The sequence below is a fragment of the Protomyctophum parallelum genome, assembly GCF_964188405.1.
Source record: "Protomyctophum parallelum genome assembly, chromosome: 2".
NCBI lineage: Eukaryota > Metazoa > Chordata > Actinopteri > Myctophiformes > Myctophidae > Protomyctophum > Protomyctophum parallelum.
Genome location: NC_139699.1, coordinates 18,384,354 through 18,445,301, shown reverse-complemented (window position 1 = coordinate 18,445,301; position 60,948 = coordinate 18,384,354). Strand labels below are relative to the sequence as shown.

At 42.3% G+C, this 60,948-nt stretch overlaps 3 protein-coding genes across 5 annotated transcripts; 2 read left to right on the top strand and 1 right to left on the bottom strand.

Annotated features, from left to right (window-relative positions):
- The first annotated feature begins 241 nt into the window (after positions 1–241).
- Positions 242–5,898, top strand: sirt3 (sirtuin 3). Its single transcript, XM_083760034.1, has 8 exons — positions 242–380; positions 574–634; positions 924–1,091; positions 2,264–2,496; positions 3,443–3,543; positions 4,087–4,248; positions 4,954–5,157; positions 5,618–5,898. Exons 1-8 carry the CDS (start codon positions 329–331, stop codon positions 5,639–5,641), a joined length of 1,005 nt encoding a protein of 334 aa, XP_083616160.1. The 5' UTR covers positions 242–328; the 3' UTR covers positions 5,642–5,898.
- Positions 5,899–11,350: 5,452 nt separating this feature from the next.
- Positions 11,351–28,612, top strand: cdhr5a (cadherin-related family member 5a). 3 transcript variants are annotated; one of them, XM_083760023.1, is made up of 14 exons: positions 11,351–11,517; positions 12,055–12,227; positions 14,317–14,379; positions 15,076–15,165; positions 15,271–15,357; positions 16,844–16,948; positions 17,567–17,752; positions 21,037–21,127; positions 22,157–22,227; positions 23,117–23,323; positions 24,190–24,303; positions 25,070–25,136; positions 25,270–25,430; positions 26,988–28,612. In XM_083760023.1, the coding sequence occupies exons 1-14, from the start codon at positions 11,424–11,426 to the stop codon at positions 27,579–27,581; spliced, it is 2,103 nt and encodes a 700-aa protein (XP_083616149.1). In that variant the 5' UTR covers positions 11,351–11,423; the 3' UTR covers positions 27,582–28,612. The 3 variants fall into 3 exon arrangements, with proteins under 3 accessions (XP_083616149.1, XP_083616147.1, XP_083616148.1); XM_083760021.1 differs by having other exon boundaries at positions 11,352–11,517; positions 22,157–22,254; XM_083760022.1 differs by having other exon boundaries at positions 11,354–11,517; positions 22,157–22,254; positions 27,003–28,612.
- Positions 28,613–28,880: 268 nt separating this feature from the next.
- On the bottom strand, positions 28,881–40,466 carry ctsd (cathepsin D). Its single transcript, XM_083760026.1, has 9 exons — positions 40,260–40,466; positions 38,619–38,775; positions 36,031–36,154; positions 35,085–35,203; positions 34,654–34,853; positions 33,413–33,535; positions 32,724–32,868; positions 31,627–31,725; positions 28,881–29,478 (listed from the first exon to the last, which is right to left on the bottom strand). Exons 1-9 carry the CDS (start codon positions 40,322–40,324, stop codon positions 29,317–29,319), a joined length of 1,194 nt encoding a protein of 397 aa, XP_083616152.1. The 5' UTR covers positions 40,325–40,466; the 3' UTR covers positions 28,881–29,316.
- Between the last annotated feature and the right edge of the window lie 20,482 nt (positions 40,467–60,948).

The following is a 60,948-nucleotide window of genomic DNA, read 5'->3' as shown; positions in this document are numbered from 1 at the left end:
AGGTCTCGCGACGTTACGCTAATACCGTATAAAGCTCCGCGGTGTCGCGACAGCCAACAAATGGCCGATCTACAAGCTCACAGCACGTCGCTTCTGCAACGAGTTGTGAGCTTGTAAATCGGCTATTTTGCGGTCACGCGACACCGCCGTACGAAGAAGTATAAATCCTGCTCGCTTGGCAACCAGCGTCGCAAACAACGTGACGTCATCTCGTGCAGAGCCGTCATGACGTCAGTGGACGTGCATTTTGTCAACATGGATGGACTCACCTCCATGCATTGAGTAATGACAACATAATAACATTCATAATTTATTATTATAGGTCCTCATGGCGTTACTTTGTTTAAACTCTGCAGGACTCAGAGCCGTTTCAGTGAAAGGTCAGGACAGTAACAGTTGTCCTTACACTATAGTTTAGTATGAAAAGCTATAGCAACAATGCATTTTTGTATTGAGTTGTGCTTAAAATGTACTGTAATTCTGCAAACTGTTAATAAATACTTCAATCAATCAATCAAAAATGCACTTTGTAAATGTTATGATAATATATGTGACATGCTCTTCATGTTATAGGTTTTGCTCAGAAGACCTTGAGCTTGAGTGCAGCAACTTTGCTCAAACAAGCTCTATTCAGGTAGGCCCTACCTATTAATGCATATATCCATTTGAATGCATCAAATCTTAATTGAATTGATCATTCTGGTGCTTTCAGTGTTTTATACTTCTATTGTGTATAGATTTATTTTGAATTGCTTAAATAATAATGGATGCAGAATTATTGTTGTCATACATGTTTCACACGTACTGTATGTTTAAAACACAAACCACAAAGACAAACTTTATTGTGGGTGTCGGCGATAGATGGCAAATAGGTTACCGTGTCCTGTGGTTTAACACTAATATAATATGTTGTTTCACCACAGATGGAATGGAAGACGGGGTCTTTTCTCTGGAGGTGGTGGTGGTCCCAGCACCAAACAGCAGACCACCCTAGAGGAGCTGGCTGAGCGCATCCGACAGCAGCAGTATAAGAGGGTGGTGGTGATGGCTGGGGCTGGGATCAGCACACCTAGTGGCATTCCAGACTTCAGGTAATATTAATAACCACCAGCCTCTCATATAGAAATACCTGCAATTTGCAACACTAGATTTCTTTATAATAGGATGAATCTAGAGTTGCAATACCTTCCATTCCATCCCATTGATCCAAATTGCATTTCCGATCTCCATCCATCCATCTTCAACCGCTTATCCGTAGTCGGGTCGCGGGGGCAACGGCTCCACCAGAGTGCTCCAGACTTCCCTCTCCAGAGCAACATTATATTAGTGACTTCCTCCTGGGGGATTCCGAGACGTTCCTGGTCTGCCCCGGGGTCTCCTCCCTTTGTTTCATAAAAATCCACCGTAGTTTGGAAGCACTCGTTTTTATTAACGGGTCGTGCTGCTGCCTCCTCCATTATGTGAAAATTCAAAACAGGTGGTACGCAGGGCCGTTCAGTGACTTCGACAAGCGCTTCCAAACTCTGTCTACATAGCATGTTATGTAGACAGCACTATAATTGTATTGTATATAGTCATAGCACGCCATAGTACATATGTATAGCATAGTAGTGAATATGTATAGTGTATGTATAGTTTCATCATATAGATATTCCACTGTTACCTTCTTAGCTTACGCATGTTTCATGATAAATGCTTTTATGTGATGTATTCCCATGCTTTTGTTCTTGCTTAAATGTAAGTCGCTCTGGATTAAGAGCGTCTGCTAAATGCCTAAATTGTAAATTGTAAATTGTAACTCCAACACTTAGAAAAAGAATCAGCTGCACAGAATTAGCATAACATGTCTACGGTGGATTTTTATGAAACAAACACTTTGCAGATTGATAGAGGATAATTCAAGCTTTCCCTACAGATGCAATGTTGGTGAGTTTAATGTTGTTTAAACTGCAATGTTGTTTATACAAGCAGATCGGAAATGCAATTTGGATCAATAGGCTGTCTAGATTCATCCCATTCAAAAAAAATTCAAAATCAAATCTCTTTCAAGATGAGCTTGTAGATTGCCTATTTTCGCTACTTTTGCAAGACACTGTCATACAAATACAATGAATAATAAAATAGGGCTTGTTTATGGGGAAAAATACATAACAAGGTGAAATGTGGAAATACCGGTAATATGGTGTCGCCAATTCGCCATTTCAGGTCACAGGTGTTTTGAAGTGTGTATTCTCCCCCCCCCCCCCCCCCCTCCCAACCACAGATCCCCAGGCAGTGGTCTCTATGACAACCTCCAGCAGTACAACCTGCCTTATGCTGAAGCCATATTTGAGCTCAACTTTTTCCATCAAAACCCCAATCCCTTCTTTGCTCTGGCCAAAGAGCTGTACCCAGGCAACTACCAACCCAACCTCACACACTACTTCGTCCGTCTACTTCAGGACAAGGGCCAGCTCCTCAGGATGTACACACAGAATATTGATGGGTTGGAGAGATGTAAGGTTTATCTATCTGTCTGTCTGTCTCCGTCCGTCCGTCCGTCCGTCCGTCCGTCCGTCCGTCCGTCCGTCCGTCCGTCCGTCCGTCTGATTGTACACAGTGGAGAAGGAGACGGGAAGTGACATGCAGTAAAGCTGTCAGCCTGCATTAGAGCCTATATGGGCTATATCTTGCACCAACCCTTACGCCCAGTGCTTTGCACGCATGCATGTGATTCGCGTGCGCGTGACACAATCAAGAACGAAATATTTTGTGTTTTGCTGCACCCATACAGTTATAAGGCTGCTCCTTATGACTCATATTATATAACTTATATAACGTTATAACTGCTATTTTTAATTCTCCTCCCACTGTTGGGACGACCAAAAACACTAGCGGGGGGTTCCTGTGTTGCGTTACACTGAAATCGGTGGCCTATGCATACGTTTTCGACGGAAGCAACAACTGTAACTATTTGAAATAGTCTCGCACAGGGCCCTGCAAGCTGCGGACCCTGGCACTTAAGCTCCAGTAAATTCCATTGTTAATCCGGGCCTGATAAGGCCTTATCCGTAAACTAATTCGCCATTTCTTACTATTTTGAAAAACCTTCTGAAATAGTCCAAAAAGGCTAGTTGCACATTAAGTATATTGTTATCAAAATAGAAACAAATGGCAGATAAGTTTAGGGATAATTGGTAAGGGGTGGCGCAAGATAGTAATGTAACCGCTGGACCGCTAACATGTTTGTCAGCGGGCGCCCTCGACAACCGATTTTGTAGATATGTAATATATATTTTCAGTATTCCTTTTACACATTTTGACATATGTATCCTATAATGACAAAATAGGGAAGCCAGGTTAAAAGTATTTTTTTCCATTCCCTGAAAAGTAACAGTTTAGCATTAAACTGTGCAAGGATTAGACAATATACACATTCTGACACATGTGCTTGTATTTCCAGTGGCAGGAATTCCTCCTGAGAAGTTAGTAGAGGCTCATGGTACGTTCGCCTCGGCGACGTGCACGGTCTGTCTAAGGAACTATAACGGCGAGGACCTACGTGTGAGTTGAATAGCACCTCTGTACTTAACTATAAAATCCTGGTATGTAGGGCCACTGCAACTATCTATTATTTGTAACAGTTCCTTTTTTTTTAAATTGAGTTTAATATACACCAGAGCCATAGAGTAAGACAGAGTTACGACATTGAGCAGAAAACAGCCCGGTCACGTGGTTCATGTACTCGCGCGAGCCCATAGAGTCCAATGCATTCCGTAAATCTTCACTATTGGCCAATAGAAGTCTATGTAGAAGAGCCGCCATTGGACTGGCCCCATGAAGTGAACAGAGTTGTCGCAACTCTGTCTTACTCTATGGTTCTGATATACTCATATGTGCGTGTGTAATACGTGTAATACGATTTTATACACAAACGGTATTGTGCAAAAATTGTGAAAATAGCTTTAAAATTGTTTAAAACCTTTTAACATTTTGACCAAAAATTCCAAAATATGAATTATGTTCTAAATTATCAGTTATCGATTCATGTTTATAATCAATTTTCAATCAGTTTGAGTAACTATTGCACCCCCATTTTGTTTCTAGCCTGATGTGATGAAGGGTACCATCCCTAAATGCCCCACCTGTAAGGGGGTTGTGAAGCCGGATATAGTGTTCTTTGGCGAGGAGCTTCCACATCATTTCTTCAAGTACATCAAAGATTTCCCCCTGGCCGACCTGCTGATCATCATGGGAACGTCGCTGGAGGTGAGAGTGGCTTCATTTAAAACTCATTTAGGACCAGATTAGGACCCTAAAATCTACGTGTAACTGGCCGCGCTGACCACCATCTGAAAAATATGTTGTTCCAGCCCCCCGCTTTTTTTGGTATTCCAGGGACCCCTAAAAGAGAAGATTTGTGTATTCAAACTCAAACATTTTCGATATTAAAAAATAAAATACAAAATGCAAAATGCAGATATACAAGCACAGCATGAAGTTATGCACTGAGTTTGGAGATCTGCTATTTTTGAATATCTAACATAATATACTGTAAATGGATAAAGTGGTTAAAATTATTGTGATGCTATGCTTTTACTGGCTGGACCCTCTGGACATCTAAAATTAGGTGGCAACTGATAAGTTAAGTAATAAATGGTAAATGGTGCATTTATATAGCGCCTTTATCCAAGGCGCTTTACACAGATTGTGTATTACATTCACCCATTCACACACACATTCATACACCGATGCCGGAGGAAACCGTGCAAGGCACCAAACTGCTCATCGGGAGCAGGTTGTTCAGAGCTCATAGGGGTTCAGAGTCTTGCTCAAGGACACTTTGACACTAACTCTCGGGGAGCCCACCGGGTTCGAACTGGCAAACGTGCGGTTCCCATCAGTCACTCTACCCCTGATCCACCGCGCCCTAAATACTGTCAGTTGAACTGGTGTTCATCGTTTGTACTGTAGGTGGAGCCCTTTGCCAGCCTAGCGGGAGCGGTGCGTGGCTCTGTCCCTCGTCTCCTCATCAACAGAGATGCGGTGGGACCCTTTACTTGGGGAAGACGCTTCAATGATGTGGTGCAGCTGGGGGACGTGGTCAGTGGGGTGCAGGCCCTGGCCCAAGCCCTTGGCTGGACACAAGAACTGGACGCCCTAATGGCATCTGACAAGGTACTGTATGACAAGACAATTCAATTCAATTCAATTCAAAGGGCTTTATTGGCATGAGAAAACATACGTTTACATTGCCAAAGCAGAAAGAACAATACAACAATACAGCAAGACAAACTCCCATACACATAATATTATTGCAATTCACTTTTCATGGGACATGTAGAAGATAGAAATGTAATACTAGTTTTGCAGTTACGTTGGACGCAAGTCACAGTGCTACATCTACTTTTGTCTCAATAGTCATAAAAACGTTATACGAAGGAGTATTGTCCCATTCTTGTTGAAACATTTCATTGGCATAACTATAAGACAATTTTCTTTTTGAGCTATTATTATTATTATTTGTCCGTTGTGTTAATACAGCATGCTGGACATTTCCTTGTAAACAAACAAGAACAAGGTATTCAAGCTGAGTTCCTTTTAATGTATACAGATTTAATGCATATCTTCTATACAGGCTACCAAGAAGACTAAAGAGTGAGACCAATTCTTTACATCAGGACTGGAGGCTTGGCCTTGACTGGAATCAGAGTGCAAAACGAATAAGAACCTCCCCAACTAACTTTAGGACTTTTATGTTTATGTTTATGTTTATGTTTATGTTTATTTATTTGATATGGACATAACAATCACATTGCTCATTGCACAATTGTACAACTTGTAGATGCATCATTTACAGTGTGTTAGCACGAGTGCTAGTTTTCACCACTTGTCCATAACTACTACATACATACTATAACCTCTCTGACAACCGCTGCTCCATTCCTGATGGAAATGTCGGGGACACTAATCCTTCACGCAGTTAAATCTTTCAGATCTTTCGGTATGTATCAGTCACAAAAAAAATCAACACAACAGAGTTGTATTGCAGAGTACGCATCAATCTTTGAGTGTTGTTTATGAGCTGAAAACCTGTGGGTCAAAGAAATGATGAAAGTCACTTTGTCACTTTGTGACTTTATGGCAAGTTTAGATTAAGTTAAAATACACTATGGACATATGGACATATGGAAGAATGAATAACTGTTTATATGTGGATTTAATTAAAATATGTCTGCATTTGAAATGTCTCACATGACTGTAAGAAGAAGTTTAGGGACCTAAATATATTTTTTTAATCTCTGAGTCCTGAGTCAACCAACATCCTGAGTCAATGCAATGCAATCTGTAGGTTTATTACTAGTAGTCGTACTAGTATTTATTTACTGGATTGTTCATTTACCTGGGACAACAACAATATTTCAGTTTCCACATCAATGTAAATGTGCAAGATTTACTGTACCTAATGATCTTGTCCTCATCTGTAGTCTCTGGGCAGGTTGTTACAATTGGTGGCCTAGTACTGTCAATACTATATACACCGTAAGTACATTACATTGGGGTGGCGGTGGCTCAGGTGGCCCCATTTGGTTGGTTTGAGTTACAGACCCATAAGGGGCCATTTGGTTCCAAACTGTTATTTAGCTAGGTACCAACTGGAACTCCCTCAAGGACCCCTGGGGGTCCCCGAACCCCACTTTGGGAACCACTGATCTAGTGCACAAATTTAATTTGAGGACGATTCTACAAATGCCTTCTAAATCCTGACAGTTTTCGGAAAAACGCATGTTTCCATGTCAGTCGTTCTCAAATATTTTCATGTCAAGGACCCCCAAACTTATATGTAATTGGCCGCCGACCCCCATCTGAAAATATGTTGTTCCAGGGACCCCCCAGAATCAAAGATTTTAGTTATTTTCCCGATGACATCATCAAAACGTGTCACCTATCTGCGTCTGGCCAATGGAAACTCAGTCAAGTCTTAAAACTTGTTACAAAAACGTGAATTGAACAATGAAAACGTAACTTGTTATTGGGAGGGAAGCTGTTCTACAACCAATTAACTCGTGAATGGGGGGGGGGGGGGGCAGTGTTAATAGACTTGGCTGTGGACAGGGACTGTATAATGAAGCCCTAAACATTAAAAGTCCATAGAGCTGGCCTATGACATATTTTCGGAAAGCCATGCATTGGAGTGGCTATAGCTAAAAAAGTGGACCATATCACTAAAGTTTTACATCTTTACACTGGTTCCCTGTCTGTCAAAGAATTTATTTCAAAATAATACTGTAGGTTTATCTAGCATTTAATGGTTTAGGGCCAAAATACATATCTGATCTTCTCCTGGGTAATCTGGGGCAGGCCTGTTTTTTAACCCAACATTTTTTATGAACCACATCTTGTGGTGCACAAAACACTCACTTCACACAAAACTGTGTGAAGTGAGCGGTGCAACGTGTGTTGGTCCCCTATCCTGGCTAATAAGCCAGACCGCAACTAACTGCCCGCGACAGTGTTGTGTGATATTAGTCTGGCTTCTTAGCCAGGCTATATAAATGCACCATTTACCATTTACCCCTGCTGGGCCCCGAAGTAGCAAATGTACATTTTCTATTTTTGCATTGCACACATATTATGGTACCTACGGTTCAGCCATTCTTTTAGTGTGTTTACGAGTGTGAAGGGCATTTATGGCAATTGTAGAATTGTAATTGTACTCTGTTACAAGTAAAAGTCCCGTATTAAAAATGTAGCCTACTCAAGTAAAAGTACAAAAATATCGGCATCAAAATGTACTTGATTAGCTGGTAACAGACGGACAGACGCACACACACACACACACACACGGACGGACGGACGGACGGACAGACACACACACACGGACGGAGTGCAAAACATACTCTCTCCCCATGCCTTCGGCCTGGTGGGGACAAAAATAAATCTTGTACTGGTGGTGTCAACATATAAATATAAGCTACTTAAAGTACCAAAAGTAAAAAATACTGCATAATCATTGCACAGAATGTCCCATTTCACAAGCTTTCAGAGTGATTAGAAAACAGCAGATATACAAGCTCAGCGTTGCTATTTTCATTTTTCAAATAGCCAAAGTAAGTGTAGAATTCTGATAGGGCTGAAGTGGTTAATGACATGTGTGTTTTACTGTTTTGTAATAACATTGACAGTTTTGTAATGATGTGCAGGTCAAAGAGTAGGTCTGTGTTGACACATGATCAGTGCTGGGAGTGTGTTTGATCATGTTGATGATTATAATGATCTACATGTGTAATCTCAGGAGCTGACATGGTGCTCCATGTATAGCTCAAAGGTTCACTCAATATTTAATTGAGCCCTCCGTTCAGTTGTGCTGGTATCGCACTAATTTTGACATGACACGGCACATTGGATTAGTTCCCATTTTTCGTAAGTCCGAGGTGAATTCGTACTTTAATGCGTGAAAGGGTTAACCATTTATTTTGTCTTGGGCCATGTACTGCCCTGGTTCTGTATCTCACTCTTCCATGGTACTAGTTGCTGAGGGGGGAGGGAAGGTGGCAGGGTGTAACAAGCCATACAGATAAATGGGAGGTAGTGGGTTTTTTTCCTTTCATGACAGGAGACTTGCGACACATGTTCCTTTTTGACCCACTCAGTACGTTCAGTTGTCATGTATTTGACTAATTCAGTGATTGTGTGTGCAATCAATTCAGTGATTGTATCTTCAATCAATTCAGTGATCATGTGTTCAATCAATTCGTATTTAGATAATCCTTTCTGTTGCGCACTGAAAGGGTTGTGTGGTGCTTATGATTATTATGCGTGAACCATATTAGTCTGTGTAGTATTAAACTAGTTCTAACGAGAGACAGGTTATTTGGTATAACCTCACATACCGATCTGAACAAGTTTGATTTTGCTCCAGTTATGGCCATGCTTTCTGTTCAGGATTGACTATTATGTAAAACAATCACTACAAAGTGCAGGGGCCGTCTTGTGTTAATAGGCGTGTTCCCTCGTGGTTGAGGCTACCTCAAGTTAAAGCAATGTAAACCAAGGTAATTCTGGTTTATCCCGTAATTTATGTGTTTGGGAGGTTTGTGCCCAGAACGTAAATGTTGGTCAAACTTTGGTTGATTTTGGGGGTGGGGGGGGTTACATAATCGGGTGATTATGGTAATACGGTTATTTGTCAGTCGCATGCTGTTGTACTGTATAGAGTGCTGATTGAAGTTCTCAGTCACAGGTCTGGTTGCTGCTGCGATGTTTGGAGGCGGAGAGCCATTCACCTTCCACCTACCCACCTCGTCATCGTGAGCCTATCATCAAGCGGAGGGCCGGCCTGTGGAAGCCTACTTAAGAGCAGCTGTGAGCCTGTGACTTGAGCTCGTTGGCACTTGGCACTGTGTCTCAGTCTGGAGACACAGGTGGTGATGGTTGGCACGCTGACTGACTCTGCTCAGGCTTTGCCACACTCGTAGACAACTTGTGAAGTTAAAGAAGAAGTAAGGGTCCTTTGTCTAACAGTTAAAAGTTGCTCTATGCTCTTTTTTTGCGCGTGCTTGTGTCTTGGCCAAGTCCAACGCATGGTGCAACTTAATTAAACAATAAACTTGGCATGAAATCGTGCTGCACGCTGGTTCTGGCCAACCTCTGAATGTGATTGTGTCGATCTCACTGCTACGGCTACAAATCCTTCAGTGATTGAGCTTCAAAGCGCGCAATACTAAACTCTTGTATGGTTGTCTGTGTCAAAGTGGCTCAACAATTCACACCTCTATGACCCCTTTTCCACCGGTTGGTTCCCGATGGGAACCGGTTCAGTTCATGACCCAGAGCTCCAAGCTCTGGGCCTGTGAAGGCACTGCAAGGCAGGCAGGCCTGTGAAGGAAGGCAGGCAGGCTTGTGAAGGAAGGCAGGCAGGTCTGTGAAGGAAGGCAGGCAGGCTTGTGAAGGAAGGCAGGCAGGCCTGTGAAGGAAGGCAGGCAGGCCTGTGAAGGAAGGCAGGCAGGTCTGTGAAGGAAGGCAGGCAGGTCTGTGAAGGAAGGCAGGCAGGTCTGTGAAGGAAGGCAGGCAGGTCTGTGAAGGAAGGCAGGCAGGTCTGTGAAGGAAGGCAGGCAGGTCTGTGAAGGAAGGCAGGCAGGCCTGTGAAGGAAGGCAGGCAGGCCTGTGAAGGAAGGCAGGCAGGTCTGTGAAGGAAGGCAGGCAGGCCTGTGAAGGAAGGCAGGCAGGTCTGTGAAGGAAGGCAGGCAGGCCTGTGAAGGAAGGCAGGCAGGCCTGTGAAAGAAGGCAGGCAGGTCTGTGAAGGAAGGCAGGCAGGCCTGTGAAGGAAGGCAGGCAGGCCTGTGAAGGAAGGCAGGCCTGTGAAGGAAGGCAGGCAGGCCTGTGAAGGAAGGCAGGCCTGTGAAGGAAGGCAGGCAGGCCTGTGAAGGACGGCAGGCAGGTCTGTGAAGGAAGGCAGGCCTGTGAAGGAAGGCAGGCAGGCCTGTGAAGGAAGGCAGGCCTGTGAAGGAAGGCAGGCAGGCCTGTGAAGGAAGGCAGGCAGGCCTGTGAAGGCAGGCAGGCCTGTGAAGGCAGGCAGGCCTGTGAAGGCAGGCAGGCCTGTGAAGGAAGGCAGGCAGGCCTGTGAAGGCAGGCAGGCCTGCGTGCAATCTCTGCATGGCAACACAATTTATGTATGTCATGTGACATGATGACACTGTGTGCCTGTTGTTCCCACACAGACAAGAGGGGGGGGGGGGCTTGGTGTCTGTATGTGTGCCACACACAAACACATGTGTCAAAGTATAACGTGTGTGTGTGTGTGTGTGTGTGTGTGTGTGTGTGTGTGTGTGTGTGTGTGTGTGTGTGTGTGTGTGTGTGCGCGTGCAGTATTCAACGGTCTTACACATGGGAATCTTTGTCTGTATGAGTATTTGTCATCATTGTGGACTGTAAATGTCTTACAGTATTGAGACACACGGCAGCCTTTGACCTCTGTGGAGAAAAAACCCTTTATTGAAATAAAAACATCAAACATTTAGTAATCAATGTAATTGAATATTTGTGTTCAACATGAACACTATTTTTGATATTTGGGTTAAATTTGACAACTCCAGAGGCATTCCGATGTCAGATTCCTTCCCAGGGCTTTGTGAAAGAAGCCCGGCGGCTACCATTAGAGACTGACCCCCCCTCCCACCCCCCCCATCTCGCTAAAACAGATGCAAGTATTTTTTTTTCGTAGGAGGTTTGCAAAGTCCGCTGTTGGCAAAGCGCTTTGGGGGCAATATATGCCCGTAAGATGAAGTCACAAACATTGCAACTGTAGTCGACTCCCACTCGCCCCGGCAGGACAGACAAGGCTTTATGTGCACCAAGTGCCAGCTGGTACCACGGGTTCCTCAGCCTCCTCCTTAGTCGCCGTGCACTTCATTTGTTGCTGACTCTGAAACCAGAACCGGGACATGGAACTGAAATCGAAGAGCAAACCTGCGATTATCTTCCTCGGCTGCGTGCTTGCTGTCACCTTTTGTTGTAGTCTTTGTTCGGCTGAAAAACGTAAGTGTTGGAGCTTGTTGCTGGATTTGGGTTCAGGGTGTCGTCATCATCAGTAGGCGGTGCAATGAACTCATAATTTACACTTCGTCAGACGACAGTGTCACTCACCGACCACAACAGATTTTCAGATTTTAACTGCATAACGCAGAGCATGCTTTTTATTGAGAGTTTTACACTGCAATGTTTACTGTATATGCTTTCTCTTTGTGTGTGTGTGTGTGTGTGTGTGTGTGTGTGTGTGTGTGTGTGTGTGTGTGTGTGTGTGTGTGTGTGTGTGTGTGTGTGGCGGGGGGAGGCAGGGTGGGGGGATTTGGGGGAGTGAGAGAGAGAGAGAGAGAGGGATATTTTTTATCATGTACAAATGTGGCATTCCCAAACTTCCCAAAAATTTTCATCTCAGTATAATTCCCCTCAAGGCCCTAATTTCCATCCCGCTAGGCTTAGAGGCCTTTGTTTTGTTTGTTTGTTGTTGTTGTTGCTGCGTGGCGTGGCGTGGCGTGGCGTACCGCAACTAATTCTCTCACCGCTCTTATCCAGTTTGCACAGTCTCTCATGACGCCGTGTCGATACAAGAGAACAGCACTGTCGACCTCCTTGTCGCCAACATCGACTCCAGTCCTGACGTAACGCTCACCATCGTACAGAACCATGAGGATTTCTTCTACTTACAGGGAAACGAACTGATGGTTAGGAAAGGATTGGATTATGAGGTAATCCTCCTCTACTTTACATTGACCGTAACCCCTTTTAGACCGGAGGACGATTCTACAAATCCTGACAGTTTTCTGAAAGACCTATATAGGTCTTAAGTACCAGGTCTTATTACCTAACTTGAGTAAACTAAAGACCTGGAGGCGTGATCAATGCCATTTGGCTATTCTGAGTGGCCGAAGAGCATTGATCACGCCTCCAGGTCTTTAGTTTACTATAGGTAATAAGACCTGGTACTTAAGACACGCAAAATACAGCCCATATATAGTTTCTAGTAGGTTCTCAAACTTTGTCATGTCAAGGAACCCCAATTTCACAATCTGAAAATATGTTAAAAACTCTGAAAGAAAATATATTCAAAGATTTGTGCCACATTTACACGATATTTTTCAATAGCTAAAGTATAACATAATGCTTTAAAGCACCAAAAAGGGTTACCGCCCTGAATGGGTTCGTACCACTATGTAACTTTCCTCTGAACCCGGTTTCCGTGCTGAAATCTTGCTCGCTCAGGGGATAAATGTAATCTTGACCAGCAGGTCAAAAGTCTTGTCACATCCTGTGTCTAGGTTTCAAAGGTCATGACCTTTGACACCACCTAAATGTCTCAATGGAAGAGCAGAGAGACACTATACAACCACCCCAAATTGTATATAAGTTATATTGTATTAAAATACTCTACATACAGATTGGACACATTTACATTTTATTAATTAAAAAAGAATACATAGTGAGGCTTTATTGTGAACCAATATTAATATATCCATGTTTACAATAACAATTATTCGTACATGTATGTGAACATGATTAGTTTAAAAGTTAATTCATTTGTTTTAGTATATCCTATCTTAACATTGTTAAAGGGCCACTTCACCCCTTTTGCAACCAGATCCTATTTTAATGATGTTTGGGAGACAAGAAACACTTTCCTGTGGGTTCTATGTGGTTATTATGTGTTTTTACAACTTTTTACAATAGTATTTCAAAGTGTCCATGGGCTCCATGATGTCATGGACACTGCATGGGCTCACTTCCTTCCTGGACTACAATTCCCATAATGCTTTGGTCCACTCCTTCTCCTTGTGGATAGGGGGTGACTGTCTTACTGAGACAACATGTAGTCCAGGAAATAAGTGAGCCCAGTGTCCATGACATCATGGAGCCCATGGACTCTTTGAAATACTGAAATATCTAAAAACACATATTACCCACATAAAAAACCCAGGAAAGTGTTTCTTGTCTCCCAAACATCATTAAAATAAGATCTGGTTGCAAAAGGAGTGAATTAAGTGGCCCTTATTTGACATTATGGATGCTTAAAGCAGCACTTTACCCATGTTCATATATACTTGGTCCTCACTAGATGTTCATTATAAGATGGCCATTTCTGTCTACTAGCTCTACTACATACCTGGAGTCATTTCAAACAAGATTTCAAAGTATAATCAAGAAGACGATTCTACCAATGCCTTCTAAATCCTGACAGTTTTCTGGGAAAAAAACTGTTTCTATGTCAGTGATTCTCAAAGTTTATCATGCCCAGGACCCGCAAAATTATATGTATTTGGCCGCTGACCCCCATCTGAAAATATGTTGTTCCAGGGAACCCGGCCAAAGAAGCAAAGATTTGAGTTAAAAACGTCATTTTCACGATTTTTCAAAAATAGCAGACCTACAAGGTCATAACGCGGCACTTGGTGCCGCACTATGAGCTCGTAGATCTGCTATTTTTCAATAGCTAAAGTATAGCATAATGCTTAAAACACCAAAAGGGGTTCCCGCCCAGAATGTGTTAGAATCTATGCAAGAACAATGGTGTCTATTTTAGTGCTCTTTTCCAGGAAGAGAAAAGCATTAGCTTCTAAATTCTAATAGATTGGAATCCCCACAGATGATGTCATTAGTAGGCAGGTTTCTGAACTGTCCACAGCCCTCCTCTGAGACGCAGAGTGGTATAGCAGAAGGAAATGGTACCATTTTTTGTAAATAACATTAGTGAGGATCAATTATAGTTATGATGTCATAAAGTTGAAAATAGCTGAATAGCATTGCTGATACAGTAAATTGTGTGTGTGTATGTGTTTTCAGTTATTACCCAGTGCAGATGCTGTTGTGGTACAAGTTGAATGCAGCAGAACAGACTCCATATCTGTAAGTATAGAGTGATCACATAAATCATAATATGCTAATGTATGGGGTTCTCAAACCTATTAAGTTCAAGGATCAACAGTTTAGTACAGTATGCGTAACGGCCTTTTTGGACACCCATAATGTTGAGACGAAAGGGTTACACACCTTTAGGGTCTATTATCAATCCTTTAGCTTTTGGGAAATGTAGACTGTTAATATCTATGATAACATCACAATTTAAAGCTGTTATAAACAATAATATGTCAAAATTTGAATGGACTTTTTTTTTACAGCCAGCCAGAACACTCTCTGTGACACATCTAGGCGCCACAATCTGCATTCAAAGATTTTCATAGAAGCTTTGTCATTGGTCGATTTGCCTGTCTACTTCCTGATTGGTTAGTCATTGCGACCAGGTTTTTTTTTTCGACCAATGACAAAGCTTCTAGGAATGTCTTTGAACGCAGATTGTGGCCCCTAGATGTGACTAATATTTGTTGGGAGCGTTCTAAAAAAAAGAAAAAAAGGTCATTTCAAATTTGACATAACTAGGCTATAGCAACTATCCAATTTATTTCATGAATATTATTATTATTATTATTATTATTATTATTATTATTATTTTATAAATAAAAATTGTCCCTGAAGTCTCCATGCTCATGTATAGCACTATTATTCATGTCATGTGCAGTGATTCATTATTTCGCTGTGTTTAAGGTAAATGTGTCGGTGGAGGTTTTTGTGGAAAATGTCAACGATAACCCTCCGAACTTTGCACAGAACCACTATGTCCTGGACGTCAATGAGGTGAGACACTTTAAAATGACTTTTCATAAAACCCCTTTTCATCTATACAACCACTTGCAGTTGAAATACCAATGTATGCTGATCATGGATTTCTCTCTCATGTAGCTTACTCCAATCAATACCAGCGTTGGACTGATAGAAGCTACAGATATTGATTCAGATATACTGTATTACCGCTTAGAATCTGCAATGGTAAGACTATACAGTACACAGTATGTATATTACAGCGGTGCCCAAAAGGTAGATCGTGATCTACCAGTAGATCACAAAGGCTGTGCATGGTAGATCACATGACATTCCCCTAAAAATATATAGAATAAAAAAATATATTAAAAGAAAATGCCACTTGAATTAAGTTGACTTGATTGATTGACATCACAAAGGGCCTGTCAGCTGCCTCAAACCCACAATGCTATATATACTTTGTTTTCAAAAGTGACAAGTTACAAGAAAAGAAAACCCTTCTAATTCCATTCTGTAGATCTGCTATTTTCAAATGGCCGAAATGTATATAGGGTTGAAGTGGTCAATGTATGTTTTCTAATCAAAAATAAAATCTCCAAAGTAACTATTAGCTAAAGATTCAGTGAATGACTAAGTGATGCCAGAACACACAAAAAAAAGTTAATGACATTTTAATAAATGTGATGAAATAATAATTGACCTTAAACCTGCTAAAAGCAATATTATGTCAAAATTGTAATGATTTTGGGGGCACGGTGGCACAGTCGGTAGTGCTGTCGCCTCACAGCTAGAAGGTCCTGGGTTTGATTCCCGCTCGGGACGCTGTGGGCGACTGGGCGCTGGCGGCGTGTTTCCTCCTCCACGTCATCAGTGCCCATACTCGAAGGCGGGGTTGGCGAAAGGGCCTTTCTGTGTGGAGTTTGCATGTTCTCCCCGTGTCCCCTAGGGTAGGTAGTAGGTACCCTCACAAAAAACATGCAGTAATCCTGGTCACTAAACTGCCTCCCCCTGGCCAGCAGGGGCGCCTGATGGAGGAGAAAGGAACTGGTTGGAATAACGTGTTCCTTCCACGGGCTACGTCCAACCAGGGAAACTCCCCCCTGTCAGGTGTAAAGGAGCAACTTGGACACTCAGGCATGAAGGAAGCATGAGTTCAAGTCCGTTGCTCTCCCCTTGTCCCCCATATATGGGGACTAGGTTGGTGGAGGGTGTGTAGAGCCCAGGATCACATTAGATGATTGACACAGGGGTGAAAAATGGGTTACAAAATTGTGTGATAAAAAATATATATATATTAAAAAAAGAAATTAATGATTTTTTAGTTGTGACTGTGACACATCTAGGGGCAACAATCTGCATTCAACGATGTTCCTAGAAGCTTTGTCGCATTGGCCAAAAAAAAAACGGTCGAAATGACCTGAAAGTAGACAGGCAAATCGACCATAAAAAATTATGATGATTTATTTTTATATATATATATATATATATACGTGGTGCCAAAGTTTGTGTTATTGCGAATGCATTGGGCGTTTAAGTTAAATAACTCAGAAACTATAAAACATTTCAAAGTAAAAAGTGTGTCTCAACAGTCAACTGAATTATAAAAAGTGTGAATGGAGTTTCTATAGGTGAAAGTTTTGCGTGGGCACACAAAGTGTTTTAACAGTATGAGAGTATATACAGTAACAGGGTTTATACATTGTTTTGTCACCAGGAGAAGTATTTCCGCTTGGAGAGCGTCAACGTTCCAAAGATTCTCATGGCAAACACATTGGAATACGACGTCATACAGAAGATCTCTCTTGTTCTGCATGTACAGGTACAACCAAACGCTGAGCATTATCATGAATAATTATGACTATTAATTAGTACACAGCAGTGTTGTTTTTTACAGCAAATTTCAATTTTAGTTTTAGTCATAGTCTTTTGAATAAAAGTAGTTTTTCACATTTTTGTCACCTGGAATGTTCTAGTGTTAGTCCAGTTTTAGTAAACTAAATATCATAAGATTTTAGTTGACTAAATCTACAGTTGATTTAGTCGACTAAAATGTGTGACAGGCCTGTGTAATGTCAGATTTTACACTTTGTTTGCATGCTGAAAATAGCCAACGTGTCGCGCTGCGACGCATTGTGAGCTTGTAGATCTGCTATTTTCAGCATGCAACCTAGCATAAAACTGTTTCTCTTGTCCATTAGTCCCTTCCTAACATTTTAGTCTAGTTTTTTTGGTCGACGAAATTGTCAATATATTTAGTCATAGTTTTAGTCATCATAGATTCGTTTTTATTTCGTTTCTATTTAGTCAGTGAAAAAGGGTAGTCAACTAACATTTTTAGTCTTAGTTTTAGTCGACGAAAACGACACTGGTACACAGTGGTACACATTTACACAGGAGGATGATGTAATAATGTTGTCTCCCTATATATACGTTCCAGGACACATTCGACAGCTCTTTGACCAAGGAGCCCTTCTTCACGGCCGTGGCCACCATCACGGTGAACGTGAAGGACATGGACAACCGGCCTCCGTGGTTCCAGCCGTGCACCAGGGCCACCCTCGGCATCGCCAAGCTATGTGTGAGCACCAACTACAAGGGCAGAGTCAACCTGACTGAGAAAGAGGTGAGGCATCATCATCATCAGTGATGTTGTTTTTGGCAGCACATTTCTATTACAAGTAAGACGCGCAAACGCGGGAAGCGAACGCAGCTCGTAAATGGCAATAACAATTAGAATAAATTACATACTTTTTTAAGGTTTTCTTTTTAAACTTCACTTTTTTGTGTTTTTTTAAGATTTTATTTTTAAGTTAAGTTTTTTTAAGTTTAAGTGTTTTTAAAGTTTTTTTTGAAGTTAAGTTTTTTTGTGTTTTTTTAAGTTTTTAAGATTTTATTTTGAAGTTAAGTTTTTTGAAGTTAAGTGTTTTTAAAGTTTTTTTGAAGTTAAGTTTTTTCATTTTAAGTTAAGTTTTTTTTTTAAGTTAAGTTGTGTGTGTGTGTGTGTGTGTGTGTGTGAGTGTGTGCTGTGTGTGTTTTGTGTGATACAGCTGCGCCCTCTGGTGGCGGGCGGGTGGTGTAACAGCGGGACACACACACACACACACACAGACATTCAGCCCTTGCTGTCATAGTTAGTGCTCACTGCGTTCGCAATCACTGCGTTCGCAATTAGTTTTAGTCATAGTCTCTTGAATAGGCTATAGTTTTCATTTAGTTTTAGTCACATTTTTAGTCACCCGGAATGTTTTTACGGTTGACATTTAAAATGTGTTTTGGTGCGCCATGATGCTGTCGTAATGGCTGTTTTTACACTTGCTGAAAAGAGCTGATCTACAAGCTCGCAACGCATCGCAAGCTTGTAAATCAGCTATTTTCAGCATGCAACCAATTGTAAAATTACTCATACTCAATCTCTTGTCCACTAGTCCCTTCCTAACATTTTAGTCTAGTTTATATTTTGTTGACGAAATTGTCAATATATATAGTCTTAGTTTTAGTCATCATAGCTTAGTTTTTATTTTGTTTTTGTCAGTGGAAAAAGGTAGTTGACGAACATTTTTCGTCTTAGTTTTAGTTGACAAAATCAACACTGGTCATCGTAATAACATCCTCCTTCTATTGTCCATTGTCGCATCGCTGAGTAACGTCTACTCACGTTGCATAATTGTACATTTACCAGAGCGGTGCCCGTTGGGCACTGGCCTCCTTGGAGTTGGAACGATGCAAGTTGGAAATGGATGGCCCAGCCTGCAGTTATTATGTCTGTGTCCCTTTTATGTATATACTGTATGTTACGGACTGTTCTGAAGTCTAGGGGTTTACTGCCCGTAACATGTATGAAAGAAAAACACCGTTCATAAAAGAGTATCTGTTTTAATACTCAGCAAATAAATGACAATACAAAGTGGCTCAAGTGCATAACGAACTAGAAAAAGTGCCCTTCCGGGCACAGGTCTCCACCAGGTTATCCACAGATCCGTGCAGTTAGAGGTAAAAACACTTTTCGGCCAGTTATAGCGCCACCTTGAGGCTGAGTTGAAATTGTTCATGTGGCATTTCGTCCTCGGCCTAGTGGGAATGTGGGTGCACAATTTCACGGAAATCACGCCATGTGTTCATGATTTGCAGCATTTTGTTTGAAACTGAGCACTCCTGTGAACTTTGGAAGCCAATGTTAACCAATCAGGATGGAGTCTGATAAATCTGAAAGAGCCGTTTCGTTGAATGGCTCTAGAGAGACTGTGTACCAATTTGCGTGATGTTTGGACAAAATCTGTAGGTGTACTGTGCAAAAACTTGTTTTGCACAAAGCGGCCTCCTGGTGGCGCTATAACAGGCCGTTCTGGAAAGTTTGGGGCAGAGGTTCATGGTTGGCATCCAGGGAGTGTGTGTGCAAAATATGGCATCGAAAAACTTGTTTTGCACAAAGCGGCCTCCTGGTGGCGCTATAACAGGCCGTTCTGGAAAGTTTGGGGCAGAGGTTCATGGTTGGCATCCAGGGAGTGTGTGTGCAAAATATGGCATCGACCGGGTTAACGGTGGCCGAGATTAGCTGTTCACGGACACACGGACACACACGCGGACGGACGGAGTGCAAAACATACTCTCCCCACATGCCTTCGGCCTGGTGGAGACAATGACTGAACAGAACGGCTCTGGATGAACACTTACATGACAGAATGGTCATGTAAGTGTTCAAGCAAAAGGGACCCACCAAGGGACCTCACCCCAAAACCCTAACGAACAGGGGCACAACTACAACTGAAAACACAAAACTAACACTCCTTCCCGAAGGGAGTGAAATTAAAGGCAAAACAACACTTAACTGACATGACGAAACAAACATAAGTAGGCGGCTGGAGGAAAGGCCAACGCTAAGCAGTGTTTCCTCTTCAGAGTTCAGGCAGAGACTGAGCTTTATAGTCCAGGTAGCCACGCCTGACGCCACAGGACCAATAGGGGCTGATCAGGCTCCAAGCCAGGCCCTCCTCAGGACGGCAACACATTAGGGACACGTCACTCAGCATCTGCAGGGGACACAAGCAACAGACAGTACCAGGCAATAATAGGCGTCCCTATAACCTGTACAGCTAAACAAGCATACTAATAAATATAGATATATATATGTAGCATTAGCTCTATATAAATGTATCACTATAGCACTAATCAAACATAACAACAAAAACAGCCAACGGCTGTTACACCCATACGTGTGAGTTATTTGTCAGGCATTCCCAAATATGGTATAGTCTATATAATCTACAGCTGATTTAGTCGAACAAAATGTATTTTGGCGGGCCTGGACTGTTTTTTTTTCACTTGCTGAAAATAGCCGATCTACAAACTCACAACGTGTCACGCTGCAACACGTTGTGAGCTTGTAGATCGGCTATTTTCAGCATGCAACCAAGTGTAAAATGACTTATACTGGAGTCCCTTCCTCACATTTTAGTCTAGTTTTTATTTGTTGACGAAATTGCCAGTATATTTAGTCATAGTTTTAGTCATCATAGCTTAGTTTTCATTTAGTTTCCATTTAGTTTTCCTCAGTGAAAAAAGGTAGTAGACGAATATCTTTTGTCTTAGTTTTAGTCGGCGAAATCAACACTGCTGCACTCCCTGTGGTGGTGTGGAAGGCGTGTGTCAAATTTGAAGTTGTGGGGCGAACGGTTCTCAAGTTACAAGGATTACAGAGGTACACACACAAGTACAGAGATGTGGTGCATTTATAGATATATAGATGATGGCATTTTGAGAAAATGTGGTTGGCAATGAAATCGAATCAGGGCCAGAAATAACTTATTAACAGTAATTAATCACACCCATCCTCAACCTCGCATCAGAGGAGAAGAATGCATGTTGTTTATATATTATTGGATTATTTAACTAATGCTCTTTTCCCCACAGGATGGGCCTTTAGCATTGGATCCTGGCCCTGTGTTTGCCAGGGATGGAGACAAGAACAGGAGTGAGCAGATCAGCTACAAAATACTCAGAGGTATGGTGTGTGTGTGTGTGCGTGCGTGCGTGCGTGCGTGCGTGCGTGCGTGCGTGCGTGCGTGCGTGTCTGTATTTTCCGTAGTAATATGTATGTATCTGTTTGTCTGACTGTGTTTTCTGCCCAAATATGGTTAAGAGATAAGACTGACATCATAGTAGTGCAGTCGAATCCACTTGCTGTTGCAGCATCATATAATTGAATTATTAATAATAATAATGGCCCAGGCCGTAGCGTAACGGTCTGGGCACCGGACTGGTAATCCAGTCGCAGTGTGCCGCGGGTTCGACTCCCGGACCCGACACGGCCTTTACTGCATGTCATCCCCCCATCTCTCTCCCGTTTCCTGTCAGCCTACTGTCTGTCCCTTCAAAAATCAATAAAAGGCGTAAGCAGCAAAAAAATATCTTTAAAAAAATAAAAAAAATAATAATGTCTTCCCCAAATATGGCTCCAGCCTGGAATAACATTCACCATCCTTCACCATTGACCGGCGCTGACCACCAAATTCATTTCAGCTCATTCTCGACTGCAAATGGATGGTTGTGCAAAATGTGAAGGCATTCCTGAGATATTGTGTTCACAATGTTGGGATGTATGTACTGTATACGGACAGGCCTACAGTATAAGTTAGTACAGACAAGCCTCCGGTTGGAGCTTTCGCCAGAAAATATTTTGTGACAGACGTGAATTAGTCCTTCGCGCAGTCCCTCTAAGCGAAGAGACAGGTCAAGTCATTAAAAATGATTTGTAATACTTATTATTATTATTATTAATAATAATAATAATATTGTTTAGGCTCCATGTCTATGGGTTTAAAAAAAAAGTCTCTACTTATTTGACAAGCTTATATATTGTAGAAGAAAAGGAGGCACTGGAGCAACTGGACAGTTTAGGCCCTTATTTTATTAACAGGGTGCAAGTAGTAAAGCGACACCATTTCGATGTTCAGTTACATCTTCGTCAGGTCATGATATATTATATTGTATTAACAAGATTTATTTTGTTGGTTTGTTTGTTTTTTACCAGGAAATGAGGGCAGTATATTCCAGATTGACGAGGAGACAGGAAACATCACCATGGCTAAAGCTGCTGATATTGTTGGTCCAATAACCCTCACTGTTCTGGTACCAATCTAGTCTAGTCCTTTATATTGTTCTTGATTTCGTCGACTAAAACTATGACGAATGTTTTTCGTCAACTACCTTGTTTTACTGACGAAAACTAAATGGAAACTAAATGAAAACTAAGCTATGATGACTAAAACTAAGACTAAATATATTGACAATTTTGTTAACAAAATTAAAAACTAGATTAAAATGTTAGGAAAGGACTAGTGGACAAGAGATCTAGTAGTAAAAGACACAAGTCATTTTACACTTGGGTGCATGCTGAAAATAGCCGATCTACAAGCTCGCAACGTGTAACGTAGCTTGTAGATTGGCTATTTTCAGCAAGCGTAAAATCAACCAATGCATTTTTGTCGACAATTTGTCGGATGACTAGAATATGGAGATATGACTAAATTCAATTTTATTCAAAAGACTATGACTAAACTAAAATCAAAATTTGCTGCCAAAATCAACACTGTTCTGCACAGATTCCAAGTCATTTGCTAAGCTCTGCAAGAGGCTATAGCTGTCTATGACACAGTGTTGATTTATAAAACACCGAGTGCCACGCTACGAGCTTGTAGATCTGCTATTTTTGAAAAATCGTGAAAATGTGGTGCAAATCTTGTGAACATTTATATTTTCAGATGAGGGTCGGCGGCCAATTACATATATTATTGGGGGTCCTTGACGTGAAAACACTGACATAGAAACATAGGGTTTTTCATAAAATTGTCAGGATTTAGAAGACATTTGTAGAATCGTCCTCAGGGTCTAAATGGGTTAAGGATTGCACGCATGAATATTCATCATTGACATCTTGGGCCGTCTCTCTGACACACCGTTTTCCTGCTTGGATGTCATGGTTCCATTCCAGGCCTCACAGGTGACCAACAGGGACCAGTTTGCTGTGACCCAGGTGACCATAGAGGTGATGAGGAAGAGCCGGAACCCTCCGCGCTTCGAGAAGGAGCGCTACGAGGGATACATCTACAGCAACTCTGTCCCCGAGAGCATGATCCTCAGAGACAGGGCTTCCAACAGGCCCTTCAGAGTCCGGGCCAGGGACGAGGACTTTGCCAGTGTGAGTGACGACGTCCCTTTCAGTTTTATTTGAAATAAAAGCAGTGGTGGAAAAAGTACTCAAATGTTTTACATAAGTAGAAGTATAAATACTGTCACAATAATATAATAATAATATCGCGACGCATTGTTAGCTTGTAGATCGGCTATTTTCAATTGGCCAAAATAGGGCTGGAGTGGTTAATGGATGTTTTCTAATCAAAATTACAATCTCCAAAGTAACTAAAGTTTTCAAATAAATGTAGTGGAATAAAAGTACAATATTTGGATCCAAAATGTAGTGAAGTAGAAGTGAAAGTATTGGAAATACTCAAGTAAAGTACAAATTCCTCAAAATTGTACTTATGTACAGTACTTAAGTAAATGTACTTTCCACCACTGAATAAAAGCCTATAACGGCTACTTTGAATAAATGGCATTCGATTGTACAATCTGTACAATCAAATTGATTTACATTAAATAGCCACACAAAATGCGAGGAATGTTTAATCCTTACTTCTTTTAAATTAGTTTCTTCGTCAGACGCTTTGATCAGTTTGCGGTCGTGCACCAGGGTGTGAATCCAGATGTTTTCATCTGTTTCTTTGTGGGTGCGGGACCAGGGTGTGAATCCAGATGTTCTGATCAGTTCATTTCTTTGTGGTTGTGGGACCATGCAGGGTGTGAGTCCAGATGTTTTGATCTGTTTCTTTGTGGGTGAGGGACCAGGGTGTGAATCCAGATGTTTTGATCTGTTTCTTTGTGGGTGCGGGACCAGGGTGTGAATCCAGATGTTCTGATCAGTTAATTTCTTTGTGGTTGCGGGACCATGCAGGGTGTGAATCCAGATGTTCTGATCAGTTAATTTCTTTGTGGTTGCGGGACCAGGGTGTGAATCCAGATGTGAAGTACGAGGTGCAGTACAGCAGCTACGTCAACGTGACATCAGAGGGCTTCATCATTCTGAAGAGAGTTGTGAAGACAGAGTCCTTTGCACTTCAGGTAGTACAACAATCAGTGTTGATTTCGTTGACTAAAACTAAGACGAAAAATATTGGTCGACTACCTTTTTTCACTGAGGAACACTAAATGGAAACTAAATGAAAACTAAGCTACGATGACTAAAACTAAGATTAAATATACTGACAATTTCTTCAACAAATAAAAACTAGACTAAAATGTGAAGGGAGTAAGGGACAAGTGGACAAGAGATCCAGTATAAGTCATTTTACAATTAGTTGCATGTTGAAAATAGCCGATCTACAAGCTCACAAGTGAGCTTGTAGATCCACTATTTTCAGCAAGTGAAAAAAACAGTCATTACGACGGCATCAATGCCCGCCAAAATACATTTTGTTGGGCTGACTAAATCAGCTGTATATTTAATCTACTAAAACTAGACTAACACTAAAACATTCCAGGTGACTAAAATATGACTAAAACTAAATGAAGTTTCATTCCAAAGACTATGACTAAAACTAAAATAGCCAATAGCTGCCAAAATGTAGAGAGACACTTGTCGTCCAATGATCCCTGCGTGTGTGACAAATCATATGACTTTGACTTTGACGTTGCCTCCAATGAGTTGGTCGGTGTGAGCTTGCCACCATTGGTGTGTGTGAATGTGGGAAGTGAGGACGCTGGCGTCGACTGTTTCGCCGCTTCACCTCCCAATGTATGAATGAATGAACCATTGTAAAGCGCTTTGAGCACTTGGAAAAGTGCTATTAAAATGCAATTCATTCATTGTCTTTACATGTGCATGCAGCTCAGAGCAGTGGATGCCTCTACGGGAGAGTTTGGTACATCGGCGCTTTCCGTTCAAGTTATACCAGGTAAGACACCCTGCTTGGTGTGGAACACTAAGACAGTATACATAATTATGAGGTGAGAAACCCTAGAGGGGCTTATAGGAGCTAACCTCCTCCATTTACATACACTTTGATTTATTTATTTTTTGTTTGGCAGCGGTGGCCGTCCCCTCGGAGTCGGGGGGCGGGTACCGTGCAGGTGACATGGCGCTCCTTGGCCTGGTCATGGCTGCTCTGCTGGTCCTCTGCCTCATCGTGATTGGTTTCCTGGTTTCCCGCTTGAGGAAGGGGACCGCTAATCTGAACAAACTGTCAGAGGTGAGAATCATTCAATGAGTTTTTTTTATTATTATAGGCCACATGTTTTCTTACTTCTTTAATATATATATATTTTTTTTTGTAATGTTTTTTTTGTGGCTTTCGCCTTTATTTTATATTTTTTATGGAGGGACAGACAGTAAGTAGGCTGACAGGAAATGGGGAGAGATGGGGGGAAGACATGCAGTGAAAGCCGTCGGGATCGGGAGTCGAACCCGCGGCACACTGCCAGACTGGATTACCAGCCAAGGTGCCTGGACCGCTGAGCCACGGCCCAGGCAAAAATATATATTTACTTTAATTTCATAATGTTCAGTGGTCCATTTGGAGTCATATCTCATCAATGTCAGGCGACTGACAACATGGATGACTGACATCACAAGTTGGAGCCATGCTGTTCCTGCATGATTGATTGATTGATTCTTTATTGCAGACTCAGGGGAATCCATATCACAGTACAGTACAACATGAGATCCACATGATATATTTTTTAACCTAACTTTATTTTTAGTGCCTGTGATGTGTTTTGAAGTTTAAGAGTAAAAGCCCAATTCAGGTACACAGGCAACACATCGTTTGAAAGACCCTATTGACCCTATTGGCCCCTATTCTGTCCGACCGCCTGGAATACATTTCCGCTACAGCTCAGGACAGCAGTGTTGTTTTTGGCAGCTAACCAACCTAACATTTTAGTCTAGTTTTTATTTGTAGACGAAATTGTCAATATACTGGATTGTATTTAGTCTTAGCTTTAGTCATCATAGCTTAGTTTTCATGTAGTTTCCATTTAGTTTTTATCAGTGAAAAAAGGTAGTCGACGGACATTTTTTGTTTTAGTGTTAGTCGTCAAAATCAACACTGCAGGACAGGCTCCCTCTGTAGACATTTTTAAAGCACAGCTCAAGACTCACCTTTTCACCATTGTTTTTAATTTAGTGTTCTTATTCAGGTACTCACCGGTTTTATGCTCTATGATGCTATTGTTTTATTGTCCTATTGCACTGCTTGATTTGCTGCCGGTTTTATGCCCTTTGCCTTGACGTTATTCTGTTTTTGTTTGTTTTTTAATTCTATACATGTCTGTGTCCCTTAATACACAATTTGTCAGGCATGCCCAAATATGTAGTCTATGCTGACGTCAGAATGATGTCAGAACAGACCAGCTCCATATATGGAGCCTGGGCAGGGGCCCTGTCCAGAGCCAGGGCAAAGGCCTTTTGTGGCGGTTCTGGACAACCGTGTGTCCGACCGACCGGCCCTGCACTGCCTGTGGGGGTGTGGAACGTGTGTGTTGAATTTGAACTTGGTGAATTTATAGTTAAGCTGATACCAGTGCTGTGATAGACAAAATACTGACTGAATCTATGATAAAGACGTGGTGCTCCTGTCCTGAGTAGCTTTGATGAATATTTATCAGTTGAAATTCACAGAAGGGCTCTGTGTTAAAACGGAACAAATGAACCGTGCTAACGCTTGGACTCCACCATGGCATCTGTAGCAACATTGAACAATGCCTCAATATCCACCATGCTTCATTAACTTGTGTATTAATGACAGCCCTCCCCCTCCCAGTGTTTGGGCCCTTGCCTGCGGGCCACCCAGAACGGAGGCGGGCCAAAGGACTCCGTGGAGTACACCAACGATGGCTTCCAGACCGAAGGAGACCAGAGCCGGGGCGGAGGAGGAGGGGGCAAGCGTTGGGGCGGCCTCGTGCCCAGACGGAGCACCCTCCCCCTGGGCCGAAGCCGGGGGGTGATCCCCCTCGAGCGAAAGAAGCGCCACTGCTCAACGTGTGGCGTGTACACGAATCACGTGGCCAAGGGCGTCCGGGGAGCAGGAGGAGGAACGGAGACAGGCGAATACGTAAAGAGCCGGCAGAGGAAGGAGGGTCAGAAGACGGTGTCGTTCAAAGAGGTCGAGGACTCGTCGGAAATCGAAGTGGAGATTATTCCATACACCGTGGGCCAGGTACAAGATGACACGGAGGAGGAGGCCCCCAACGGCGAGGTGGAGATGGACGGGGTGGTCAGAGACCCGGCCGCGCCTCGGCCGGAGGGCGACGACGACACAGCAGAGTCCGTCGAGGACCAGGGTAGTGGCGGTGACGTTGACTCGGAACAAAAGGAGGAAAGCAAGGAGGCGGCTGGCTAAACCCAGAGCCATAGAGTATAGACAGAGTTGCGACATTGAGGGTGGGGGGGGGCAGAAAACAGCCCGGTCACGTGGTTCATGTGTACTCGCACGAGCCTCATAGTCTCCAATTCATTGCGTAAACTTCTGGTGTCCCTATTCGCCAATTGTCTAGGTAGAAGAGCCGCCATTGGACTGGCCCCGTGAAGTGAACGGAGTTGTCGTAACTCTGTCTTACTCTATGGCTCTGGCTAAACCCCAGTTTATACTTCGTTGCACGACAGCATCACAGACCGAAGAATAGCCAATCTACAAGCTCACAACACGCCGCAAATGTGACACATTGTGAGTTTATAGATCAGTTATTTTCAGTCCACCACGCTGTCATATGATGGAGCATAAATTAGGCACAAGCGGTGCAACTGCTCAATTCATCACTCCACAGATGACATGGACACAAACATTCACAAAACTGAGAGAAATGCTGTTTCCTTTTAAGTTTTTTTTCCCCATTTTTCTCGTTGATTTTTAAGTAGAGATCTCTGGATAAACATTTCTGGTTATGTGCGTCAAGAAGAGATTCAAGGACGCAAGGAGTATTTATTTTCTACTGGGAATATCCACCGTGTTAGCATAATTGATTATAATACCATAACTACCTGTACAGTGTACAAACAAAAATGCTTTTCATTTGAAAGCAACTTGAATCAACATGAGGGCAAGGACAAAAATAAAAGAACATGGTTTATATCAGTGCTCATGCTCAATAAATCTTTAGGCCACCATAGCACTTCCGGTAGAAATGTCACAATGCACTACAGACATTTTGAACAAGCTTTACTAAAACACAATAGAATATTATTGCCACAGCAAAATATTTGACCCAAAAGAAATCGATTTACTGAATACTAAATGAAGGGACTTTTCTGTGAATTGTATTTTGAGAATGTTGTGTAAAATAACAATTTTATGATATAAAAAAAAACAAAATATATTGTTAATATATAGTTGACATTTTGTACTTTTGAAGGAATAATAAAGTTTGAAAGATTTGTTGATGTAAGGCTAACTTGTTTGACATGCCTCAGTAAAAACATTCAAATTAACGTAGGAAATTATAAGTTTACAACACTACTGTGACACCTTAACCCTGAATAAAGCAAAGTCAGCTAAAGTCAGGGGCAAAAGATCATTTGTTGGAAATCCAACTAATGTGAAACAAAAGCTAACGTTTGCTAATCAATGTTTTAACGGCTAAATCCAACCCAACCCCAACAGGAAAATTCATTATGTGAGCAACACAAAGTAAGAAACTTGTGATTTCTAAGTAAGTCTTTATTGAAGCCAGTCACAAATTTACAATGTTATCAGTAGCAGAGGCCCAATTCCTCTTTAAACTTAAAATCTGAATTAAAACACAGGTCCCTGATTTTTAAAAAGTGTAGCTCACTCAGATGTTCAAACCCAAAAAGGTCAGAACCGATCGATATTGATCGCTGATCATGTATACACACACGCCACAAAACACACATCTCACCCGTTAGACACAGTCTGCAGAAGATAAAAAAAAAAAAAAAAAACTTGTTCGTTGCTTTCTTTCAAATCAGTGCATTTAGGCTCTACACAAATCTATTGCTAGAGGATTGAAAGCAACAGCATGCGTGTAGATCAAACAAAACCTCATAACATCCAATCCACTCGGTACAATGAAAACAGGCTAGTGTCTTTTTTTCCTTCTTTTTTAGGCTGCTTGTGCTTATTTGGACTTGGCAAAGCCCACTCTGTTGTTCTCACGATCAAAGACAGTGTAATACTGGCCAATGAATACATCTCCCAGAATCCACAGGGGCCCAGCGGGGGCGGGGATGTCCAAACCCATGAAGCCACTGAGGCAGATGGTCTTACCAGCCTGGCTCTCCTGGAAAGACAATCAGATCAGTGTTGATTTCAAAGACGAAAAATGTTCGTCAATGAACATTTTGACAAACACTGATGAAAAGTAATGAAAACTAAGCTATGATGACTAAGACTAAATATGGACAATTTTGTCAACAAATAAGAACTAGATAGTCGGGGAACCATAGGCCCAAATTCAATTTGTTCATTAAGGTCCACAGAATTAGAGGCCTGCTCTGCCGGAAACATTGCGGAAAAAAGTTATGGCCATTTTTGTATACCACACCATAGACATTTCATCATGCTTTAAGTAGCATGTGACATGTCAGGGGTTTTCATGATTCTGATTCCATTACAAGCATGGGCTAAAAACGGCCTTAGCCGTCATCACAAATGTAATGATATCAGCACAAATGTGATGATGTCAGCACATTTGGGCAAGTGGCTATGGCTGTTTTTAGCCAAAGGAGTGTTTTTAGTGCAAAACGAATGCTTGGAATGGATTCAGAATAATGAAAAGTCCCTAGTTTGACACGTCACAAAATATTATATTTGGAAAATGTTGCCTTTATAAGTTGTCTATGGTGTGGTATATAAAAATGGCCATAACTTTGTTTCCGGCAGAGCAGACCGCTCATTCTGTGGACCTTAATGACCAAATGAATAGAAGAAGAAAAAAGTACAGCATGACATCACAGGTTAAACTCTATTCCTTGAGCTTTTGGGCCTGTGGCCCCTCGACTAAGACTAAAATGTTAGGAAGGGACTAGTGGACAAGACATCCAGTATAAGTAAAAGACACAAGTCATTTTAAACTTGGTTGCATGCTGAAAATAGCAGATTTGCTAGGCACGCCAAAATACTTTAGTACTTTAGTCGACTAAATCAACCGTATATTTAGTCGACTAAAACTAGACTAACTAAAACATTCCAGGTGACTAAAATGTGAAAATCACAGCTAGAGCTGTAAAAAATCTCCTCTTATTGGCATATATTTTCAAATGGGGGGGGGGGGGGGGGTTGGGGGTCCACGGGCTAATTAGTGTCATTTTGGGAGTCCTTGACATGAAAATATTTGGGAACCACTGCTTTAGATGCTTCTTTGAGAAACGACTGTTTCAGGCAACACAACAGCCCACTCCCACAGACAGAACTCTTGGCGTTGCCAAATGAAACAATGCCACACTGTGTGTGACTTTATGACACAATGGTCACAGGGTGGTTGTTGTTGTTGTAGTATGAGCAGACTCTCCGCTGACCCCTGTTGGCCATCTAGCACATACGTGGGCAACTGGTGCCCCGGGGGCCACATGCGGCCCTCACATTTCACTTAAAACGGCCCACAGGTTCATATCGGAATACTGATATATTATTATATTTCAGCTGTTTACAATTCCAAACATGCAAACATGACGCGCTTTAATGACTTCATTTTAATAATACTACTACTCATTAAGCTACTAATATAGACTGTTGTCTTTTTTATGTCGAATGTATTTGCATTTAAGTTCATAAAGAGTATAAATGCATAAAACAAATACTTTTCAGGATTTCAATATAAAAAAGAAAATCTTCAAATATTCGAATCCTGCTCATATCATTTTCATGTCCACCGCAAACAACTTTTTTTGCGGATAAAGTGAGGTTTGCTTTGGTCCGACATGTGTTGCGACGTGCTTGCGGTTATGTTTAGGTTTGGGGTAGGGTTAGTAATAGTAATGTCCGACATGCAGTACATGTTCAGCTTTGTGTGGTGCCACTCAAAGTGACTACTAGGTTGGTCTTCCTGGATGCATGTTCCAACCCCTAGTATGTCTGTCAGAAGACGTTGAGGGGTGATATCGCCCGCGTGCACTATTCGCTCGCTGCCGTTCACTTCCTTGTTTACGGCTCAGAAAGAATGCCTCGTATCTCCTAATCTAGGGAGCTCTCCATGGTTTTGACCAAAAGAGCATACCGGTACTTCTGACTTAATTTCTGATTTCAACAAGCCCCTCGTTTAGAATAATAATGCTTCTAGAGAGACTTTACCGGGGGGGGGGGGGGGGGGGGCTTTTCAGAGTAAAATCTCCCATATCTTCTGGCACTCTAGCACCTTTATTTTGAAGAAAATCCCGGGTACTGATTGTGTTAAAGTTGCCCACCCTGATTATAGCACACACAGACTCACCTTGAGGACATACTGCTCTCCTGTCAGTGTGTAGGCCTGTCCGCCCACGTTGAACGTGATGACAGGGAGGGTTGGGATCTTGTCACAGCTCACCATGTACTACAACACAACATTAAACAACAGCCATTCAAACATACAGTAGATGATGATTACGTCGTCATACAAATAATTGAGATTCATGATTTGCGTTAATGACATTGAACATTATGAATAGGAATTAGGCTTTGTAAACAAAAACTGCACAGGGCAGGTACAAATAACTACAAAGCCTATTACTTTGCAGAGCAGTGGTTCCCAAACTTTTTAGCCTGTGACCCAAAAGACAAATTAGCCATTTAATGCCCAGGACCCAACCTACTGTTGCTGAAAATAGCAGATCTACAAGCTCATGACATGTCGCTTCGCGCTGCGTTGTGAGCTTGTATATCTGCTATTTTCACTAGGCTACTTCTTAACATTAGTTTTCTAATTGATGGAACGTCTTAACAAATTTCTTTTATGTATTCATGAAATTACAACAAAATGTAGGAAAATAAAAAAATAAAAAAGGACCCATAAATATGTGTCCGATACGTTTGGGAACCAGTGCGTGTAGTAGAGCATTGGTTCCCAAAGTGGGGTCCGGGGACCCCCAGGGGTCCTTGAGGAGTTCCAGGCGGTCCCCAGCTAAATGATAGTTTGGAAACAAATGGACCCTTATGGGTCTGTAACTCTGAGAGTTTACAAATGGACCCAAATGGACTCTAACGGGTCCATTTGGTTCCATTTGTAGACTCTCAGAGTTAAATGAACATTGATTTTACAATATAAATGTGAGTCTCAGAGTTAGAAATGCCATTAAATGGGGGTCCGTAGCCTAATGCATGTCAACTTGGGGGTCCTGGAAACTAAACTAAACTAAAGTTGAGAATCACTGCTAGAGCCGTAATAACAATCTTCTCTTATGGGGGTCCCTGGCATATCTCTTCAAATGGGAGGTCCGCGGGCTAATTAGTGTCAATATGGGGGTCCTTGACATGGAAAAGTTTGGGAAGCATTGTAGTAGAGGACAGGGCTATGAACCACATGGCATCAGGTATAGGATGCAGTGAGTCTACCTCTCCCTGGATGAGTGGGGTGGCTCCGATGGCTTTCTGCAGGGCCCGGACCTCGGCCGCGGGGCCAGTGATGAGAGAAGTGCCAGTGTCCACGATGGCCTCACAGCCGCCCTTACACAGTCCCAGTGTGCTCCCGACTCCCAGCCTACACACACACACACACACACACACACACACACAGTGTTGATTTAATTGTTTTACTTCAGTCAAAGTATCAACACTGCAATATAGAAGTAGCCTGATTGTCAGACTCTGAGCTGAGCCTCAAAGAACCAGTGCGCTCAGTCGAGTGGGCGGGGTCTATGGGCTGGAAACCAGGCTAATATAGAAGTACTCTAGCCTGGATCCAGCCCGAAGACCCCGCCCACTCTCTGAGTGGAAAGCTACAGTCTGATAATCAGGCTAGAAGTACTCCGTTACAAGTAAAAGTCCGGAATTAAAAATGTACTCGAGTAAACGTACAAATGTATTGGCATCGAAGTGTACTAACTAACAGATCTACAAGCTCATACTACAGTATGAGCTTGTGGATCTGCTATTTTTCCAACAGCTGAAGTTTAAAACAATTGGTTAAAGTGGTTAAAAGCTATAAGGTGACACAGATCTAAATGGGGTTTAAAAAGGAGAATGACCAGCAAACGTTAAGTATAGTAAAGTGGTAAAGTGGTCATGTTTGAGCACACACACACCCATCCATGCGGATCTGCCAGTAGGCCTGGCGGGTGACGTTAACGTAGTTGAAGTCACCGCTGTAGTACTTGGGGTCAGTTCCTCCCAGGAGCAGCTCACCACCAGGTTCAGTGTCAGGGTTTCTAGTGAAATAAACACACAATGACACAAGAATAGTTAAAAAACAATATCTGAGGACGATTCTACAAAATGTCTTCTAAATCCTGACAGTTTTCTGAAAAACCCTATGTTTCTATGTCAGTGGTTCTCAAAAGATTCCATGTCAAGGACCCCCAGAATTTGCCCGCCGACCCCCCCCCCCCCCCCAATCTAAAAATATGTTGTTCCAGGGACCCTTCCCAGAAGCAAAGATTTGAGTTAAAAACATTCACTTTGAAATATATATATTAAAAGATTTGCGCCACATTTTCACAATTTAAAAAAAAATAGCAGATCTACAAGCATACTGCACACCTACAAACGTACTATTGACAGCTATACATATTTGACGAGACAAAGCTATTATTACCGCTGGTATACGATCTTGTATTTTAAAACAAGAAATAGAAAGCTACTTACTGCCCTCTCATGGCAAAAATAGCATATTACATGTTTAACACATTTCAAAATAACAAGATGGACCCAAAACGGCAAAAATTTACTACAAGGTAAAACAACTACAAAATCAGCAATTTGAAAAACCTAATTCTGTACAAAATCAATTATTTTCCAGAACAAATATTGTTTTCATAAAGGCACACCAAAGTCTACCCAGTTAAAAGCACATAAGCTGCCTGTGTCTGGTGTCAGAGGCAGCCTGTGTGTTGACACTCACTGACGCAGGTCTCTTAACAGCTGTTAAATTCACACAGAGTTTTCTAACGTACGACCACCTCAGTGGGGTTAGAGTCTGCTCCGAGACTGGGAGGTCAAGTCATACTAAAGACTATTATCTAACTATAAGGGCACCAAGTCTCTGTGTGTGTGTGTGTACGTCCGTAATCCACGTAACTCGAGAACAGTTCGCCCCACCGACTTCAAATTCGACACACGTGTTCGTGTTCCACACCCCCACAGGGAGTGCAGTGCCCGGTGTCGAGTCGGTCGGACCCAAGGTTGTCCAGAACCCTCATTAAGCCTCATTCTTATGTTGCTGTACACGACCCACCGTGTTTGACATCAATAACAGGCTCATACAAGCTAGTGAAAATGCATATGTTTGACATCAATAACATCCAATAGGATAAAGCTTCTACCTCACCTGTTGAGGTAGAATGAAAACACATTTTGCTCCACTTTCTTCTGACCCATGATGTTGTCAAAGACGGGTGCCACCCCATCCACGGAGATGCGCGGGTAAGCCATGCCGAGGATGCCGTCAAACTTTGCTGCAATGAAGGCCACGCCAGGCTGCTTGGTAGCCTCCCCAAACACCTGCTCAGTGATCGACAAGTCTCCAATCTGGAAGGACAGAGACCTCAAGACTCAACTCGGAATGTGTATCTCACTTGTTAATGAGACATAGTCTTTCATACAGTCTCATTTATCATGAAACTATGAATTGTTACTCGTTAGCCTTGCATACAGTCTCCCTTATGCGACTATGACTTGTTAATATCATGCCAATGATATCAGATGTTGCATGAAATATTGAACTGGAGTTACAATTCGTAGCATTTGTATGTAGCGTACCATGCATGTGTCCTGACTGAGGTAGCCAGACAAACTGCCGGATCCATACTGTATGGCAAATGCAGTTCCATTCTTCACATATGTACTGGACTTGGCAGAGTTATACTTATGATGAAGCACTGAGAAGGAAAACAGAATAGTCAATGGATGAAGTTATGTCATTTTAATAAGCAGTTAAACCCTATATACTTCATTGACCGATGTCCCCCCCCCAGTGGTCTAAACTTAGTCCCCTGCTTTCATCCCTCTATACACCATCAAATCCCTTTGACAAAAAATTTGCCAATATACAAGCTCACAGGGTGTTGCGGCGCTACAACTTGAGAGCGTGTAGATCTGTTATTTTCGCTGAATGTTCGCCTATTAAGGCATTATGCCCACAATAGGGATGTGATTAAAGGACCACAGTTGCATTTCGTCACTACAAATCATGCACACAAATTTCAGCAGGTTTCTCTAATTACAATCCTATGCTTCCTATGCTTAGGAAAGCCTCTGGTCAAAATGGGTTACGATTATTTGGAATAGGAAATGATTATAGGTTAACCCATTCTGGTCAGGAACCCCTTATTGGTGTTTTAAGCATATACTTTATTTATTTATAAGTTATACTTTAGCTATTGAAAAATGTGGCACAATGCTTTGAATATATATTCTTTCAGAGCAAATGTTTTTAACTCATATCATTGCTTCTGGGGGGTCCCTGGAACAACATATTTTCAGATATGGGTCGGCGGCCAAATACATATAATTTTTAGGGTCCTTGACATGAAATAGTTTGAGAACCCCTGACATAGAAACAGGTTTTTCAGAAAACTGTCAGGATTTAGAGGACGTTATGTAGAATCTGGTCTCAGTCCTAAATAGGTTATATACCAGTATATCAAAATAATAATTAAACATTAATGGATCCTAGCTGTGAACTGGGAACATCTGTAGAACTTACAGCAAGCGATGTCGGTCCAGGCGCAGTGAACGGAGGGAACCCACAGATTGGACGAGCCGGTGTCAAACACCACAGTGAAGGGCTGGGGAGGAGAACCCAGGCTGATCTCCCCATAATACTGAGCCTGGACAAAGAACAAAACCAAAGATTTTTAGATTATTATATATTTTTTTTATTGTTTGCATCATGAACAAGACAAAGGACAACTTTTGTTTTCCCTGGAACCGCACTCGATAAATTCAAGAGACAAGTTTTGACGTGCAGGCAAACAGCCCACGATAATCTCCTTTAGGCCACAAGCTGCTCGTACAGTATATACAATAATGTCCTGATCTAGTAATTAGGACTGACGATTTAACCGTGGCATACAGTCCTGAGTACATGATCTGATTATACACAGAAAACAAGCACAAACTGATTATGTATGTGCCAATTTTAGCAATTTATTGAATGCTTGATTCTGATTGGTCAATCGCCAAATTCAGCGTTTTGTTATTTCTGGATAATGACCGCTCCACTCTTTAGCAGACCGATGCCTAATCAAAGCCTCGGAGCACCAGCTGCGCCCCGCTGATTTACTGCCATTTCCAACATGACAGCCATGTAAACACACACAATGTCATTCACAGCTAAACATTGCTCTCAAATGTGTTTTTGAAAACATTTGAGCAAGAAATAGACGAAGCAGTAACCAAAAATGGATTCTAATTGATCAACTCACTTCCTTGTTTTGCGACAGTGCTGCAGCTGGGCAGACGCCGGCCAGCGCGACACTTATGGAATACTTTCATTATCGTAAGCGCAAGGAAATACCTTGTTTTGTGTATAGATAATGATAATGTATGGCTGAGTGAGTGGTCATTGTTTATATATAAATCACCTTATCTATAAACAATGACCGCTCAGCCCTACATTATCCCTTACGTATTTTACAGAGGCAATGCTTTTTTACGGCAAGACGATTCAATAAATTGGCTTTTACCCCCTTCCACATTGTAGGATATCGTGGGTTTAAAAAACAAATTCCGACCTTAATACAGCATTTATAAGTATGCTGTATTTTAATGCAAGTAAAGTTTGATTTAGGATATGGTAAAGTATGAAATTGAGACACAGTCTTGCCATCATGTCTACACACTAATTGGACACTTTTAAAAGTTTAAAATAGTGGTAGAAGATCTACACGCTCATCTATTTAATGAATGTAGCCGTTTTTAAAACAGATGAATGGAAACGATTCTGACAATAATGCCAAAAATAACTGCTCAAATAACAGGCGATTGTGTAGGAACGGTGACAGGCCAAGTCATGTGCCGCTGACCTGTTCAGCAGTCATTGTTAATATGAAGTCATGCAGCCGTTAATGTCAACAAACACAAGTAGAACAAAGTGTTCCTCTGAGTCACAGATTAGTCAGCAAAATTATTCTCCTAGTAAGTGTCTGAGAAAGCTGCCTCCTGTACTAATTAAGTGATTTAAACAGAAGCAGCAGTGCATTTGTTTAACTGTGACTGTAAGCAACATGTCTCAACATTGTCACTGGCACAGCACGTGACATGTCCTGTCAGGTTTTTGGTGGTTTCTGTGGTTAACTTTCAGATTCTCTCTGCTGATCTCAACCAATGCTGTTCCTCATTCGCACAATGACATGACAGCATAGGCAAGGATTTGTGATCTTACTGGGAAATGTCTAAAACCCACTATTAGTCCGGCAGCCGACAGGCTTCTTTTGTTTAAAGTGGGAAATTTGGTATATAGTCTTTTATATATATAAAAGACTATTTATTTATATATATATATATAATTTATATATATTGCACAAAAAACACTTTAAAAAATAAATTGCTCAATACTGACAGCTGGTCAGCATAGACAATATTTTAGGCCAATAAAAAAAATACTATATACCAAATTTCCCACTCCACAACCCCGACTGCCAGACTATCATTACCGCCGGTGACTCAGCACACATGATTGATTGTTGATTTCCCAAGGAACAGCACACGACCCTAACCCAAGAAAAAGGCTTCTAGCTTGTCTCATCCAATGTATCGATTCTGAAAGCACAGGTCGCTTACCAATATGTATGCAAACATTTCAGTCTTACCATATCTGTTAGGTCAAATGCTAGGATGGACGTAACCTGAAAGGACCTGTAGAGTAAACAAACAAGGCTAGACATGGACCTAACCTCACCTGACCAGGATCAAGAAGCTTAAAGCCTGATTTATACTTTCATTGTGCGACGGAAAAATACATTAGGATTAAGGGTCAAGCGGGTGCACTTCTGAGTCATCCGTCATGTGGGAAAGGATTCTGTTTAGTCACCAACACTTTCATCACCCAGTGCTGATATCACGTTCTATCGGGACCATAATTCAACCATTCTAAAAAAACCTGTGCGGAGGTCTTGTCGGAAAAGGCCAAGTCAGTCACAAACAACACAAGAGAAGCTTTGTCGCAGCGCTCTCATAGTTTTGCATTTCACATTTTTTTTACAGTGCATTAGGAAAGGACCCACAGGCGGCACAGGCCCACTGCATGGTTGGTGGAGCGGGGCAATTATGGGGTATAGTCTGAGTGCTTACGTCCAAGAAGTTCTTCAGGGTTTCTGGAGTGGGGGCATCGCTAGCGGGGAAGCCAGCGTTGTACTTAAGGGAGTGGTGGTCAGCCAGGAGTTCCTTTGCACTTCTCCCAGAGTCCGTCATCTCACGCCTAATGGAACGGAATTTCGTCAACGGAATTCTGGTGGGAAAAGAAAAGAGAAAAGTGAGAGGATTGATTTTAAGGTCAGTTCACAGAGAGCATATGGTGCCATGTCTGTAGGTACAGTAACGCCTGACCTACTTTGACTTCCTTATCTCTAGAGGGTCTGACTATTTCTCAGCATGCAAAACCAAATGATGACTGCGAGAACAAAGGGTTTTCTTTCATCCTTTTGGCAACACAAACCACAATGAATGTCATTTTCACAAGCATGCTTGCTTAGTGCTACCAGTTCACGAACAGTAGTAAAACAGCTGCAATGTGAAAATGTGTGGTTGTCTGTCAGCATTCTTGGTATTCCTCGCTTTCTTCCATTCAAAAAATACAACTGCAAATAAACCATCCAATCCAATGGCAAACCTTGAGATTCAATTATGTAATGTACAGAACTGTAACCTTAAAAATGCTAAACTTGTTTGGTTTTATTTACAGTATATTCTATCAATGAACCACATTGTGTGCCTTACGGTAATCTGGACCGAAAATAAATAAATTTGTTTAATAGGCCCTGTTTGATTTGATGAGACAGTCAGTGGGTGTACTGCCATGAAGGATTCTGGGGACATTAGAATGAAGCAAAATAAAATGTAATGATGATTTTGTTGAGCCGACCAGCTGAAGAAATCATGACATTTAACTCAGACCATTCATGTTTCTGGAAAATGCTTCTAAACTTGTATTCTATCGCTAGTTTGATCACCTCCAATACTCTTTCATCTTAAAATAACTAACTTATGACCGAAAATAGCCAATCTCCCTCTGGTGTTGTGGGTGTTCACTTCGTTGACATTAAGGAAGTATTTAGACAGGTACATGGGTATCTTGGGTATACCACTGTACGTTTCTGCAAACTGTTAAAGTATTCAGTACTGTGATAAACACCTGGGTCACATTCACACATTTAAATCGGTCAATATTTATAGGATATAAAAAGGGTAATTGTTTGCCCCAGTCTGTGATCCTGTCTACCTCAGAATGACAGTACATTTCAAGCACAACTCAATACAAAAAAAAACTGTTAACTGTGAGACATTACCAATAACACTACAGACAGACAGACAGCATATAGAATGCAAACTGCACAGTCACAGTGTCAGTATGGAATGTAAAGGATACAGTCAAGATAGCCGTATAGTATTTATCGATTCTGACATTTAGACTAAATACGAGAGTCCAAATCTTAGGCTACAGTCAAGAGTGCAGTAATTAAGTAATATAAGCTAGCTGATCGTTAGCTTAGCGGCTAGCCCATGGTTTATATATATATCTTTGTTTTTAACCTTGCTCAGTGGGTTTGTGGTCTGTTTATATGTCTTTACTCTTAACTGTGAGCCATATATAGCATGTAGCCAACTATACTCGAGAACCATAAGGCATAACGTTGAATTGTTGTTGCACTGATTTGCATCTTCATCAAATTAATTAGGTTATCCTATTATTATTTAGTGATGTTTTTGTCTTACCGAACAAGTGCGTCGTTCATCAAAACAAGCGCTGCAAAAACACACAAGTGTAAAGAAGTCCCCATCCTGTAGTTACTACTAGTGTACAAACTCTCTCTCTCTCTCTCTCTCTCAGGAGTGTTAATAAAAAACAATGACGGAGCAGATTTTCAATCTCGTGAAGACAAACAATACACAACAAGACAGACAGTACAGCCTGCAGTTATAATCACTACTTCATCATGTGACTGAGAGACGGTGTTGCCAGAGTGTGTGAGAGAAACAAGCAACCGGGTCCATGAAAACAAAGCCAGAAAAAGAAGCCTGACTACTAGGCCTGCAGTGGTTCCCAAGGTGGGGTCACCCCCCCCATTGGTCCTTGAGGGAGTTCCAGTGGGTCCCCAGCTAAATGATAGTTAATGGGAACCAAATGGACCCTTATGGGTCTGTAACCCTGAGAGTGTACAAATGGAACCAAATGGATCCGAACATTATGGGTCTGTAACTCTGAACATTGATTTTACAATATAAATGGGTCACTCTCAGAGATAGAGATGCTATTAAATGGCCTAATGTGAAATTGGTGGTAGTTGAAATTAAATGGATTGAGAATCACTGCTAGAGCCGTAAAATTATTCTATTGTGGGGGTCCCTCGCATATATTCTCTAATGGGGGCCCGCGGGCTAATTAGTGCCAATTTGGGGGTCCTTGTCATGAAAAAGTTTGGGAACCGGTTGCGGAACCACTGTACTGGACTAGGCTATTTGAAAATAGCAGATCTACAAGCTCACAACGGGTCGCGATGCGTTGTGAGCTTGTGTCTTGTGACAAAATGTGGAATATTCTTTGAAACATTTTAACAACACAAATCTTGTTGTTCGTGGCTGGCACAAAACCTTTTTAAATGTAGGACTCCTTATACATTAATCTGGAGGAGGTCCTGGAAATGTGTGAGAATCACTGGTTTAAACAACATTAGGAAACAAGCCCAAATAAACAACTACACTTTAGAAACAATTAAGCCCAAATACACAACTACACTTTAGAAACAAGCCCAAATAAACAACTACACTTTAGAAACAAGCCCAAATAAACAACCACACTATATAAACAATCCCCCAAAAAAACGCAACCCGCAACTACCAATATAATTTATTGCTTATGCTTAGTTATAATAGCCTCTAAAGCAGAGATAAATTATGTCATAAGTGACACAGGTGTTTATGGCCTTTTTGAACAGCCAATCTGTGGGTCCTCACAACACCTGGTTACTGTGTTGTGAGAGGTTTGTTTGAATGCCAACTTGACGGTGGTAAGCCTGTGTTTCATTGTTTTTACAATGTGTTTTACTTTTGGAAAATGGAAAATGTTTGTTATATCATCAGGTGTACCGTTCATGTGTTTGAGAGATGCGAGAGGTGTGAATTGTGCATGTAAACTGGATATGGAATGTGAGTATAATTCTATGTACATCATGGAAATGTGAAGGAAAAGAGCTTCATACATTTCTGCATGTGATGTGAATTCTGTGTAACATTCCACATGTTTATGTACTGACATTCAGTGTACAGATGCAGTTGAGAAAGTGTGGCAAACTTGTGAACCAAGTCACTGCATGCAACCTTACAGATAAGGCACATTGGTAATGTAGTTTGTTTCATCTTTACTTTTATTAATACTTTATTTGGATATTTGTTATAAGTTAAGTGTTTTGCATTTGTTTGTAGGCTCATGTGGAGTGAGCGGCCTAGGTTTGAACGCTGTTCCTTTTTCTTGATTGTGTTTGTATATAGCTAAATGAGTATCCCAGCCGCACTTTGCAACTCTAGGTTTTTTTTTATAATGGGATGAATCTAGTTGCAATACCCTCCATTGACTCATCCAAATTGCGTTTGCGATCTGCTTGTATTAAACAACGTTACAACATTGCAGCTCTAGGCCAAGCTTGAATTATCCTCTTTCAATCTGCCAAGCTTTTGTTTCATAAAAATCCATCGTAGACATGTTATGAGCTACTTTCTGCCAAGAAATTCTGTGCAGGTGATTCTTTTTGCTGTGCTGGAGTTTGGAAGCACTCGTCGTAAGTCACTGAACGGCCCGGTGTACCACCTGTTTCGAATTTGCACATAATGCAGGAGGCAGCAGCGTGACCCCTTTAACAAAAACAAGTGCTTCCAAACTGCAACACCTGCAAAGGATGTCTTGACAGAAAGTAGTGTCGTGTAATTTGAATCATATATATATACTTGGTTAGTTATAGTGCAAGCCTTTCTCCCTTCATCCCATTACAGTGTTGTAACTATTTGCATATCAATTGTCCTACAGGCAGGAAGCCTTGTGGAGTGATCTTTTGATCTTTAGGCCTTCCTGTTTGTTTGATAAGGACAGGAGGCTACAGTTTGTCTAGGGACTGTCACAGTTGGGGGTCTTTTGAGTAGCTGTTTACACACACACACACACACACACACTCTCACACACATACACACACACACACACACACACACACACACACAGGGACAACAGGTTACAACCCACTGCATGAGAGAGAGGTACGGTATAAAGGTTGGCGTTGGAGAGAGGTTGGGGAGACTTGTGGGTTGGGAGACGGAGGAGGCGAGGGAGGACAGGGCTTGACCTGGCCTGGAGGGAGACCATGAGAGGATGACTTGAATGCTTGTAACTTGATGTAACTATGGGACATGCCTTGATTGAATAAAAGAAGGACTTTGCCTGGGAAAACGGAGCTCATTTCTCGTTCTTGATAGAGTGGGGAAATAAGGTTATAATCTACAAACTCCTGGAAGAATATATACCACAGATTTTGGCGCCCGACGTGATATTTCGATTCCGTGGTTTACTACGGCACGAACATTGGACCTGCGAAGGATTTTGTGGATTTTCCTTAATTTCTATTTTTTTGGAGTGAGTTCTGCGAACCAAGGACTGGCAAGAATTCGTAAGCTAAGTGTTTGGATGATAGTGTAGGTCAGTGCACACTGTGTTAGGATGTTTAGGGATTGTGCGTGTGTGCGTGGTATGAGTGAGCGACTGTGTGTGTATGTGTTTGGTTTGTTTGAGTTTTGTCTGTGGGTCTGTGGTCGTATATGTGTTAGTGCTGGTAGATCATTGTGAGCTGTGATTGAATGCCAAATAGTTCTCAATCAAGTCTTTTGTTGCTATTTTTAATTGTGCGGTCTTGGCTGTATAAATTGCTGTTGTTCAGTGACTTACACGTTGGTTGGGTGTGATTTGGCATTTATTCATTGTTTCGCGTTTGCTCTCCTGGTTTAGTGGGGGCCTTCCTTTGTCTCAAGGGCTGAGGGCTGGGGGAGGATTTTATTTTTTACTTGGGTGGTTTAAATTTGGGCTGGTTTTTTTTTTGTAAAGCGTTAATTGGTTTCTTTTAGATATTTCTGAAACATGTGAAACAAGTTTCAGAGGGGGGAGTGTATAGACATTAAATTGGGGGTTTAGTTCAGGTTTAAAATTAAATTGGCTTTAATTTGGGGTTAAATCTAAATTTTGAGTTTAGTATGAGAATACATTTCACATTTAGGATATTTCATTGATCTTTTGTAAAATTAGATAGGTTAAATTGGATTGTTAAGCCTACAGGTTTATTTTAGTCAAAATGTATAGTCTGCATATAAGTAAATTGACCTTAGGGACGAAACCACTGGCACGGTTGCTTAAATGCAAATGAGATAGTGAGACATGCTGGTGGCAGGTCACTGAAGTGATCAAGGGGGGTATTTTCCCTAAAATCAGTCTAAAAGAAAATAGAGGCATTTCTATATTTCTTTCTTAAATTGCAGACTAAGTATATAGTTTGTCTATCTCATTTCTTTATTTTACACTTTCCTGTGTGAACGGGGATAAGAAAGTATTGCCTGTTTTCCTTGAGTGAGTGAGTGAGTGAGTTTGTGGACTATCTGCTCATTCTATGGGGCCAGTATGCAAATGAGTATGCGTGTCTGAGACTGTGGGAGGTGAGGAGACATGCATGCGTGACAGAATGAGTAACAGTTAGTGAGATTAGCTACAATTTAGTAGTTATGGCCACAAAGCGTACTCCAGTGCAAATTGTGCACAAGAAATATCCATCTAAGAATATTCCCAGCATTTCAGGAAAATGGCATAAGCGTTGGCCACCATGGCCAAAAGAGGGCTCTTTCGAGATAGAAGACCTTGAATCTATAAAGGCAGAGGTGTGTAGATATAGAGCAGATGAGACGACAAAAGAGAGAGAAATGAAAAGGAAAGAAGAACTGTCAGTTTTAGACTTGTTCTGTGAAGAGGGGCGGACTCGAAGATTGAAAGAAAAAGTGAAAATGGGTCCTCATATTGTCGCACATAGAGCGAGCCAGAGGCCTACTGTCAGGGAGGAGATGAGCAGGAAATTGTCAGACTCCGCACCATTGTCTGTGTCAGTACTGCCGGAGGAGAAGATTTCCGCTGATTGCAGCACAGACAACCAGAACCAGTGCATTGACATTGTGGGTCACAGCGACAACTCAGCACAGACTCAGGTGGACGTTATGGAGAACAGTGACATGAGGACATCAAAGCCAGACGACAGCGACACTCAACGCTCTGTTAAGAGGGAGCTGGAGCGGGTACGTTCCCTGAAAGAGGACGTGACCAGTGAATTAAGGACACAGAGACAGTATATGCGTGCTATAGAGACACGTTTGAGTGAAATTCTGATGAAAGAGGCCCATCTGGTCCTCGACTTGATTGACCTGCATGATGAGGCTGCACACAGCTACAGAGAGGGAGGTGAAGACGTCTACAGAAGGGCAGCCCGCCCCAACACAGACACGAACATTGATTCTGACACTGAGGAATGGGATGACAGTTCTACTCAAGCCCGCAAGAAGAGAGACTTACAGCATTTGAGACGACTCTATGAGAAATGTGGGGACAAAGACACTGCGCAGAACTTTATGGAAAGTATTGCTACAATTGCTATGGAAGAAGTGGACTTGACCGCAGGATGTGAAGCTGCTCGAGAACCGGACAAGCTGAAAAACAGGCAGAGTGGAAGTAAGAGGAAGAGGAAGAGCATCAACAAAAGTGATGAGGACTTTGAACAGGACAGCAGTGATTGTGAGAGGCTTCCCCGCACTCGCACACATTTGAGTCAGAGACGTGTGAGAGACTCCAGGGGGGCTTTGAGCAGGCGCCCATGCAGACCACAGAAGAGGACTGCCAGTCGCGCACTAGGATCGGAGGACGAGGGTGGAGATGGCGCGGAGGAGAGAACACCCGAGGCTTCCCACAAAAGACTGCTCGAGATCAGGGAATGCAAAACACGACAGAAGGCTGACCTGAAGGGATACAAACATAACAAGCCCATCATGGCAGCACTGGTGGCTAGTCTAGAGGAGCTGTCGAGGGAAGAAGAGGAAATCAGTCGGTTTTTGGTCCAATGGGAAAAGGGGCAGGAACTGTCAAAGCAGGGCCGAGAGCGACAAGAGGAGGCGGCACAGGACTGGGAGGAAGCAATCGCTGCCATGTCATTGACCCTAGACTGGAAGATGAGAGACCTGACGGAGGTTCAAGCACGTCAGACCGCATACATGGAGGAGATCATGGAGAAGAGGGCTGAGATGCCCACACCTGACATTGACACAGTTGTCACTCAGCTGCCAGTGATGAGAGGGAAATATATGCCATGGTACCATTCAGACTTGTCATACGTTTTGAAACGTCTGCCACCCCTCGAACAGGGAGCATATCATTGGATTTCGAAGTTTCATGCATTGATGAAGGACCCACAGTTGGGAATCAGGGATAATCAGTTGGCTATCGGTGACATGAAAGCGTTGATTGACAAGCTGGAGAATGTGCATGTTCTTAATGATCTCTTGACCAGAGCAGATCTCAGAGAATATATCGACAATGCAGAGAATGACAGTGATCCTTTTGTGGCACACAGAAGTGCATTCTGGCGTGCTCTGAGAGAAGTTTACCCGCTCAAAGTGTACACGGATAGTGTCAACATTGACCCGCTGAGAGCCACAGAGAATCCGAGGGGGTACGTGGCCAAAGCGCATCAGATTTGGATGGACGTGACGGGGAATGACGCCCGCGGTCCAGGTTTCGACCGGACACTTGTTAGAGACAAGATATTCCAGGGACTGCCAGGGCCTGTACAGACGAAATTGGAGGAGGTCGTCTCCCTCTCAACACTGCCTTTGGAAACCTACACAAACCATATTGCTCACTGTGTCGACCTGTTCCGGAAAAAACAGGAGTTCCAAAGACTTGAAGATGTTGACCTTGTACGTCAAATGAACGAGAATACAGTGTCACTACAAGCGGAAGTGCTGACAAAGATTCAAGAAGAGAGACTGATTCAACCAGAAGTGACACATTTGCAGGACAGCGCAGACCAACAAAAAGTGCCGCCATGGAGAGTGAGGGCACCACAACAGCCAGTGTCACCCTATCAGTGGGCTGCACGTGCACCTCAGCAAGGATATATTCCACTGACACGTCACAGTTCAGAAAGCTGGAGGATGAAAGGAGAGTGTCATAACTGTAGGACACATGGTCATTTTGCTGGACAGTGTGATCAGAAACCGCAACGAGAGACTCTAAGAGGCTGCACACTGAGACGCCCCCCCTTTGTGCTATTGACAGCATAGCTTTTGAGCTGTCACCTAGCTGTCATCTGACAACTGACTTTTTCTAGACTCCATCTAAGTGCGCTGAGGAATAGTGGTTATCTATTGTTTCCATGTTGATGTATTGTATTGTAACCCTAACCCTAACCCTAACCCTAACCCTAACCCTGTATTTTCATGTACTGTATGTTTCTTCATTCATTTATTCTTGAGATTGAGATTGCAATAGTACAGTCTGATTGACAAATATTGTTTTAGCTCTTGGTTTGTGTTGCTTTCCAGATCATTGGGTCAGATGATGGTTTCTGCAGGGCTATTCATCTGTCCATTATTCTGTGAAAGTTACTCACAAACTAAGGGGGGGAGAGGGGGATATTTATAAGGGATATTATTCTTATCAAGTCGATATTGGAATCCACTTTCACACAAAAGGGGGGTCAGAGGTGCAAGGGGTGTTATGTGTCTCTGAGTGTATTCAAGTCCTGGCCAGGCCTGTCTGTAAGAGAAAGAATGTTGGGGAACATTTATATATTTGAATTCATTTTTAATCAGTCTGTTTAATTCTATTTACTGTTTTCTTTTAATGTTTTAAGTTTTATTAGGGTCATTATCTAGCAGATGTCAAATAACATAGCTATTGATTTTGTTCATTTTGTTTCGAGTGTTGTGTCAACCTGACTGTGTTTTACCTTCTCAGTATCCAGGGGGGAGGAGGGTACTTATCTTACAAAGGGATTCGGTTTCAGGTTTAATTGAGACATTTTTGGGAATTTGAACATTTGGGGATTGTGGGGAGGAAAACATGTTGAGCCAAATTATGATTCATATTTTAGACTAATAGCCTTGAGGACTATTAGTAGGGGGGAGTGTCGTGTAATTTGAATCATATATATATACTTGGTTAGTTATAGTGCAAGCCTTTCTCCCTTCATCCCATTACAGTGTTGTAACTATTTGCATATCAATTGTCCTACAGGCAGGAAGCCTTGTGGAGTGATCTTTTGATCTTTAGGCCTTCCTGTTTGTTTGATAAGGACAGGAGGCTACAGTTTGTCTAGGGACTGTCACAGTTGGGGGTCTTTTGAGTAGCTGTTTACACACACACACACACACACACACTCTCACACACATACACACACACACACACACACACACACACACACAGGGACAACAGGTTACAACCCACTGCATGAGAGAGAGGTACGGTATAAAGGTTGGCGTTGGAGAGAGGTTGGGGAGACTTGTGGGTTGGGAGACGGAGGAGGCGAGGGAGGACAGGGCTTGACCTGGCCTGGAGGGAGACCATGAGAGGATGACTTGAATGCTTGTAACTTGATGTAACTATGGGACATGCCTTGATTGAATAAAAGAAGGACTTTGCCTGGGAAAACGGAGCTCATTTCTCGTTCTTGATAGAGTGGGGAAATAAGGTTATAATCTACAAACTCCTGGAAGAATATATACCACAGTAGCTCAAGTCATAACATGTCTACGGTGGATTTTTATGAAACAAAAGCTCGGCAGATTGAAAGAGGATAATTCAAGCTTGGCCTAGAGCTGCAATGATGGTGAGTTTAACATAATTTAATACAAGCAGATCGCAAATGCAAATTGGATGAGTAGATTGCGGCTAGGGCTGCCATAGAGGTAAGGTGCATTGTACACTATTTGGACTGCTGTGTGAAAAATGGGCATTGGGCCTTTCTGTGTGTGTAGTGCTCTATAGAGTTGCAGTGTTGACCTTGAGGTCAAGTTAAGGTGCTGTGTGATTTCACCAATTTGATTCCCCTCATAAGCCTGCAGCCGACAAAGCGGAGACAAACAAGTGGGTTATTTTGGGCAACATTTGGGAAAATATGTTGTAGGCCTGCCCTATATGTCATTGCTCACTATAGTCACTTCAGATTTTAAATGAATTTGGAATAAAACTGTGTTTTATTGAAATTCCTTATTTGTACTAAAAGCTAATAAAGATTGTATATTTTTCTATGATAGGCCTACCTTGGAGTCCTGCATGTTGATTATTATGGCGGGGTAACATATATTATATAAGCAACTTTACAGAAAAACAAGCCCAGGGTCGCTTATAATAGGCAGACATCAGAGACATGGCAACAACAACTTCCGTCCGGCACATATAATTCGTCGCACGACGGTGTCGCGCGCGGAAAATAGTAGATCTACAAGCTCATATAGCATCCTTTTCGGATGCTATATTTGTGGACGCGGAGCTCTCAAAGGGCACCTACGGACGGCTGCAATTCCAAACTGGCCCTGATTCTGACCTGGCCTTTTACCCCTTTTTACCTCCTTTATGATGATTTCCTGTTTTTGGCTATAGGCCAGGTATATTTGTACGTCTCTAAATGTTATGATGAATTGAAAATGGTGGACCCTCTTGTAAACAAGTGTAGGCCTAATAGCTACTTTAAAGGTGTCGTCGACTCACTCACAGTTGACAGTTTTTGTATTGAGTTCTGATCTATGGATGAAATGTAGCCTACTGTAATTCTGCAATCTGTTAATAAATACTAGTAGATTAATCGGCAAACACATCGGTATCTGCTCTTTTTACATTAATTGGCATCGGTTCGATTAATCAATCAGACCGATTAATTAATCGTCCGCTTAATCGGTCTGTCTTTACAGATAAACAAGCCCAAAGTAACAGCTTGAACAGATTTAAGTTCAATCTGACTTGCCTAAACCTGCGGTGCAGATACCTGTTTTTCAGAATGGACAAACTTATTATACTTTTTCAATACAGAATGAGATATCGAAATCAGTAATATCGGTTATCGGCCATAACGGAAATGAATTATACCTGATATTGATATCGGCCAAAATGTCTCATCGGCACATCCCTAATAAATACTTCAATCAATCAAAAATGCTATTTTCGGAGTGAGGCTATATAGCACTCCTGCATGGTTGGCGTATTGCTGCCTACCACTGGTTGGTTAGAGTACAATTCTGTTCACAACTTTAAATAGTTATAGCCTATTTAAAATAACTTTCTAAATGTACCACAAAACAACATTCCATTGTTAAATGTATTCAGATATTTTAATATCCCATAAATATAAGTAGGCCTATATAACACATGTGCAAGGAGGTGACAGACAGGCTATTGTCCTAGTCACAATTTTGGTCTCCATCTATGCACACACACACACGCACACACACACACACACACACACACACACACACAATGCACACACATCAAGATCGTTCACGCTATATCATTGTGTGACTGAATGATGAACAGCAAATGTTAAGATCATCAAAGTTCAACATGAAACGTACAGTATGTGCAGTTTGTGCACACATGACTCCGCTCCAGCAACCTGACTGGCATGTCATGTGATGTGCCAGACAGTGAGCCATGCCTGCCCTGGAGAAGTGAGAAATGTTGCACATTGCAGTCACAAGCAGTGTTGATTTTGTCCACTAATACTATGACGAAAAATGTTCATTGACTATCTTTTTCACTGACCGAAACTACATGAAAACTAAGCTACGATGACTAAATATATTGACAATTTCGTCAACAAATAAAAACTAGACAAAAATGTTAGGACTAGTGGACAAGAGCTACAGTATAAGTAAGACATTTTACACTTGCTTGCATGCTGAAAATAGCAGATCTACAAGCACACAACACGTCGTGCTGCTAGATCTGCTATTTTCAGGAGGTGTAAAATCAGCCATTACGACACCGTCAAGGTCCGCCAAAATACATTTTAGTCGACTAAATCAACTGTACATTTAGTCGACTAAAATCTTATGATTTTGTTCTTTGGTTGACTTTTTTTATTACATACGACAATATTATCACACGAAAAGATGAAATTACCTACCTACTGTAGGTTCCATCCTGGAGGCAAATCTTTCCAGTGATAAAATGGCCACCAACGTAATCAAAAAAGTCAACCAAAGAACAAGATTCCTATACACTACAGGATCTCCTCACTGGTCAACAAAAACACCTTGAAGACCCTAACGGGAGCCCTCGTACAAGGTTTCTTCGACTATGCATGCACCTCTTGTTACCACAGCACCTCAAAGGCCCTAAATACAAGGCTCCAGCCTTCCCAAAACAAACTGGTCAGGCTTCTACTGGGCCTTACCACAAGCTGGAATGGCTTAGGGTTGACGACACAGTACAGCATCTTGCAATGGGTCTGGTCCACAAGATTCGATACACCACCAAGATACCCATGTACCTGTCTAAAAAACATTGGGAGTGGCAGTCCAAGGGTTAATATCAATGAAGTCCATACCCACAACACCAGAGGGAATTCAACAAACCATGTGCAACCCAGATTCGGCACAAACAAGGGACTAAATTATTTTCGCTCCTATGCCACCAAAATGTGGAATGCCCTACCAACAGTCATTAAGACATGCGAACGTCTCCTTCAAAACCGCTCTCAAAGGGCACCGGACGGCTGCAATTCGAAACTGGCCCCCGTAAAATCACCCACCCCTCTTTCCCCTCACTGTATATGTTTCTTTTCCCTTTTTACCTCCTTTATGATGAATTCCTGTTCTGATCTTTGGCTAAATAGAATTGTATATTTGTACGTCTCTAAATGTCGACTAAAGAGCCATGGCCCGATAGGCAAGTAGTAACGCAGCACTGTATAGCCTACACTTCTTGTTGACAATCATGTGTGAAATGTTCTATTGTATACATATAGGTAGAGGCCTCGTATAAACCCCCCCTCATCCTAGCACTTTAACTTTTCTATATTTTTGTATGTTTTATTGGCCCGAACATGTAGCCAATTGTGCTCGAATGGATGCCCCGACAAAGCCAGATGCACCACGGTGGATTCGAACCCACAACCCGGGCAGGAACTTTACCACTGCACTTCTGAGTTCATGTTTAATCTGAACATTTTCACAGATTAATTCCGTTGTGGATGGTCTAAATCTGCAATTAAACTATCAAATGTAGTCTTATTAGAATATGTATTACTCTACATGTCACATCGTATTAATCATTAATTAATCAGTCTTGCAAAGAAAAACAAACAAACAAAAAAACATCACAATTGCTGTTTAAACAAAAAGTGATATTTAATTAGTTGGCAACCTTCTTGAGTACAAATTACCTGTTCATATTTATATCTTATAGGCCTGGATTAATTAAAACAACATGTTTGTGGGCCTGACTGTGAGATGGCAACAGACAGTCAGCTAATAAGGGACTGTCGTTTGGGAGCAGAGCTCAATGGTGAGTTGAAGATGCCTTAGGCAACTCGGTTCCCACTGGAAATTATGTCTTTCAGGTATGTTGCCTCATGTAACCTCTTGTGACATTTGATTATTTGGGGCCTGGCTGTCTCTCAGATTCTATTACCTCTACTGAGGTGATGTTGACACTGATATTTTAGTTTAGTTTTAACTGAACTTTCTTAGAGTCTCAATGTACCAATTAAGTAATCTACCATAAAAGACGGTTTATGTAATGCAGTTGACACACAGTTTTAGCAGTGGAAGGTGGGAGATTTTCATGTCTCAGTCTCTAGTTGAGTAATTTCCCAGGTGCTGAGCTCACAAACAACCTATTCCTAGGGGGTCCGGGGGATGACATTGACTGTACCAAAACAACACACACGCACACACACACAAAGACGCACACGCACACACACACACACACACACACACACACACACACACTCTTATAAAATAATTGTAACTTTTATTATTTTACGAAGACATACATTTAAAATCAGATTTAAAATCTTAAAAAGTAATGCAAAGCAAGCGTCCGCTGCCGGTAAATGCATCCCCTCCAAGGCAAGGCAAGGTTTGGAAGATTGTATTGTAAATAGGCAATTGTATTAGCCTGAACTATTAGTTGTATAACCAATAAGACGCCCTGAGGGCGAGAAGCGGCATCGACCTAAAGGGCGAGGTCGCGTGCACTTATCCGCCTGAGTGACGGCAGACTGCTGGATCATAGCTTAGTTTTCATATAGTTTCCATTTAGTTTTCGTCAGTTGAAAATGGCAGTCGACGAAAACAACACTGGTATTGCGCTGAGTCGTCAGAAGCGAGCTTCACACTGCTCGACGTGCTGGGCTTTCGCCTCGTTCATGCCTCACAGGGCTTGAGCCCTGGCTGTAAAGCACCCAGGCCTTGTTGTCAATGTTTTTGAGTGGTGCAACCTTTCCCCTATACGGAGCTCTGTGTGTGTCTGCCTGGCTGGCTACCTGTGTCCCTGGGTCTGTCCGAGCACGAAAATAGCGTTCGGATGGTTTCCGAACAGTGTCACTGTAGCGGCTCGCCGGCACCCTGGGCTCGTTCCTGTGGGTCTGGGAAGTTCTGGGGAACCCCACACAGAGATGCACCACTCACTTCACACAGGTGCGATTTTTGACGGTCTTTTGAGTCTATACTATAATCTGCATGAGGCCTGCCTGAGGCTGAGGCATCACAAATTTGTCCCCTCAACTTGGTCGCCGCTTGGTCATGTCACCATGGAGTGAGTATGTGTTGGTGTGAAGACTACTCGACAAGAGCATTTAGCAGACAGGAATAGCAGACACTATTGTTTTGTGTGTGTCTGACATCAGGTCAGAGTATGTTTTTGTATCGTCTTGATGTTATGTGCTATGTGTTCTTGATGTGGGTGTTGAACAGACTGTGAAGACAAATATCCTTCGGGACAATAAAGATTATTATTATTAATGTGTAAAGAATAGATTATAGAATATAGATTATAAATTATGGACAAGTACAATTGTGGGGCCAGTCCCCAGGGGGCTCTGACCTTGTGGTGGGGCCAGTCCCCAGGGGGATTTGACCTTGTGGTGGGGTCAGTCCCCAGGGGGCTTTGACCTTGGTGGGCAGGTGGGCGCACAGTTTTCCACGGACCTTCCCGGTATGAATCTAAAAGACATCAAACTAATATCAATATCAATATTAATTTGATTGTGTTTGTACTGTTTTGTGCATTTTCTATTTTAATAGCTATGATTCTCTAAAATCCACAAATGCTGATCATGATCTATACAGTGGCTGAGCAGTTGTCAATGGTAAGTTAATGTCATTGACACATTACAATAGCAGGACACATGCAACATTATTTGGATATGGAAGGGAATTTCTAAGCCCTGCCCCCATACCCTTTCCTCCGCCCAGAAGGGTGTTAACGTATGGAATAAGTAGCATACGTTGGCACAGGGGTTGGCATAGCACTGTGTATAAAACTCTATGACTGGACAGACAACTTGGGGAAAGGAGTTAGATGCCGGGGGAGGGCAGTGACTCATCATGAGGGCTTCACTACTCATGCACCTGGGGTGTCCACCATACCTGTACTTGACCTTGATGTTGTTCTCTAAATGCTCTCCTTATTTGTCTTCCTCAGACGCCTCTACTTGTGAGTTACAGGCAATGTTTAATCTCTCCAGAGTTAAGCAGGACGGGCACTTTGTTATCGGTGCCATGTATGATATCCATTCCTTCTCTGACCCCCCTGAGCTGACATTCACCTCCAAGCTACAGACGCCCTCTTGCTATGGGTGAGTATCTCACAGCAAGCAAAGAAAAGGGAAGTTGTTCTCAGGGTTTTGATTCTTGCTGTGGTGATTCTTTGCTCTCATATGTGTTTGATATTCATGCAGAAGGGAGTTCCAACCGCGCCTCTAGCCTATGGCAGGCCAGTCTTGTGCATCTCAGAGGCAGGACAAGTTACAGGAGGAAAGGAAGGCACTGGAGCAACTCAGACAGTTTAAGCCCTTATTTTATTATCAGGGTGCATGTAAAAAAGCGACAACGTTTCGATGTTTCAGTTACATCTTCGTCAGGTCATGACCTGCTCCATGTCATGCTCCAGGTCATGCTCCAGTGCCTCCTTTCCTCGTGTTTGATATTGATATTCACAATTCAACAATTTATTTTATTTTATTTAACCTTTATAGCTATTGAAAAATAGCAGATCTACAAGCTCATAGCGCGGCATCGAGTACCGCGCTACGAGCTTGTAGGTCTGCTATTTTTGAAAAATCGTGAAAATGTGGCACAAATCTTTGAATATATTCTTTCAGAGCGAACGTTTTTTTTTTTTTTTTTTTAAGATATTTTTTTGCGGCTTACGCCTTTTTATTGATTTTTTAAGGGACAGATAGTAGGCTGACAGGAAACGGGAGAGAGATGGGGGGATGACATGCGGTAAAGGCCGTGTCGGGTTCGGGAGTCGAACCCGCGGCACACCGCGACTGGATCACCAGTCCGGTGCCCAGACCGTTACGCTACGGCCTGGGCCAGAGCGAACGTTTTTAACTCATATCTTTGCTTCTGTGGGGGTCACTGGAACAACATATTTTGTTTTTAGAGAAAGGACACTTTCTGCAAAAGGGCAGGTGCTCAAGCTCACATTAGATAATTGACACAGGGGTGAAAAATGGGTTACAAAATCGTGGGATAAAAATTAAAATAAATAAAGGCCATGGTTACAGTCACACGTTGTGCGTTATAGTTTCTACATGGTAGGGTTCAGAAAGGCCATGCATGGTTACAGTGACATAATGTGGCCAAATTTGACTGAAGGAATGCCATTGGATTTTGTCATATGAAAGCAGGGAAGCATAGCTTCAAATTGACATATTGGTTGTTCAGTTTGACCCACCAGTTTTGGAGATATGGCTTATAGAGTAATGTCTTGCAGAGAAACAGTGAGTTGAGAGAACAGGCTTGAAAGATTCACTTCTGTGGACTCTAACATTACACCTAGCTATATGTTGTTGTTTCATATTTACAGCGATAAACACGATTTCAGCTCTGACATTTATTTCAGACATGATTAAAAGAAAAAGCTGGAGGTTGCGCGATGGCAGCCCCTCAGTGAAATCTGGTCATATATTATGTGTTATAGTTTCCACATGGCAGGGTTCAGAAAGGCCCAGACCATGGCGTTATAGTTATAGTTATATTATGTGTTATAGTTTCCACATGGCAGGGTTCAGAAAGGCCCAGACCATGGCGTTATAGTTATAGTTATATTATGTGTTATAGTTTCCACATGGCAGGGTTCAGAAAGGCCCAGACCATGGCGTTATAGTTATAGTTATATTATGTGTTATAGTTTCCACATGGCAGGGTTCAGAAAGGCCCAGACCATGGCGTTATAGTTATAGTTATATTATGTGTTATAGTTTCCACATGGCAGGGTTCAGAAAGGCCCAGACCATGGCGTTATAGTTATAGTTATATTATGTGTTATAGTTTCCACATGGCAGGGTTCAGAAAGGCCCAGACCATGGCGTTATAGTTATAGTTATATTATGTGTTATAGTTTCCACATGGCAGGGTTCAGAAAGGCCCAGACCATGGCGTTTGCTGTGAACGAGATCAACAGAAACCCCAGCCTACTGCCCAACGTGACTCTGGGCTACAGCTACTATGATACCTGCTACTCGCTTGACATTGCATTCCGGGAAGCTTTGTCAATGATGAGTGGGCGAGAGCAGCAGTTTCAGCTGAAGGAGAGCTGCGCCGGGCCCACACCCACGCTTGGAATTGTGGGTGCTGATTGCTCCACAAATACTGTTGCCATCTCTAATGTATTAGGTTTGTACATGGTACCCATGGTAAGTTTCCAGTCTTCATATACATTTCGGCCATTTGAAAATAGCAGATCAAGAACAAGCCCCCAAATGCATCGCATTGCGACGCATTGTGAATGTGAGCTTGATCATGCCAAAAGATTTGTATACATTTGAAAACTTGAAATGGGACATTCTGCATAATGAGTACTTTCTACTGTTGGTACTTTAAGTACATTTTGATACCAATAATACTATTGTACTTGTAAGTCAATTTTGAATTCCGGACTTTCCACCACTGGTTACAATGTGGTTATAATTCTGAATACATTGCAACGTGTGCGTGATGCATGTCTTTGTACAGTATAGGGGCTGGTCTATGAGGTGTGATGTTTTTTTTTAGCAGGGCTGAGAAGAGCCTCCTGAGATCATCTGCTCACATGCTCTGCTTATACAGGTTGTCATAAAAGTTGTCATAAAAACATAGTATATTACAGAGCGGAATGTGTTTTTCTTTCCAGGTGAGTTACTATGCCACGTGCTCCTGTCTGAGTGACCGGGACAAGTTCCCATCCGTCTTTAGAACGAGCCCGAGTGCAGCCTTTGAGGTGAAACTCTGCAGAGCACTAGACAAAACAATTGTGTTGGTGTCGAGTAGCAGTGTTGATTTCGTCAACTAAAACTAAGAAGAAAAATGTGCGTCGACTACCTTTTTTCACTGACGGAAACTAAATTAAAACTAAGCTATGATGATTAAATATATTGACAATTTCGTCGACAAATAAAAACAAGACTGACTCGCGCTGCAACGCGTTGTGAGCTTGTAGATTGTCTATTTTCAGCAAGTGTAAAAACAGTCATTACGACGGCATCAAGGGCCCACCAAATTAAAAAAACAAAATCTGAACAAATCTCCTATTGGGCTCCCTATCTCTAAATAAAGGGTCTGCTGCCGTGGGTCCTTTCTTTAGATGAAAATGTTTCAGAACCACTGTTTTACTGTTACATAGCCTATTACATATTACATATACCATTTCTCATTTTGCTTGTGTGCATAATTACTCTCTCTAGCTCTACAGCTAAAGCTCACAACCTGTCACATCCTTCGGTCAGTTCAAAGGAATGCTCCAGAACATTTTTCACTGTGATTGCTTCTGCTTCAATTGATTTATTTTACTGACTGGTTGTTCTGCATTTAAGTTCCTTTGTAATTTATCCTGATTTATAATGTTGTGTTTGATGTATTGTTTTTGACTGTATTTGTGTAATGTAACCTCGGCTACATTGAAAATGAGGGCTTGCCCTCAACTGTTCTGAATATAAATAAAGGTGATGATGATGACATGTGCATCTATGTTTGCTATCATGCAATATTTAGACATATATCTTAAGTGGTTAATTCATGTATTTTTGTAAGTTTGGGTCCAAAGTCAGAAGATTTCAGAAAATTTGTCTTTAGGGTCTCGAGCTGAAAAAAACGCTTGGGAACCCCTGATCCCTCATATCCCCATTCATTCTTTATCCAATCAGATGCAAGCTTTTCTCCGGCTTATCAGGCACTTCGGATGGGCCTGGGTAGGAGTGCTGTTTATCGACGACTACTATGGCAACGATGCGGCCCCAATCTTCCGGGATCTAGTGGCCCAGACTGGATCGGGTTGCATATCGTACTTTGAGGCCCTGCCCTGGGACAGCGACCCGGCTCAACTGAGGAGGATTGTGACCGTCATGAAGAGATCCACAGCTCGGGTGGTCATTGCACTAGTGTATGGCATCCATGTCATTCATCTCATGGAGGAGGTTGGGGTTACAGTATGACACATGTGCATGTTGATTTATAGGGATTATATACAGTATATTTATCTGAAATTAGTATAGTTAGTATAGTTATATACTGAAGTGAAGACGTGTGTGTGTGTGTGTGTGTGTGTGTGTGTGTGTGTGTGTGTGTGTGTGTGTGTGTGTGTGTGTGTGTGTGTGTGTGTGTGTGTGTGTGTGTGTGTGTGTGTGTGTGTGTGTGTGTGTGTGTGTGTGTGTGTGTGTGTGTGTGTGCGCGCGACAATGTAATCACTGTAATTATTTAAAAGAAAATCACGTCCGTGTGAAATGAGGGGCGCTTTGTGTTGCCACAAATCTATGTCATATTTGCCGGACATTTGACCTAATTTCTCCTTTCATTGTCAATGGCAAATATTGAGACATGTGGGGACAAAAGCTGTATAAGCGCCCCTCAAAAACAGCTTTTTTATTTGACCTCATCCACAGTGCTTCTCTGCACAAATACACAAACAACTAGAAAAAGTGCCCTTCCGGGCACAGGTCTCCACCAGGTTATCCACAGATCCGTGCAGTTAGAGGTAAAAACACTTTTCGGCCAGTTATAGCGCCACCTTGAGGCTGAGTTGAAATTGTTCATGTGGCATTTCGTCCTCGGCCTAGTGGGAATGTGGGTGCACAATTTCACGGAAATCACGCGATGTGTTCATGATTTGCAGCATTTTGTTTGAAACTGAGCACTCCTGTGAACTTTGGAAGCCAATCTTAACCAATCAGGATGGAGTCTGAGAAATCTGAAAGACCCGTTTCGTTGAATGGCTCTAGAGAGACTGTGTACCAATTTGCGTGATGTTTGGACAAAATCTGTAGGTGTACTGTGCAAAAACTTGTTTTGCACAAAGCGGCCTCCTGGTGGCGCTATAACAGGCCGTTCTGGAAAGTTTGGGGCAGAGGTTCATGGTTGGCATCCAGGGAGTGTGTGTGCAAAATATGGCATCGACCGGGTTAACGGTGGCCGAGATTAGCTGTTCACGGACACACGGACGGACGGACGGACGGACACACACACGGACGGACGGACGGACGGACACGCGGACGGACGGAGTGCAAAACATACTCTCCCCACATGCCTTCGGCCTGGTGGAGACGATAAATCTGCACCATTCACCTACGTCACTACTATAATTAACTGTTTTATAATTTGCGTTTTTGTGTTGTGTGTGCGCGCGCATCATAATTAATTATGATAATATATTTATTTTGCTTCACATTGCTTTGTGTTTTGTTCGACACAACCGACAAACAGGTGGTGAAGCAGAACGTGACAGGTCTGCAGTGGGTGTCCGGTGTGGGCTGGACAACAGACCCTAAACTCCAGACTCCCAAATACATGCCATTCCTGGAGGGCACCATAGGTGTTGCCTTCCGTCGTGGAGACCTGCCCGGTCTGAAGGAGTTCATGTTGAACTTACATCCTGACAATGTTCCTGGTAAAGAAAATGCCATAGTAAGTATTTGGTTTTTGTGGTATATTTTCCATACCATACAGGAGAGCATACAGCAGACGAGATGATGTTCCATGATGTTTATTTCAGAGTACATAGCACAGCATAGGTCCAACGGCCTTACGCCGTCGGGTAGAATGACCAATTTACATTGAAATCTACCTGGTTTAAAAGGAGTTACAATACACATTGATCCAGACTGGCATTGTCCCAGAATTATTGGTTCGAGATTCCACATTTTCATTTAGAATTTAATGTTGTTTGTGTTTTTTTAACCATGCACTTGAAACATTCTTTTCTTATTTCTCTCCATACATCCGGCAAGCTCGTTGGTGCTTTGCGCTCCTGCATCTTTCTTACAGAGTACATCCACATATGTTAGTATGGGGCGTCCTCGTGACCGGTGCCCATGTGTTGTTTCCCACAGCACCAGTTTGCTGGCTGGCAGCTCCTGGTGTCTTTGGCAGTGTCCGGCAAGTCTCATTCTCCTGGCTGCTATTTTGTCGCTCACCCTGAATATTCCAGCATACAGATTCTCATCGGTAACATGTGTACTCTTGCTGATGTTGAGCACTACACGTAACATTCTGGTGTAGCACCCGCCTAGAGCCTTCTGCAGAGTTGGCTTCAGGGTCCAGCATTCACTGCCATATAGGAGAACATTCTACCATTGCGTAGAACAGAGCTGTATGGCTGTATGGCTCAGCGTTCAGGATGGAGTTCCTCCACTTTCGCCTCACCAGTATGTTGTCCAACTGACGTCGCATTCCTGAGGCTCTGTCTTGGAAGGTCCACCGTTTGCCTGTTCTTTTCCGGAACATGGTGTTCGCTGCCATGAGCTGGTGTTCCATGAGAAGGGCAGTGAGGTATGCGCCATTGCGGTTGATAGAGTCGTCGTAAGGGAAGGGAGAGTCCTCTGGTTCAATCCTTGCGTTGAAGTCGCCCAGGATTGCCAGGAAGTTGTGCGCTGGGACATCACAGACCGCTGTTGTGAGGTCCTCGACGTAGAACTCTCCACCTCGTCAGATGGTGCCACATTGGTGGGTGAGTACACGACTTTGACAGTTGTTACTGGGTTGCCTGAGAACTCTGCAATGAGGATCCTATGGGTGTGATGGGAAACCCGACGGAGAGCCTCACACGCCAGAGAGGATCCTATGGGTGTGATGGGAAACCCGATGGAGAACCTCACACGCCAGAGAGGATCCTATGGGTGTGATGGGAAACCCGATGGAG

What these genes read in the sequence shown, in the direction of transcription:
- sirt3 (XM_083760034.1), top strand. Translation starts at nt 329, where the DNA reads ATGGCGTTACTTTGTTTAAACTCTGCAGGACTCAGAGCCGTTTCAGTG. An exon ending in CAGAGCCGTTTCAGTGAAAG is followed by an intron (nt 381 to 573) that starts GTCAGGACAGTA and finishes TTCATGTTATAG; the next exon opens with GTTTTGCTCAGAAGACCTTG. An exon ending in TCATGGGAACGTCGCTGGAG is followed by an intron (nt 4,249 to 4,953) that starts GTGAGAGTGGCT and finishes TTTGTACTGTAG; the next exon opens with GTGGAGCCCTTTGCCAGCCT.
- cdhr5a (XM_083760021.1), top strand. Translation starts at nt 11,424, where the DNA reads ATGGAACTGAAATCGAAGAGCAAACCTGCGATTATCTTCCTCGGCTGC. An exon ending in TCTTTGTTCGGCTGAAAAAC is followed by an intron (nt 11,518 to 12,054) that starts GTAAGTGTTGGA and finishes GCTCTTATCCAG; the next exon opens with TTTGCACAGTCTCTCATGAC. An exon ending in CTCTTGTTCTGCATGTACAG is followed by an intron (nt 16,949 to 17,566) that starts GTACAACCAAAC and finishes TATACGTTCCAG; the next exon opens with GACACATTCGACAGCTCTTT.
- ctsd (XM_083760026.1), bottom strand. Translation starts at nt 40,324, where the DNA reads ATGGGGACTTCTTTACACTTGTGTGTTTTTGCAGCGCTTGTTTTGATG. An exon ending in TTTTCATTCTACCTCAACAG is followed by an intron (nt 33,536 to 34,653) that starts GTGAGGTAGAAG and finishes TTATTTCACTAG; the next exon opens with AAACCCTGACACTGAACCTG. An exon ending in CCCCACTCATCCAGGGAGAG is followed by an intron (nt 31,726 to 32,723) that starts GTAGACTCACTG and finishes GTTGTGTTGTAG; the next exon opens with TACATGGTGAGCTGTGACAA.